Source organism: Amblyomma mixtum, unplaced genomic scaffold (assembly GCF_055824585.1).
Source record: "Amblyomma mixtum isolate Tamu unplaced genomic scaffold, ASM5582458v1 scaffold_12, whole genome shotgun sequence".
NCBI classification, from domain to species: Eukaryota; Metazoa; Arthropoda; class Arachnida; order Ixodida; family Ixodidae; genus Amblyomma; species Amblyomma mixtum.
In genome coordinates this window covers 9,441,833-9,513,921 of record NW_028317651.1, presented here as the reverse complement: position 1 = coordinate 9,513,921, position 72,089 = coordinate 9,441,833, and the positions used below count along the sequence as shown (strand labels likewise).

Sequence of the window (72,089 nt, the reverse complement as noted above, 5' to 3'; positions counted from 1 at the left end):
ATAATGCATTTTTTAAAAAGGTATGGTAGTATGAAAATTGAGAGGCACATTTTCGATAATTCGAAAGAACTGCTTTTGTAACACTAAATTCTTGCATGTCTCCTTAGTTGTTGGCCCCCTAACTAAGTTGCAGCACCTCAGTCGAGATGACAACAGAGAAATGTATATTAGTAGCACGATACTGCATGGCGGGTTATGATGATTTAGATAAACCAATCGAACTACCTGCTCGAGTTTGAAAAAATATTCATGTGCGTTAAATAGAATGGTTTTATTAAAGATTACACCTAACGTCTCGAAAGTTGGCACAATATCCACAGGCGAAGACCTTCATGAATATTGCTTTGATTATTAATATGATCTTGTTTTTAGGCCGAAATAGAACAGGCTCTTTCTTGTCAGTATTGATTTTATGCATGTTCATTCTGTTCAAACTACCAGGTAGTCATCTACTTATCTGCACACCTTAGTGACATGCTTGTTATAAAGGTATCCTTGTATTTTTGTGTGCATCACTGCCAGACAGATATCACATAAAGCCAAGAACACCGACGAGCAGGTAGAGATTCCGGATTATAGTATTAAGATTTGGAAATCTAATTTAATGTCAACGGTGGGCGAGAGGTAAAATTCAAGCAGCACCAAAAACCTGTCAGCCCTTATGCCAGCTGAATTCTGGAAATTAACAACCCCAGTGTCATCTATCTTCTGGCGAACTGCTGTTAAAAAGTGGTCGTGTGGAATTGAATGAAACAGGTTCGCGACATCAAGCGAAAAGGAAGTAGCAGCCCCATTTAAGCCAGCGCACAGATCATTCACAACTTCTACCCAGCTGCGAATCTGGAAGAGGTCAGCTCCGGCCAGGCGTTTCAGGTTGTCGCGCAGGTAGTGCCCGACGTGCACTACCTGAAACCGTGGTTCTAAAAGGGCATTCAGGTCTGTGCGTTTCTCCTCTGAAAAATATTTCCAGGCATCCAGCTTTTGCCCCCCCCCACCCCCGCCCCTCCCTCAAATCTTGGCACCAAACGATTCAGGTGGCACCGCTTTAACAGAAAAAGCACCGTCGACTTCTTTTTAGGAGCACGAAACTGCACGGGTTTGAAATTTATTTTATTTATTTTATGTTTATTTATTTAAGAATACTGCAGACTCCTTCTGGAGTCCAAGCAGGAGTGGGAAACATGAATAATAACAAAAATACATGAATAATACCAAAAAAACACATGAACAATACCAAAAATACAAAATGAAGTCAAAGAAAAAAGTCACACATTCAAACTTTTCAAAGCAGCAATGAATTCCACTTCGTCAGAAGAATCGACAACATTCTGAGGCAGCTTATTCCAGTCGGACACAGTCGTAGCAAAATAGGAATATTTAAATGAATCGATGCAAGCATGGTATTCTTTTAAGATTTTCCCGTGGTTAAACCGTGTGTTAGCTCGAGGTGCAGGGGTAAGGTAGAGAGACTTGTTTATTTTTGTCTTATTATTGTACAGGAGGTACAAGAACTTAAGCCTGTATTCTGTGCGTCTGGATTGAAGGGTCTGAAGATCCAAGAGATTAATCATCTGTGTTACGCTATCTGTTCGTCTGTAGCGGTTGCAAATAAAACGGACGGCCATTCTCTGTACTTTTCCAACTTATCTATATTTGTTTTGGTGTAGGGGTCCCATATGCATGACGCATACTCCAAAATCGGTCTAACCAGGGATTTGTATGCAGTGAGCCTCACCTGTGTTGGGGCTGTCGCCAATTTTCTTCGAATCCCCCATAAAGCCTTACGTGCGGTACAACATATGTTGTCAATATGTTTGTTCCAGGTTAAAGTTGATGTTATTGTGACTCCTAGATATTTTACAGCTGATACTTCGTTAATTACATCCCCGCCAATATTGTATGTGTGAGCTAATGTTTGCTTCTTGTTTGAGACACAAAGAACAGAGCATTTTTTTATGTTCAGAGCCATTTCCCACTTTTCGCACCAGGTGTAAATATTGCCAAGATTCGCGTTAAGGAGTTCTTGATCGTGTGGTGACCTGACCGTTGTGTACACAACACAATCGTCCGCAAAAGGTTTAACTACTATTCCAGGGTCTATCTCGGTAACAATATAATTCATGAGCAAAATTTCTGGGCGCAAACAAAGGACAGCGAAGAAACCACAGGACAAGCGCCTGTGGTTTCTTCGCTGTCCTTTGTTTGTTCGCGCCCAGAAATTTTCATCATGAACAACCTACAACTAGCCCAGCTTTCCATTCTGTTGAACAATATCATTGATATAAATAAGGAACAAAACCGGGCCCAGGACACACCCCTGGGGTACACCTGATGTCACTGGAAGGCTATCTGAAGATCTATTATTTACGTTAAGATACTGTGCACGGTTGTCAAGATAGGTTTTAATAAAGTCAATAAGTATTCTGTTTATTCCAAAGTTATAAAGCTTTTCTATCAGTTTATTGTGTGGCACCTCATCAAACGCCTTGGCAAAGTCCAGGAACACTGCATCGATTTGGCCTCTGTCATTAATTGCAAGAAAAAAGTCATGGCAGGTAGTAATTAACTGTGTGATGGTAGAGAGCCCGCGCCGAAACCCATGCTGGGCATCTGACAATAAGCGGTTTTCTTCCAAATATTGAACTAGTTCTCTGCAAATTATGTGTTCTAATAGCTTCGAACTAACTGAAGTTAAGGAAATGGGGCGGTAATTGGATACCGTTGTACGATCACTGGATTTGAAAATAGGGACAGCACTCGCGTTTTTCCAGTCGGCAGGCAGTGCTGAGCTTGACAACGAAGCAGTAAAGATTGCGTGCAAGTAGTGCCATATCCACTCTGCGTAACGGTGCAGAAATGCTGTAGGAATATTGTCTGGCCCCACTGCTTTTTTCACGTCCAAGTTTAAGAGTAAATTAAAAATACCTTCTCGAGTCACAACTACGTCGCGCATTGTAGACTGGAACTCCTCGGGTGCAAAACCAATGCTCTGGTCTTTAGGCGCGAACACTGAGTGGAAATACTTGTTAAATTCATTGGCTACATATGTAGAATCTGTAACTTGTATGCCATTAACACATAAAGAAATTTCATTTGACCTGTTGTCATTTATAAACCTCCAAAATTTTGCCGGTGCCAGTTGGAGAAAGTTTCCGAGGGTAACGGAAAAGAAGTCGTCTTTAGCTTGCTTTATCCTATTCCTGAGCTCATTTCGTAAGCTTCTAATGACAGCTAGTGGCCGAGAAGGCATTCGCCTGAGTCGTTTTAGCTTCCGCTTCATATGTATAATATCTCTTGTAATCCATGGATTATGTCTTTTCTTTTTGAGCTTGTTCGGAACAAACCGTTCCAGACATTCGAAGCATATTGTTTTAAACGTGGACCATAACATATTCACGTCCTCGTGGGTCTCAAAGCCCTGGTAATGTGTCTCTAGGTAGTCAAGAATACTCACATCATCTGCTCTATTAAAGTCTTTAACAATAACAGGTGAATTATTGCTTTCAGACCTACTTTGGAAATGAAAAGTTGCCGATACTAGTTCATGGTCAGACACACCACTCATAACATCAACATGAGTACAGGAAATAGCAGGACTAACGAACAACAAATCTGAAGTGTACCGCGATGAAGGTGTGATTCGTGTAGGCACGCGAACAACATGGGTGAGGTCACATGAAAAAGCAACGCTTAGAAGCAAGTTGGAATGTTTTAAATCGCCACCCGATACTGTCATATTTAGCCAGTCAATATGAGGCAAGTTAAAATCACCGCCTATAATCAACTTTGTATGAACTCCCCTGAAACGCTACACATAGTCACAAAACTGCTCAAGAAAAAGAATGCTCGAGAAAAAGAATTCTCGAAGAATGCTCGAAGAAAAAGAATGCTCAAGAAAAAGAATTCTTGTCAATAGAGGCCGTTGCCTTTCATGAAACGACTCTCGTGGCATTAGAACAGACCCCCCTTTTTTGTCTGACTGCAAAACGGTCAGATTATTCTGTTCTAAACACCTAACAAAACCTGACTGTCATGTGGTTTATTATGGCTTTATAATGCGAGGGGTGGCTTCACTATAAACAGTTGGCAGTGAGCGCCCGTTCTACGGTTCTGTTTTTCTGCTGTGTTCTGTTCCGTCTTTTTTTCGCTGCCCTCCAATGTTTCATTACAGCGTTAAGCCTTTTCCATAATACACCTCTACTTCCAGCAGCAGAGCTGGACAGGGTATTCATATAGGCACACTTTTCCTTCTTTAGCTCGCTACTGTTACGAAGGGGCATCCCACCGCTGCCACCCCTGTTACGAATGGGCCTCCGACCCTGTCTCACTGTTGCGGCTGGCGCATCTCAGCCTGCTGCAGCTGTTGCGCAGAGCTGAGCGAAGAAACGGTCGAGGCGACGGTGAGTCAACGTAACGTTTATGTACAGTTATGTACAACGGCTTTACATAACCGGCACAAGGGCCGAAATCACAACGGGCTAGCACAAAGGAGCAGGGCGCGTCTCTCTGGCGTGATGTCTCGTCTGCTACCCTCTGCTGCTCCGGCTCAGCGCGGCTCTGGCTTTATAGCCTCCGGTGACGGTTGCAACAGTCAGCCGTTCGAAACCTTCAATGAGGTCACGGCACTGGCTACCGTTCGAATTGGACGAATGGCCGAGAGGTGTCTGGCCGTTGAAATTTGGCAGGCTGGTAAGGGCGGCCGGCGATGCGTCGGTTGAGTCTCGAGGCGACGCTAGTGAGGAAAGGGGGAAGGGACTGCGCTGGGAGAGCCAGGATGAATCATGCTGAAAGCCGCGGCATGTCCAAGAGCCTGGTCTTGCTTTGCGCAATGGCGGCCGCACGGCGCTGGTTTTCACTGGGGCCAGCGGAATGCGTGCTCAAACACAACAGCACCTCCGCTGCCAGACAACGCGCCACGAAGACGAGCTGTTCCACGTGGCTTGCATGCGGGGCGCGCTCGAACACCAGGCTCCTCCAAGTTCTCGTCCGGTGTTCAGCCGCAGGTGACTCCATGCTGCTTTCCGTGAACAGGTCCCGCTCGTGAGGCCAGGATCACTGCTCCGCCGGCTTGTCGCCCAGGTGTCCGGACCAGATTCGCTTGGCCCTTCTGAAGAGCTTGCTTTCAGCACCGGTCGTTGATCGTTCTGCATCTTGCCAAGAATCGACCGACGACAAAAGTGTGATGTGCACACCAAACCGTCTACGGGTTGTTGAACGCGGTTCTTCGACATTGGTGCGTCGGGCAGCGAAATGCCGCGCGTGCCAGCCCCGGGTTTCGCGTGTGCATGTGCGAATGGTGTGTGCGAGGCAGGCATGAGGAGCGGAGGGCTGACGTGTCAGAAAACCGAGGTGTGAAGGCAGACACCGCAGCTGAGGTCTGGCCATTCAAGCATGGATGTGGCAGCCGTCGGACGTTGAGTCCCTGCTGCCGGAGACTTCCCTTGGATCATCGACGCAGGCCTACTGCGTCCCTTTCAAGTTCGAAAGCGGCAGCCGATGCATGGAGGGTCCGTGCTGCCGGGGCTTCCTTGGCAGTCGTAATGAGAATTACGACTGCCATTTTTTTAATCCTGCATATGCTCTACACACGAATATGCATATATTTAGGCGAACTGTCCTCTGCCGTGGTCACCTTAGTAAAATGAAGTGCGATAGAGGACAGCTCACCCCCTTTTTACTCCTTTCTGTTTATGTTGTACGTAAACATCGTGAATATCAGCGCAAAGTTCCTTAGCGCGTAACTAATCGATCAAAATTGCATTTTGAAGACATGGTCGTTCCTTCGAAAACCGTCGACCAGGGCACATTCGGCAGTAAAATGACGCCACAAACATGTCAGCAACCCTATTAGGCAGTCAAAATACGTGCCACATGATGAACAAGTTGCGAACATGCGATCGTCTTGATTCAATGTGCCACGGAAAGAAGGCTCAGCTGGGTGTCTTCGCTTGTTAACACCGCATAGTCACCACCAGTGGCGCCGCGATCGGCCTTAGATGTCGCACTTGACAGAGCTGCTTTATATCAAGGACCCTAGGCTAAAATGAGCTGGCGCTCATTTTAGCCGACTCAGGGAAGTGCGGAAAAACCATCTTCTTTGGATAGTGAATGGAAACAAAATGAAAGACAAAAAGACAGACAACACACGGCGCTAACTTCCAACAATGGTTTATTTCAGAAAGGAAAGGTGGTTTTTTTATTTATTTATTTATTTGAACATACTGTTAGTCCCTTCTTGGGACTGTTACAGGAGTGGATTTATAAATAACAAGATGCAAGTTAACAACACAATAAAACAAAAGCCAGCAATCAGGTTTAAAAGACAAGAAATCAGCATTCATATGCGGAATCACATCAAATGAAAAACAGAAAACGGAAGAAAGCCAACTCTGGCCTTCAAAACATGTGTTCAAACACGTATCAAAGTATTCATTAATACAATCATACATTTGGTACATAATCGAGTGAGCAAAAAAAAGCAACATAAAACCAATACAGACTATGGATGGTCATCAATTCTGGCTTGATGACAAAACTGATGAGACTGCAAGCTCCATGAATTTTTCTAAGGAATGCTGCGCAGTTATAGATTTATCTAGGGCGTTCCATTCCCTTACTGCTCGGGGAAAGAAAGAAAAATAATATGTGTTGTTAGCACAGAAGTATTCATTAATCGTAAAATCATGCTTGTGACGTGTGCCTCTAGAACGGTTAAAACTAATGTAAGTAGCAGGATCCATGTTGAATGCATTATGAGTTAATTGATATAAAAACTTGAGTCTATGAAGTGTTACGCGACTTGATAATGTGTCGAGGCCTGCGCGGGAAAGCAGCTCCGTGGGAGAGTCAGTGCGCCGGTATCTGTGGTAGATAAAGCGAACCGCTTTTCGTTGAACTGATTCGAGCATGTGTACATCTGTTTGCATATACGGAAACCAGACGACGTTTGCATATTCTAAGATTGGGCGGATAAGGACCTTATACGCGAGTAACTTCGTATCTGATGTTGCAAAGCGCAAGGCGCGTTTAAGGAAGTATAAACTACTCATGGCTTTTTTGGTAATATTTTGTACTTGGGCTTTGGAGCTGAGATCGTCAGAAATAATCACACCAAGGTATTTCTTTTCAGTTACTGTTTTAAGAACTTAGATGCCTGCGCCATAAGGGAAGCTAAGTTTTGTTTTCTTATTTGTGACTGACATCACTACCGTCTTTTCCATGTTGATCACCATTTGCCATGTATTACACCACTGTACGACGTTGCTTAGAGCTGTGTTTAACTTTTCTTGGTCTGCTTGACTGTTTATTTTTTCATATAGCACGCAATCATCAGCAAAGAGACGCACCTTTACATCCACCTGATATGTTATGTCATTTATGTATAGAATAAATAAAAATGGTGCAAGCACAGAGCCCTGCGGCACACCAGAAATAACCGGAACAATGTCAGAGGCATGGTCATTGTATTGCACGTATTGTTGGCGTTCCGATAAGTAGCTGGCTATCCACCTCGTAACGGGACCGTCGCCAAGTATCTTATTTAACTTGAGGTTCAGTTTGGTATGCGTTACACGATCAAAAGCTTTCGAGTAATCAAGGAATATTATGTCGGTTTGGCTTTGGTCGTTGATTCCCTGCGCGACGTCATGAAAAATTTCTGTGAGCTGGGTAACAGTGGACAAGCCTGCTCTGAAGCCATGCTGGTTATGATGAATGATGTTCTTGGTCTCGGTGTGTTCTTTAAGAAATTTTAATAAAATATGCTCAAGTATTTTGCAACAGGTACATGTGAGGGATATAGGCCGATAATTAGACAGGGACGTTACGTCTCCTGATTTGTGAATGGGAACTACTTTTGCTATCTTCCATTCAGCTGGCAGACAGCTGTCCTCGAGTGACTTGGAAAATATTAGATAGAGGTATTGGCTAAAAATTAGGAGTCACTTTGGCGACTAAAGTGGTGCAAGGCGAAAGCCTTAGTACAGCATTCTGTCACGAATGTGGTTGTGAATGATGATTAAAGTGCTGCCAGCGAATGACGCGTCCATTGGCTGTCTGCGTGTGTTACTGATGTCTGGTTAACATGTTAAGCTTCGCCTGTAAGAGTGGAACGCGACAGCGTCTTGCAACGCTGCCAGGGAGTCCACAGAACGCCATCGCCAATTCGGCTGTACGCCTTGCTGGACGGTAAATTTATTTTTTGAGGAAAGGAAATGTATCTATCTCGCATATCTGGGTGGACACCTGCACTTCGCCGTAAGGGAAAGGGGGAAGATGGGAGTGAACGAAGACGCCGTATTAGCTAGACGCGCCTTTATTCATTCCAAACCATTCAGCTGGCATTACGGAGTGGCTAGCGTGCTCGTATCGCACTCCGGAGACCCTGGTTCGATTCCCCAACTCGACCAATTTCGTTCTCGGTTTTATTGATTTATGCGGTCTAAATAGAAAGGTTAATTAGGCTATTTCATATTTATGTTATTGTATTTCTATCCATCGTGTTCCGTCATTCACCTGTCTATTGTTGGAACTGTCTAGGATGTTCGACACAACGTATATGAAACGAGCAACGTCGAACTGAGTGGGGAAGTGCGTGGTGGTGGAGCGAAGGCGGTTTCGTACTTATCTGTTTTTTTCAGCAGCGTCTTCTTCCGCGGACGCTGTTGTCGCTGCGGCGCGCGTCTTTCTTTTCTTTTCCTCTTTCTTCTGACCTCTTCATTCTCCTCTATCTTAATTAGGCTAATTGATTAATTAAGCAATTAACTAAACTCAGTCCAACTTAGTTGGAGCATCACTGTACGATCCCTTTGATTGGTTGCATGGTTACTAGCCAAAGTACAATTGGCCCCATTTGAAATTCGCGCACTGTGACGTCACGAGCATTTCGACCAATTGAAAAGCGTGACATTTTCTGTCGACAACTCCTGCTTACAACGATGAGGCATTAAAGGCTTCCGCCTTAATAGGTTCAGCATAACGCCTAAGAATGCAGTTCGGAATTTTATCAGGACCGCAACTCTTTTTTTCATTAAGGTTCAATAACAAAGAAAGAATCCCATGTACACTTATGACTGGAGCGCCTGAAAGTTGCGTTGACTCATTGCTATGACACGCGAATGTTCCTAAGACATTATTGTCGGCAGTGAAAGTGGATTGGAAGTAACTGTTAAATGAGTCAGCTTGCTGTTTTCCGTGTGTAGGTGAAGAAGCAGTCACATTTTTTCTATTTATATACCTCCAGAACTTTTCCGGAGAATTTTTGATGAAGTTGTTAAGTGTAGTGCCACAAAATCGTTTTTTAGCCTCAAGTACCTTATTCTTTAGTTCTTTTGTTAGCTTACTTATGTTTACCTTTAGCTCTAAGCTTGCTCTTTGCCTATTTCTTTGCCTTAACCTACTAATTTTTCGTTTCATGTGAATTATATCTCGAGTAATCCACGGGTTGTGCTTGCTAGTGGCCTTCTTTATCAAAGGGATAAAAGTTGTGATGCAGTGCATCACATGCTCTTTAAATTGTGCCCACAAAGCATCAACATCAAGACCAACACGCCGTCAAACCATGCGCTAGCAAAGCGTATCAGCCAGACATGCGAGCTCTTTTGCCAGCAATGAAACAGAGGGGGTACTAACACAAGAGCATGGGCGTGACGTAGATATGCGTGGAAAAGGGTTGTCAGCCCACTGCCGTGGGTGTCACTGCATACCGCTTCTTGAACAATGCATGGTTTTAAAAGTGCACAATAACCGGTTGACACGAGAAATCATAGAAGCGGAACGGATATCACTTTTGAAAGATGATTGGGTTAGTACCCCCTCTGTTTCATTGCTGGCAAAAGAGCTCGCATATCTGGCTGATACGCTTTGCTAGCGGATGGTTTGACGGCGTTTTGGTGTTGATGTCGATATAAAATTACCTTTCCTTTCTCAAATAAACCATTGTTGGAAGTTAGCTCCGTGTGTTGTCTGTCTTTTTGTATCTTCGATACATTCGTTTTATTTATTTATTTCAGTATACTGCAAGCCAGAGTTGGCCCAAGCAGGAGGGGCATACAACTAAAAAAATTTCTAAAAGAGCATCAGCTACAACACCGCGAGTCAGTAAACAGGACACAAATCCAGAGTCATCAAACAAGATACTAGGAGCCATACAATAAGTTCTTGAGCTCCTTCTCAAAATTTCTAGACTTACATAGACCCGAAGGAAGGCCATTCCACTCCGCGACAGTGTTCGGAAAAAAACTGTTCTTAAACCCACTAGTTCGTGCAAAAATTGGTGCTAATGACTGCTCATGTACATGACGTGTTCTCCTAGTGCTCGCCAGCTTCACGCAATCAGGAAGATCTGCCTTCAAATTTCCAGACATGTAATTATGAAGCAGTACTAGACGGGTAACTTTTCTTCTTATTGCCAAGAACTGTAAATTACTCTTTCGAATTAATGCAGTTGGAGAGTCTATCCTTCTATATTTCCCATAAATAAAACGAACTGCTTTTCGCTGAACACGCTCCAGTTGAGCAATGTCTTTCTTGTTATGCGGGTCCCACACTGCTGCCGCATATTCAAGTCGGGACCTAACACAAGCCTTGTATGCAGTGATTCTGGTACTCACGGGAGAGTTTCTGAGTTTTCTTTTAATAAACCATAACTTCTTTACTGCTGATGAGCAGATGTCAGCTATATGAGTGGACCAAGTAAGTTTGTTCGTGAGGGTTACTCCGAGGTACTTATAGCTTTCTACTTCTAAAATGGGATGATTGTGAAGTATATAACTGTGAATTCTGGGTGCTTTTTTTCTTGTGATTCTTAATAATACGGTTTTGTTTGGGTTAATATCCATGCCCCAGCGCTCACACCAGTCTGCAATTGCTAGCACAGTTTTTTGAAGTGACAAGTGGTCAGAATCACTTACTACCTCTTTAAAAATTATACAATCATCGGCAAACAGCCTCACCTCTACATCCTTTTCAACAATATCCACTAGGTCATTCACATAGATTAAAAATAACAGGGGTCCCAAGACACTGCCTTGAGGAACCCCTGAAGTCACATGCAGCATGTCAGAACAAGAGTCCTGGATTGCTACAAATTGCTGCCTATCTGTAAGATAGGCATGCACCCACTGAATTATAAAAGAGGGAAGTCCAATCGATTGAAGTTTAAACAATAATTTTCCGTGAGGCACCTTGTCAAATGCTTTACTAAAGTCAAAAAATAAGACGTCTGTTTGTCCGGAAGCATCCAGGACTCTTGAAAATTCATGCACTACAGATAAAAGTTGGGTAACAGTAGACATACCTCTCCTAAAACCATGTTGGTAAGCTGTCAAAATATTACGGTCCTCTAAAAATTTTACAATATAACAAAAAATAGCATGCTCTAACAACTTACAGCAATTGTTCGTCAATGAAACAGGGCGATAATTGGTAACTAGTTGGCAGTCACCTTTCTTAAGAATAGGGACAACTCGAGCCTTACGCCAATCAGACGGTATAACACCTGTTGTCAAAGACAAGTTAAACATATCAGTTAAGTATTGAGATATTTGTTCCGCGTAGCGTTTAAGAAATGAATTCGGAACACCATCGGGTCCGGAAGATTTTTTTGTGTTAAGTTTAAGTAACATTGCTAAAACTCCTTCACGACTAATTATCAGTTCATTACTACAAACAGAAGAATAATCATTACTACAAACACACTGAGGTTTAAAATCATCTAGCTTCGTGAAGACACTCTGGAAGTAATTGTTAAAATGTGTTGCAATCTCATTAGCGTCTGTTATAGTCACCTCGTCAATTTTTATCTTCGTGATTTCGTGCCTGGAAGGATTCAAATGGCGCCAGAACTTTGATGGGTCCGACCTCATGAACTCTTCAAGCCTGTTTTTGAAAAAGCTATTTCTGGCTTCTCTTACTTTGTCTGTCATCTTGCTTTTTAATGACTCAAACAGTGGAGTCGCTGTCTTCGAACAAGGGCACGTAACTCGGGTTTAAACCAGGGTTATCTCGAGCTCTCCTACATGATATAATGCTTGATGGAATAAAAGCTTCACGTAATTCAACCAGTTTGTGCTTGAAAGTATTCCGTAGCTGTTCGATATTAAAGGTATCCGCGAATTCATCAAAAGGTGGGAAGAACGAATCGAAAGCAGCGCTAATCGCCTCGTAGTTGTCCCTGCTGTAAGCATAAATCTTTCGCCTAGGTGGTTTCGCAACATTCACAAAGGGAACTAATAAATCTGCTAGAATAATATTGTGGCCGCTCAAACCAGGCAACACCTGTGCATTGCATACAACATCAGGCGCGTTACAGAGCAAGAGGTCGAGTACGTGACCAGTTCCGTCCGTTCGCAATGGCTCATGCACATACTGACAAAAGGTGTTAGAATCTGAAATGTCAAAAAATGTTCAGAAAGATTCCCTCTGTTACAAACGAGCCGGCGGCTGGCGGACGCCTTCCAACGGGTCGGCAGCGGAGCCCGCTAGGACGAAACGAGACGGGTGGCTGGAGCAAAAAGAACTTGGTTTATTTCGTGGCTTTGGTCTTCATAGCCAGTCAAAGAAAACGAGAATGAAAAGAAAGTAAAGCTGTGCTTCGTCGTGACGCTGTGTGATAAGATGAGCACGGCGGAAGAGGGCACACGTGGCGCTGACGAAGCAGCTAGCTGTTCGCAGCACCCTCGAGCTGTATCTCTTGGTTCGCCAGCTGACCAGTCAGTCAATTTCCAAAAGGTTGGTTGGTTTGGTTTGTGGGGTTTAACGTCCCAAAGCGACTAAGGCTATGAGAGACGCCGTAGTGGAGGGCTCCGGAAATTTCGACCACCTGGGGTTCCTTTAACGTGCACTGACATCGCACAGTACACGGGCCTCTAGAATTTCTCCTCCAAAGAAATTCCAGCCGCCGCGGCCGGGATCGAACCCGCGTCTTTTGGGTCAGCAGCCGAGCACCTTAACCACTGAGCCACCGCGGCGGCATAAGCCAACTAGCGGCTTTACAGAAGGACCAGGAGGCCTATAAAATGACCCGCTGCTTTCCCGTTCGGCAGTCTTACTTTGCAAACAACCAATAAAGTTTCACTATCAGAGAATTTCATTTGAGCACCTGGGACACCTTTATGGACAACAATAAACACTTCTCCGCCACGTGCACAACGGTCGCGACGAAAAACACTGGTATGTGTCGAGAAATATTTCAGCGCTTGAGATAGTCGGATTGAGCCACGATTTTGTTCCCAGAACAAAGGTTGAAAGGTTGCTTGGACGGTACGCAAAGAAAGTGAAAGTCATCGACTTTATTTTTTATACTGCGGCAGTTGATTGACAAAGTGCTGACTGGGCACATCGCAGAATGAACAGTAGTTTTTCGTTGCTCCCGTACGTTGCCGGCTTCGCTGTCCCATAGGAAACGCCTACTACCCAAGTGAAGCCTATTATATTCAGAGCTGCTTTCACGGTTTATTCGCCATTTTATTTGGCATAATTCCATAATTTTTTTTTCGCTTATCACGGAGAGTACGGGAAAAGTCTTCAGATATACCAGCACTCCATCCCCTGAGCTTGAATGCCTTTGCGAGCACAGCCTGGTGGTCTCCCAATAACTGAAGCGTACAATGGCAATGATACAAATGTTGTGGTAATGTGGCCAGGGCTGCATACTGTTACCAGCGGGGACAATACACGAACCCCTCGCGTTACCCGAGGCACCTGCTTCAGTATTTGGCGCAGAGTTCTGTGCACGCCAGTCGGCGTATGGTTATTTATTTGATATAAAAACATACAACATTTAGCTTAGGTAATTAGGGCAACGTAAATTGTTCGTGTGGCCACCAGCGTCACATTTCCATGTCAGGGAGCTTCGAACTGCACTACACTTTGTTAGACCATGCTTGAGGAATACTTTTTGAATTAGAGGCACTGTACTGCTTTTCATTTAGATCCATCTCTACCAGTCACCTTTACACGTAGCTTTGGCCTTATTGCATTTTTTTTTTGTCAACAGCTTTGGCGCCCCACATCCTGATATAAACTACGTCATGGTGTTCTATAGGCCACCGCCAAGCTCCGGCACGAGGTCCGTAGGCTCCACTGTGCTGGGTATTCGGTACGCTAAAATTTCGCGTGACAGGCTGAAAGACCATTATTCCGTCCAGTGGCGTGTGTAAGTTTACATGCGTGACGTGTACGCCCTGGTAACGTCAGCTCTTTACGTCTTGGTTACAGAGGCTTCGTGGACAGGGTCTTATGATGCTTCCGTCTTGCACTGCAGTATTCTTGTATTACTACATTATTCTTGCTGTATTGTTGTATTTTCGTTGCTTTAATTTTGCGTTTTGTGAACCTGCCCTTCCTACTTGGACCTAGCCATGGTCTGCACTATGTACAAAAATAAAAAAATAATTCATTTTTTGCAAGAACTTCGGCAGAGTGGAATCGATTGTCCTATAACTAAGTGTGCTGTACTAATGAAGATCTGTTTTTATCCAACTCTTAACCACCCCTGCTCATACGCCCTTTGCCCAAGCGGTGTATCTCTGAACAATGGAAGATAACAAACTTCCACTTGCGTTATTATCGGGAAGCACCATCACTGAATTTCATTACATTTAAAATAGCGATAACACTCGTCTGCAAGCACAGCAGTAGGTAAGACCCTTTGTGCATTAATTAATTTAAAATCGACTGCTCGTGATGCTAGCAAGGTCATGATAGACTCCAAGTGACTTGGTTTGGTTTGGTTTATGGGGTTTAACGTCCCAAAGCGACTGAGGCTATGAAAGACGTCGTAGTGAAGGGCTCCGAGAATTTCGACCACCTGGGGTTCTTTAACGTGCACTGACATCGCACAGTACACGGGCCTCTAGAATTTCTCTTCCAAAGAAATTCCAGCCGCCGCGGCCGGGATCGAACCCGCGTCTTTCGGGTCAGCAGCCGAGCACCATAACCGCTGAGCCACCGCGGCGGCTCCAAGTGACTTGAACATATAGTAAACAAAGCGACATTAGCTAGAAAAAAAAAACTGGAGTTTCACCTATAGAAATTAGTATTTTTCTAAAAAACTGAAATAAACATCGAAAAAAGACGGCTGAATTGTCTGGAATTCAATATAGAAAAGTGCAAACCCTCGGACCCATACCCGCGACGAAGTGAGCGCCACGAAGGGTTCCGCTGAAAATATGAAATAAAAATTAACTTTTCTCGCAAACTAGATCGGAGGTCGGGCGCCCGCAATGCTTTCTGCCTCGCGAGTGGCTTCCGAGCAGTGGCTGAAATCTTCCTCAACCCCAGAACCGGAGCCATCAGCGACAGCACCTCCCAGGCCATCGCGCGAAGCCATCGCGCGTCGCGTCGCTTATCACCTCGTTCAGTCAACGCTGCACGAACGGCACGAACGCAGTGTGTGCAGTGTACAGTAAAGACAGCTGTCGAAAAAAAAACCACCTTCAAATTCTTTCTCAAAATTACTGAACTGATATCAATTCTATATTCAATACCCCTTTCCATACATGCAAATGTGAAAAAGGCGATTCATTGCCCTGAAGACAACCGTATTGAATTGCGGATTCAAAACCGTTCGCGAACGTGAGTAGCGGGTGTTTCAACTTGATATTAAAACGACGCATAACTGGCGCTGGTCTCAGCTCTTCTACTGCGAGAAATACTTTGTTTTAACCGCGACCTTTTCACTCGACTAACCCTGCTTCCAGGCAGCGACTGTGCCAACATCTGTCAAGTTTGAAAGCCCACCCAGCACTACACAACTCCGGCGGCCATGAAGGAACTCGATCTCCCCTCCCGCTACTTTAAAATTGCTCAGCGCCCTCCTGTTTGGCCCATCCTTTGTCATGGGCCTCGTCTTCTGCGGTCTGGACGCCTCGCAGAATGAGCCCGACAGCCAGAAATGATTCCGCACGAGTTTCACACCACGGCAGAAAAGTTTTAAGGCGGAAGCCTTTAATGTCTCATCGTTGTAAGCAGCAGTTGTCGACAGAAAATGTCACGCTTTTCAATTGGTGGAAACGGTCGTGACGTCACAGTGCGCGAATTTCAAACGGGGCCAATTGCACTTTGGCTAGTAACCATACAACCAATTGAAGGGATCGTACAGTGATGCTCCAAGTAAGTGGTACTGAGCTTAGTTAATTGCTTAATTACCCAATTAGCCTAATTAGCTTTACTGGTCAGGCCATATAAATAAATAAAAGCGATTAAGAAATTGGTCGAGCTCAGGAATCGAACCCCGGTCTTCGGCGTGAGAGACGAGCACGCTATCCACTCCGCCATGCCAGCTCGATGGTTTCGAATGAACAAAGGCGCGTCTAGTGAATACGGTGTCTTCACTCACTCTCATCCTCCTCCATTCCCTTCCGGCGAGGTTTAGGTGTCCACCGACAAATGAGAGACAGATACATTTCCTTTCCTCAAAACCAATTTACCGACGAGCGAGGCGTAGAACCGAATGGGCGATGGCGTTCTATGGACTCCTTGGCAGCGTTGCAAGACGCTGTCGCGTTCCACTCTTAGGGGCGAAGCTTAACATCTTAACCACACATCAGTGACCAATTCTGGAGGCCCGTGTACTGCGCGATGTCAGTGCACGTTAAAGAACCCCAGGTGGTCGAAATTTCCGGAGCCCTCCACTACAGCGTCTCTCATAGCCTGAGTCGCTTTGGGACGTTAAACCCCATAAACCAAACCAAACACTTTAGGTCAAAAAAGTGCCCCCCTGAATTTTGTGAGACAGTTACTGCGTAATTTCCTTTCCTGAAATACAATTTTCATTTTCTTCATTACGGCTCCTCTTTATCTATCTTCTTCCACTCCCACTTCCTCCCTTCCTCTACGGTGCGGTTCAGGTGTCCACCGAGATGACAGAGAATTACAGCGCCATTTCCTTTCCTCAAAAAGCATTGCGTTCAAAGGGCAAGGCATCGCGCCGAACGGGTGGTGGCGTTCCGTGGACTCCCTGGCAGCGCTACAACGCGCTGTCGCGTTCCACTCCTAAAGGCGAAGCTTAAGCGTCATTAATTAGCAGTTAATTAGTATTCAGGTATTAATCAGTAATTAACCAATAATTAGTGTTTTGCCATCACTTAGTAATTAGTACTAAAATATATGTGACGCCACCAGTGCCACACAAACAGCGAAGGTGGTGCGGAAAACGCTTCCGCCTCTACCCACTTTAGACAGTCAAAGTGCCCCTGAATTTTTAGAGTTGCTCGTGCGAAGACGCTGGCGTTCTTTTCGACCAGCCAAGAGAGCGATCCTATAGTGATTGTCGCAGAAGGGCAATTCTTGTGGGATACAACCCACTCTAATTACCAACTCCGTGATCTCAACGGCAGATGATTCGAAGACATCGATACAAGGTTGGCCCCGCATTGCACAGGTGAACGCGAGGTGCTTGTCCTAATGTCTTGAAACTTTAAAATTCTTTGACGGAACACGTCTCGCGCAGGCAACGCAATCTGTACCGCACTCTCTATCATATTAAGAAGGCAAAATGTGTCAGCGCATTATCAGTAACGAGCATGCGGTCTCCAAGTCAGCATCGACGGCCCGAAGCAGCACCAAAGCTCTTTCTGCAAAAACTGCACACGAGAGTTCCTCGACCGACATCATCGGCGCAAAATGCACGTCGTATTGGCGAACAGAGTCGAATTGCGACAGTACCTCCGTCCTTTCCCGAGCCTTGCAAATCTGCGGCCGTGATGTGTTAGAATGTCGTGCCGTACTCTCCTACACGCGATGGTGGCGCTTTTCTTCTGCCTCGTTGGGTAGCACTGCTTGTTTTTTTTTTCGATTTGTACGTGCTGTTATCTTTTTTTTTTATTCGGCCAACCGTACCGCTCTCGATCGTGGGAGGTGGTACAGTCCTTGTCAGCTCTCTTTCGGTGTTTAAGTATAGGCATTGTTTCTCGGTGGCAGAGCATAATGCGGGTCTGAAGGGGCTATACAAGTGACCCGTCAACACAATCGAACAATCACTACACTGCACGGAGGGGAGTTATGAGCGGAGTAAATTGAGACTTGCAGGCGGCCATCTGGTTGTAGTGAGAGCTGGTATTTCAAAGAAAGGAATGAAAAGACACTCTTTAGCTGTACAACTTGGTGCGCACGCTTAATTTCATCAGAGGCTTAATGAGGAATGATGAGTAATTCCTTGCCGCGAAATAGCTTCATTCTTGTAGGTAATATACACTGTTCATTGTGGGCATCGCGGTAATATAACAAAGCGCTGTCATTTTTTTTTTTTTTGAAGAGAAAAGCTTCACTACCTGCACCACCACCGCGCTTCGCGAGAGCCCCCGTTCTGGGGATGAACGGTGGTCCACGTCATCGCCTCCGGGTGATATCCCTGGCTGCCGCGGTAGCTCGCCGATCTCAGGGCCGTGCCCTAAAAGCGGCGTCCGTCTACGCGGCCTCCCCTGCCGCTTCCGCCGCCGGCGCCAGCTGCGACAACTCCGCTCAATGCACAACGGGCCGGGCTCTTACAACGTGGAGGCCGCAGCCATTACCCAAACCTACAACCGAAGACTTCGTGGTAGTCCTCAAGCCGCGAACTCGAGTATCATTGCAAGAGGTATTTGAGGAGAACAGATACGGACGGGTGTTCATAGCCTACCTCGAACCGGACTCCTCGCAATCCTTCACCGTTCTTCCGGTACGCGATCAGAACTTAATTCTAATTTACACTCCAAAAGCCGAAATTGAAGACAGAGTTATCGGAGACTACGTGATAAATCTGCAGAATAAGAAAGTCCCACTTACGGGCCACCTGAGTCAAGATGGTGGTAACGTCTGTTACGGCGTGGTAACCGTACGAAATACAGATACTGCGGAATCCCTCCGCTCAAGTCTCCAGTGGCGCCACGGCGAAATTCTGGAGATACGCGAATTTGGCACGTCAGACAAGGCCCGAATAACATTTTGCGGGAAGCAGAAGCCGCGCTACGTACATTACGAGTGCATGCTCATTCAAGTCCGCAAATACCAGCGCACCATCCCGGCCTGCGGTCACTGCGCTGTTGTCGGTCACCGTATGAACGCCTGCTCCGGCCCAAGACCGGACACATGTGGTGTGTGCGGCCAACAAGCCCAGCTCGCGGAGGGGGTGCAGGTCCCTCACGAGTGAGTGAGTGAGTGAGTGAGTGAGTGAGTGAGTGAGTGAGTGAGTGAGTGAGTGAGTGAGTGAGTGAGTGAGTGAGTGAGTGAGTGAGTGAGTGAGTGAGTGAGTGAGTGAGTGAGTGAGTGAGTGAGTGAGTGAGTGAGTGAGTGAGCGAGCGAGCGAGCGAGCGAGTGAGCGAGTGAGCGAGTGAGCGAGTGAGCTAGTGAGTGCAAAACTTTATTAAGCTCTAGATTTGCTTTTCTTCTGCGGCTGTCAGATGGCTTCGTCCATCTACTTGTACAAAGGTCGGCTGCCCTTAGTCTAGGGCTCCGCTGGAAGCTGCTGCCAGTTGTGCTCGCCGAATCAGACCTTCTTGGTCGATTCGGCGATCGCTGGAAAGCACTCCCTCCCATAGCTAGTGATGCGCTGGTGAGCTCGCAGAAGGTCGAGTCAATCACCGTTGTTACCGCATTGCTGTTGTGCTACCCCGCTGTTCTGGTGTATGTGGTTGTGTCCACGTATACCGTCGTTTCTTGGGGTGCTAATGTATTTTGTAGGTATTCAGCCCTTGCCTCTGCGCGCTTTGTACAGGTTGGGATCCATGTTCCTTGGTATGGGCGTTACTTTTAGTGTTTTGCGATATTCGTCCGGGATTGTTTCTGTCCTCTGTATCTCTTGAATTTTATCTGCGCGTCCCAGTTTCTTTAGGAGCTCCCTGTCAGGTGGGGTCTGCTGTAGTCTGCGCAGTTGGGAGACTAGTTGTGCCTCTCTCAATTCATCGAAAGTGTTGTGTAGTCCTAGGGCTAGGAGCTTTTCGGTTGAAGTGCTGTGAGGAAGGTGGAGTGCGGTTTTGTAGGCTTTGCGTAGGATCACGTCAGCCTGTTGTGCCTCACTCTTGATGGGATTGTAGTAGGGGAGGCTGTATGTCAGTCGGCTGACTACCAGGCTTCTAACGAGCTTGAGTGTGTCCTCCTTTCGGATGCCATGACGTTTGTGTGAAATGCGCGTGGTCATGCGGGCCACTTGTAGAGTGGATGCTTTGAGTAGGGCAAGGGTGTGGGTACAGCGGTGATTTGACTGTATCCACATCCCCAAGATTCTGATGACTGTTTTTTCTGGTATCGACTTCCCCTCGAGGTTGACTTAACTTTAAGTCGTCGCTAGTGGGGACTGTGCGATTTTGTTTTCCTCTCCAAACTCTTAGGAGCTCGCATTTCTCGGTGGAGCTTGCTAGCCCTCTTGCTCTGACGTAGTTCTGTATGCAGGTGGCTGCCTTTTGTAATTTCTCTTCTTTCTCTCCGAGCGAGCCTGTGTTGATCCAGATGGTGATGTCGGCATACATGGCATGGTGTATGCCGTCGATTGCTTTTAACTGTTTTGCCAAGCCAATCATGGTTATGCTGAAGAGCGTAGACCGATCCTTGAGGTGTTCCTTTGTTTGGAGTAAGGAATTTGTCTGATCTCAGCTCCCCCAGGCAAATCGTTGCCGTTCTGTGTGAGAGGAAGGCTTTGACGTAGCCGTAGACTCTCCTCCCGCAGTTCAGGTCGTTCATGCCCGTAAGGATAGCCTCGTGACTTACAGTGTCAAAACCCCCTTGATGTCCAATGCCATTAATATGTTCTCTCCGCGCTTGGGGACGTTCCAGAGTACCTCTTCTTTGATTTGCAGTAGTACATCTTGGGTCGATAGCTTTCCTCTGAAACCGAAATTGCTCTGGGGATACAGTTCGTTGTCCTCCATGTACTGTTGTAGTCTCAGCGTGACCAGTCGTTCGTACAGGTTTCCTAGGAACGATGTCAGTGAGATCGGTCCGAGGTTCCCTAGGAACGATGTCAGTGAGATCGGTCCGAGGTTCTCAATTTGTAGTTTCTTGCCCGGTTTACGAATCATCACTACCTCCGCATGCTTCCACTCCTCGGGGACGGTCTCCGCTTCCCAGTGCTTATTAAGAAAGTCGGTGAATTCTGCGACTAGCTCATCACTGAGGTTGCGGATGAGTGCATTATTGATCTTGTCTGCACCGGCGGCCATGTTTCTGGTTGTGTTTCAAATCGCTGCGTAGACCTCTTTTCCCGTGATGGGTCTGTGCAGGGTATCGTTTTCTCTTCCCCGGTAGCGCTCTGCGTAAGCTGCTGGGTTTGTGTCCCCGAAGTTTGGTCCCTCGAACTGGTGGAGTAACCGGTAGATCGCTGTGTTGTTTTCTGCCTTGGTATTGGTTGGATCTATGAGAGCCTTGAGGATATGCCACGTCCTCTCTGTGCTAAATGTTCCGTTGAGAGAGTCGCTGAATTGTAGCCAATTTTGCCTTGCCATTTGTGCCACGTACTCCTCTGCTTTCGCTGTGACTTCTACGATCTCAAGTTTTAGTTTCCTGCACTACTTTTGTATCTTCCACCTCTTGGTGAGCCTGCGTCTAGCTTCCCACAGCTTGAGCAGCCTGGCGTCTACCTCAGGTGCCTGCGTCGTTCGCGCGATTTCTTTAGTGTACTTGCGCTGTTTTCTTTTAGCATTTTTCCCCATTCTATTGATTGGATCCCGTCCGCGGCGAGATTCCCGTCGCATGCCTGTTGAAAAACGCTCCAATCCGTGATTTTTGCCGATCCCAGCTGGCGCTTTAGTCTGTCTGAGGTTTCTTGAGTCTTGAGTATGTAGTGGTCACTGCCCAGATTTTCTAACAGATTCTCCCACACTGCCTGTTCCTCTCCCCGTATGAATGTGAGGTCGGGGCACGTGTTGGTACTGACGCTGTTTCCGATTATGGTTGGAGTGTCTGAGTATGTGAGGAGGTTGCAGTCAGTGTTTTCTGCTGCCTCTGCGAGTGCTTTAACTTTTGGGTTAGCTGGTTTGTATCCCCAGCTTTTGTCCACGGCATTGAAGTCTCCCAGTGTCATTAGCGTGTTGTTGCTTGCTAGTTTGCGTCGGCCAGGAAAAAGTTCGGGGAATTTAGCTTTCTTTTGTTTTGGAGGGCTTTATGCATTCACAATTTTTTCTTCTTCCTCTCTTTCTTTTCTTCTTTGGTGTAATTTCTACTATCACGTGTTCTACGTCGTTGTCGGCTATCCTGTCGTGGTTTATGGCGATGAGCGCCTTACTGACTAGGGTTGCCGTTCTTCCTTTTTCTTGAGTCTCGTAGGACGTATATCCTGCGAGTGTTGGCGTAGTGCTCGTCTCTTGAAGCGCTATGATGTCGGGCGGTCTTTGTTGTGTATGGATGTGTTGTTGGAGTAGGCCCTGCGTCTTGCGGTAGCCTCTGCAGTTCCATTGCCATATGTCTAGGGTTTCTTGCTTGCCTAAGTTTTTGATGGCCATATTTAGGTTTCAGTGTTGTTTGCGGGCGAGTTGGCGAGGGCTGCCAACGCAGAGCAGTGGTAGGCCTTTTCTCTAATGTTCTCGACGAGTTTCTGCTTGCGGATGCTACTCCGGAGTTCTGTGACTTGCAGTTGCACTTGCTGGATCATCTGCTGCATCATCTGCTGCATCATCTGCCTTAAATTTAGTGAGATGCTCTTTTCCTGTTTGCGATGGGGCTTGGGTTTGTAATGTTTGTGGCTGCGGAGGGCTGTTCGACTTGAGGTCTCGTACTGCCTTCGTGAGCTCTGCTATTTGGCGCTCTACCTCTGTCTGCGAAGTGCGTGACAGTTCTAATTCGCGTCTCAGCGCTGTTTTCTCCGCGTCCTCCTGTCTAGGTTTTTCGCGGTTGCTGTTTATGTTTGTGCTGTCAAATCCGAACGCGCGAACAAACTCTTAGCCGTGCCATTTGACACAGCGAACTCTGTTGTTCGTGCCGCTATATCGGCACAACCAGCCTGCGTTTGCCTATGTGGCAGACACGCCACGAGGCAGTCACGGCAACAACGCCACATGCACCCAAATCGTAGGGACCGACCCGTGTAAACAATGATTGTCGCAGTTAAGGAAAGGGGGATAAACTCATTGTCGAATGTATCTCTGCGTGTGTATAAGTTTTCTTGCTGTTCTTATTCCCAGAATTTGCAAATACGCATTTGCGTGCCTCTGTCCTCACGGTCTGCCTGGCTAAAACTGTACAACATAAAAAAAATATAACGTATGTCACGAAATCACGGCCTCGATTAGCTAAGTGGTTCGCGTGAAAGAATGGCGGAGAGAGAATGGAGCACGTCGGCTGTCAAAATATTGGTTGAAGATGTCCACGCCGTTGAGGAGCAAGCACTACCGCCCATTTCGTCTTTCTTGTAAACTCATCATATGGCGGATGAAAGGGGAGACATGAAAATTACGACTGCCGTTTCTTTTTTTTAAATCCTGCATACGCTCTACGCACGAATAAGCATACATTTGAGTAAACTGTCCTCTGCCGTGGTGACTTTAGTAAAAAGGAGCGCGATAGAGGACAGCTCACCCCCTTTTTACTCTTTTCTGTTTATGTTGTACGTAAACATCGCGAATATCAGCGCAAAGTTCCTTAGCGCGTAAATAATCACTCAAAATTGCATTTTGAAGACATGGCCGTGCCTTCGAAAACCGTCGACCAGGGCACATTCGGCAGTAAAATGACGCCACAAGCAGGTCAGCAACCGTATTAGGCAGTCAAAATACTTTCCGCATGAAGTGCAAGTTGCGAATACGACTGTCTTGACTCAATGCGCAACGGAAAGAAGGCTCAGTTGGGTGTCTTCGCTTGTTAACAGCGCATAGTCATCACCAGAGGCGCCGCCATCAGCCTTAGATGCCGCACTTGACAGAGCTGCATATAAAGTTAACCAGCGAAAATAGACGCAAGACAAGAATAAAGAAGGCACACACCAGCGTTGCGGTGTGTGCCTTCTTTTTAACCAGCGTTGTGGTGTGTGCCTTCTTTGTACCAGCGTTGTGGTGTGTGCCTTCTTTGTTCTTGTCTTGAGTCTATTTTCGCTGGTTCCCTTTATATGCAATATGAACCGACTAGCCCAGCAGTTTGCACTCCTTGACAGAGCTTCTCTACATCAAAGACCCAGTTGCAGACGCTGAAAACGCGGGCTGTTGGCGCTCATTTTTGCCGAAGCAAGGAAGTGCGGAAAAGCTATCGTCTTTGGAGAGTGAAGGGAAACAAAAATCCGCCGTGATAAAGGCAGCCCACAAAGAAGGGTCACGTGACACAGCCACCTAGAAATCACTTCAGGGGATAGGAAGGGAGTACTTTGCGATGAACGTTGTTACCGCCCAACAGAGCAGGACACGCAGAATCCATTGCTGCGCGGACAAGTTTTCTAGCCATTTTACCTGTTTGTTTTTGTTGAAGCTGGTTCTCGCGACAATCTGGACGGGATACATCAAGCGTTGGCTGAGCGTTGACGAAATCTCCTCTTTTTCCTTTATCGCGTTCGGGACATCCATTGCCGGCATTCAGGCGCGCCGAAAAGGGAGTCATTCAGACAGTCCCCGCTTCAACAGAAACAGCATGCATTATTTGTGGCCAGTTGCCCATGATGAGCAGATCGTTGAAACCTTCTACGAAGACGTGGAGTCGGCGATGACCAAACAAAAATCACAGTACACTGTACTGATGGGCGACTTCAATGCGAAGGTAGGCAAGACCCAAGCTCGAGAGCAGGTGGTTTGTTGACTATGGCATGGGTTCTAGGAATAGCAGGAGAGAGTTATTAGTAGAGTTCGCAGATAGAAATAATTTACGGATCATGAGTACCTTCAGCAAATGAGCCAACAGGAAGTGGGCCTGGAAGAGCCCCAATGGTGAGACTAAAAATGAAATAGACTTCATACTGTGCACTCAGCCTGGCATCGTAGAGGATGTGGAGGTCCTCAGAAAGGTCCATTGTAGCGACCACAGAATAGTAAGCTCTCGCATTACCTTCGATTTGAAAAGGGAACGCAGGAAATCAGTGAACGAGTTAGCATTAAGATGGAAAGTAGAGGAATTCAGGATTTTGCTGGAGAACAGATTTTCCGCTTTAACTGACGATGACGACCGTAATGTTGAAACAATAAACAATCGTCTCACAGATATCATTACGGAGGGCGCCGTAGAAGTAGGTGGTAGGATGGTTCGACAGGATACCTGGAAGCTATCTCAGAAGACACAAGATCTGATTAAGAAACGGCAAAGCATGAGGACGTCTAACTCCATAGGTAGAATAAAACTAGTAGAGCTGTCGAAGTTAATAAATGAGCACAAGGCAGCTGACATGAGGAAGTTTAACATGGAGAAAATCGAGCATGCTCTAAAGAGCGGAGGTAGCCTAAAAGCAGTGAAGAAAAAACTAGGCATAGGCATAGAGACAGAGCGCAATGTCATTAGCAATGTGGATAAGATAGTTACAGTAACCGAAGAGTTTTACACAAATCTGTACAGTAGCGATTGCAATCAGAATGTTACTGAAAGAGGCAGTAGAGCACAGCATTGGAACATCCCGCCAGTAACGAAGGAGGAAGTAAAGAAAGCCTTAGGAAAAATGCAGGAGGGGAAAGCAGCTGCTGAGGATCAGATAACAGCAGATTTGTTGAAGGATGGAGGAGAGATTGAGCTCGAAAAACTAGGCACCCTGTATACACAATGCCTTGTGACCACGAGCGTACCTAGGGCTTGGAGAAAACGCTAACATTATCTTAATTCATAAGAAAGGAGACGTCAGGGACTTGAAGAATTGCAGACCGATCAGTTTACTATCCGTCGCCAACAAGGTATTTACTAAGGTAATCGCAATAAGTCAGGACAACCTTGGACTTTAGTCAACCAAATGATCAGGCAGGCTTTCGTAAAGGATACTCGACAATAGATCATATTCACATTATCAATCAGGTGATAGAGAAATTCGCAGAATATAACCAACCCCTATATGTAGCCTTCATTTATTACGAGAAAGCATTTGACTCGGTGGAAACCTGAGCTGCCATGCAGGCATTGCGGAATCAGGGCGTAGAAGAGTGTTATGTGAAAATATTGGAAGATATTTATAACAATTGCACAGCTACCATAAAGTCAGCAATAAAATTCCAATAAGGAACGGTGTCAGGCAGGGAGACACGATCTCGCCTATGCTATTCACTGCCTGTTTACAGGAGGTATTCCGGGACCTGAAATGGGAAGAGTTGGGGATAGGAGTTAATGGAGAATATAAGTAATTTGCGATTCACTGATGACATTGCCTTGGTAAGTCACTCAGGACATGAAGAGCAAAGCATGATCAATGAATGAGACAGCCGGAGCAAAACGGTGGGGCTAAAAATTAACATGCAGAAAACCAAACTAATGTACAACAGCCTAGCAAAGGAACAGCAGTTCGCAATTCGTAGCCAGGTGCTGGAAGCAGTAAGAGAATGTCTATTTAGGGCAGGTAGTGACAGCTGATCCTTCAAGAGAAAAGTATACAACAGCTGTATCTTACCAGTATTCACCTATGGTGCAGAAACGTGGAGGTTAACAATGAGGGTTCAGCTTAAGTTAAGGACAACGCAGCGAACTATGCAAAGAAAAATGATAGGTGTAACGTTAAGAGATCGGAAGAGGGCGGAGTGGGTGAGGAAACAAACGCGCATTAATGATATTGTCACGACCAGAGGAGCCGTGAAGGTAGGCGTCGGGAAGAAACGAAGACTGGGAGCCTTCTTTTAGTTATGGAGCCAGCTTCCACGACACAGAACAGAACTATAGTGAACTAGAATATTCTAGTTCACTATAAACAGAACAAGCGCGCCGCGAGAGGCCACCGCCGCTTTGCCGTCGTATTCGATTCAGCGCGGAGGCCGCGCGGCGCGTTAGGCGCGTGGCAATATTCTGGTTGAAACCAGGTGGAAGAAGTGGGCTTGAGTAGGGCATGTAATGCGAAGGCAAGATAACCGCTGGTCCTTAAGGGTAACGGAGTAGATTCCAACAGAAGGCAAACGTAGCAGGGGGCGGCAGAAAGTTAAGTAGGTAGATGAGGTTAAGAAATTTCTGGGAATACAGTGTCCGCTACTGGCGAAGGACAGGGATAATTGGAGAGACATGGGAAAGGCCCTCCAGTGGGCCCTGCAGTGGGCGTAGTCAGGCTGATGATGATGATGTAGTTGAGCAGCGGCTCCCTGTTTTAATGTATGCGGACGATATTGTACTGTTGGCAGACAGCTAGGATGATTTGCAAACTTTGGTTAATTGTTGTGGAGATGAAGAAGACGCTCTAGGTTTCAGTTCTAGCACAACTAACTCAGGTGTGATTTTCAACGATACAACTGATCAGGTACTTACAATATAAGGCCACGAAACATCCCGAGGGGCCGATTAAAAATTTCTTGGGATATGGCTAAACAAAGGGAAGATATACACGGAAAAGCATGAACAGCCTCTTAGAGCAAAAGGGCGAAGAGACGCCGGGAGGATGAAGCATAGGGCATTAGGGGGGTACAATTAAAGTACTGAGAGGTATTTGGAAAGGAATAATGGTGCCGGGCTTACTTTCGGTAATACGATTCTCTGCTGAAGGGCAGAAGTTCAGTCGAGATCAGACGTAAATCAGAGAGCTATTGGAAGATTAGCACTAGGGGCTCACCTGAAGATGGAAAACGAGGCAGTGCAAGGTGATATGGACTCAGCATCGTTGGAAACACCGGAAGCTAAGAGCTAAATACCATATGACCGCCTGAGGACATTCAGCGATAAGGGGTGGGCAGCTAAGGTATTTAAATACGTATAGAGAAAGAGCGTTGACTCACAGTGGTGGAAAAGAACTAGAAAACTAATCAATGAGTATGTCAGTCGTGAGGACGGAGAAAAAAAGCTTTAAACGACAGCTCTGCACAACACGGCTGTGAACTGTCAACCAGGCGGCAGCAGCGCAGCGCCATCTGTTGGAGCGCAGCCGAAGCAGCTGCTAGGCAACGGCAAGTCGGGGTAGTTTGGTAGCCGCACAGCCACGATAATACGCGACGAGCCGAGCTGGGCTCCAGTAGTGTTGCTTTCGTAACAAAAACTGATCGCGAAAACCAGATCAAAGGATGTCGAAATGGAAGAAAAGGAACAACTAAACAGTCCTGCCCAAACCAATACAAATACTATGTACCGAATCCTAAAAGAATGAAAACTGGAAACAAAAAAGGGAACTCTCCTGGTCAAAGAGTATGACGTCAAAGGAACAAGTCCTTGTGGGAAAGGTCACCCACTTTAGCTTCTAAACTGGTTTTGTATGAGTCGACCATTTTCCCGCCACCTTTCTTCTCCCGCTTAGAGACACCTTGGTATGAAGAGGGTATGAGTATCACCTGCTGCCCCTCCCGGTCAGAAGCCACCTGATTTGCCCGCCACACCAGAGACACGTGCGCCGATGATGTATGTCAGGAGAGGTCTATTGAAAGTTAGTTAGTTATATGGGGTTTTATGGCGCATAAGCAACTATGGCTGTCATGCGCCAGACACAAGGTTACATAATGTTATGTTAAGTGTACAGAGGTTACATTATAATAGATTTAAAAGATTGGCTTTCTTTAGAAACTTACAAACAAGTGAAAACTCCACAAATGTTTGCTCGCCTAGAAGCAATGCGGGATGAAATGGAATGTGTTCATTGTAAGATACCATAAAAATTTTTTTTCGAAGTTCTTCGAGATGCGAACAAGAAATTAAAATGTGATTTACTGTGAGCTCCTCACCACACATTTCACACACAGGTTTGTCTTTTTTGTTAAGAAGTTATGGGTGATGTGTGTGTTACCAATGCGTAAAGGACATAAAATTATTTCGATACAACGCTCTTATGGCGGCATGATTTCCATTCTTTTAAAATGGGCTTTATGGTATGCAGCTTGTTGTTTCCTTCATTTTCCCAAGAAGCTTGCCACTTGGCTCTTAGTTTGCTATGTACTAACTTCATGTAATCCCTAGGAGGCAAATTCACATATTTTATTTCCATGGTTCTGGTTTGTGCAGCACACATGTCGGCTCTCTCATTGTACAACATTTTGGGCGAGTTGGTTACCTACATTCATTATTACAGCGCAAAGACGGCACAGAACAAGAAGGGGACACGCTGTTGTGTCCCCTGTCAGCGCTGTTGTGTCCCCTTCTTGTTCTCTGCCGTCTTTGCGCTGTAATAATGAATCTCTCATTGTCCCTAATGCCAACGTGACTGGGGACCCAGCAGAATTTTATAACATGTTTTTGTGTTGTGACCTTTATTATATTGTGTATGATGCTTCCTATCAGTGGCTTCGTGGCATTTTTGGAGTTTAATGCTGTAAGGACGCTCAGTGAATCTATAAATGATGCTGTTTTTGATGTTTTCATTTGTTATTTTCTGTACCGCAACACAAATGGCATAACACTCAGCGGTGAAAACTGTAGCACATGAGGGCAGTCGTACTGCATTTTTATTTTTTCCTTGTATTACTGCGCTTCCTACATGAGCATGAATTTTTGACCCATCAATATAAAATGCAGTATAATTTCTATATTTTTCTTGTAGTGCTAGATATTCTTGTATCATATGATCATGTGGTGTACAAGTTTTCCCGAGGCGTGTTAGTGTGACATCACACACTGTGGGAAGAGTGTACCACGGTGGTAGCGCTTTGTGCCTGGGGGCAATATTTTTAATTTCATTTAGTATGTTCAGAGCTTGGGATTTTTCTACGAAGCGCATGAGCAACGGCTTAATTGCGTGAGGCTTGCTGTTGAAGAGTATTCGGGATGGGCATTTCGTGACAATTGGGTAACAGAGATGTTTGGGCTCAGAAAGAATTTTGAGGATGTATGTACAAGTTAGTGTAGTTCTTAGATATTCTAAGGAAGGTTCATTCGTTTCCACATACAGACTTGCTATTGGGGAAGTTCTGTAAGCACCGGAAGACAACCTTAAACCAAGATTGTGGACAGGATCCAGTCGGTTTATGTAGGACGGTGTTGCTGAGCCATATACTATGGACCCAAAGTCTAACTTAGAGCGAACCAGAGAACGATATATATGTAACAGGCATGCCCTATCAGACCCCCAGCGTTTTCTTGACAGTGTAGCGGCCTTTATTGGCAAGAGATGACTGGTTCGTAAGGCCGGTTAGAGCGGGCAAGGGCAGGTCCAGTCCCAGAACAGTTGATGCTTTTGCCGCGCGTCGGTTCTGCTGATAATGATGATGATGTCCTCGGGCTGAATGGCACATACCCACGGCGGGGGATTGGCCAGGGTGCTGCTGCAGCTGCCGATCGTCTACTTCTCGCCTCGCGCCGCGCATCGATTCTGTTGCTCCCTCTGCTAAGCGTCTTCCTCTATACATTTGCCCCCGGGGGAAAAAGCCATCCTGGCGATTTATGGAGTCAACAGGACGCTGGGGTCGTAATACGGCTTTAAACGCGAAACGTGAACGGTCTCGCGCCCACGTCGTCGGAGATGGGGTGATGGCGTCACGGGCTCAACGATGTAAGTGACGGAAGAAGTGCGCTCAAGGACACGGTAGGGTCAGTGGTAGTTTGGCAGCAACTTGGTAGAGAGACCTGGTGCAGCAGAAGGCACACGGAGCCAAACAAAGGATTGCGGCTGAAAAGTGTTTGTGCCATGGAAGTGGTCGAAGCGGTATTTCTGGCGCCCTTGGTCGTCAGACGTGAATGACCGGGCGAGCTGGCGGCACTCTTCAGCGTGTCTGGAGGCTTCAGATACGGTTGTGGATTCCGATGAATCAGGATGGTACGGAAGAATAGTGTCGAGCGGCGAGGACTGTTCACGGCCGTATAGAAGGAAGAATTGTGAGAAACCAGTAGTGCTCTGCGTAGCGGTGTTGTAGGCATATGTGACGAAGGGGAGGACGACGTCCCAGTTAGAATGGTCTGCTGCCACGTACATTGACAACATGTCACCTAATGTTCGATTGAAACGTTCTGTCAAGCCGTTCGTCTGGGGATGATAGGCAGTAGTGGTGCGGCGAGTAATGTTGCATTGCTGCAGAAGAGATGAAACTACGTCTGACAGAAACACCCGCCCACGGTCGCTCAACAGTTCACGCGGGGCTCCGTGCCGAAGTATGAAATGGTGCAAGAGGAAGGCTGCAACATCCCGCGCCGTAGCAGCTTGGAGGGCGGCTGTTTCGGCGTACCGTGTCAGGTGGTCTACAGCGACGATGACCCAGCGGTTTCCTGCAGCAGTGTAGGAAGGTGGTCCATACAGGTCAATGCCAACTCGGTCAAATGGCCTGGATGGGCAAGGCAAAGGCTGCATAGGGCCGGCCGAATGGTGATGACCGAGCTTGCGGCGCTGGCAATCGGGGCAGGAACGGACGAATTTTCGAACGTAGTTATACATGCCGCGCCAATAATTAACGGAGGCGAAGCCGGTTGTAGGTCTTAAAAGCACCGCCGTGACCAGCTTGCGGGTCGCTATGAAAGGCTGCGCATATTAAGGCGAAATCCTTTAATGTCTCATCGTTGTAAGCAACAGTTGTCGACAGAAACGTCACGCTTTTCAATTGGTCGAAACGGTCGTGACGTCACAGTGCGCGAATTTCAAACGGGGCCAGTTGTACTTGGCTAGATACGCACCCCATCACTCCTCGCGCACATTTATCCAGATCTTTACAACCCAAACTGCAAACACTGTGGCCAACGTGCTACCTATGATCACATCCTGTGGGACTGCAAAATAGAGCCACCTCCGCGTGATCTAGTTACAGCTCCTTCTCTCGAGCGGTGGGAGACCGTGCTGGCTAGCTCTGACCCCAGAACGCAGGTTTTGGCGGTGGAGTGGGCTGACAAAGTCGTCGAGGGCTATGTACTCTCGACCACTTAACGCGACCTCTTGCCAAGCTCTTCCCGACGAATAAAATGTTTTACAATCAATCAATAGTAACCATGCAACCAATTGAAGGGATCGTATAGTGATGCTCCAAGTAAGGGGGACTGAGCTCAGTTAATTCCTTAATTACACAATTAGCATAATTAACTTCTCTAGTCAGGCCATATAAATAAATAAAACCGAGTAGGAAATTGGTCGAGCCCGGGAATCGAACCCCGGTCTTCGGCGTGAGAGACGAGCATGCTATCCACTCCGCCATGCCAGCTTTTTTTATTTTTTTTTTATTTATTGCCTGACTTCGGCAAGAACCACAGTACACAAATACACTTACAGAGCGCAATGAGCAATAATTAACAACACTATCCGCCTGGGGGTGCGTGGCTTCATCATATTAAAACTCCTTAAGCGTCACCAAAGGCTCGACTCTTTCGAGCCACTCGGGAGCTTCAGGAGCAAGTTTGTGAACTTCAATATACTTATGCATGCACTCCCGAAAATAGATCCGTGCTGGCCATGCATCAGGATCGCAATGATATCCTGCCATTCTGGAGCGCCAAATACAATGGAGGCCCATTAGCATAATGAGGTCGAATGGTGTCCCATCCTCACTCTCTACAGGCAAGTACCGAATACCATGAGCGTCGAGCGGAAATTCCTTTTTTAACGTCCGTTGCAAGATGTCCCAAAAGTATACCCCCTCCCAACAGTGCAAAAAAACGTGGTCTATTGTTTCTGGTTGTTTACAAATTAAACAATGTGATCCCCAAGGTAGAAATAACTGCTTCCTTTCCAAGAATTCCTTTACTGGTAGTGTTCCGGTATGTAATTTAAAGAAAAAAGTTTTTGCACTTGGCGGCACCTGCATCGCCTTCACACGCTTAAGTACGTCGCGTCCCTGGCCTCCATTGTATAAGGCCCTGTACATAGGTTGTGGAAGAACTACATCGCACAAATCTTTATACAACTTCTTCCTGCTAACAGAAGATAAATATTCATACGAAAATCGAACAGACAGGAATCGAACACTCGCGACAACCTCTCTAAAGTAACCAAAAATACGTCCCGAGAACCTTTCGGTTGTGACAACAAAGTCCGGCAGTGCATTTCCGAGCCTTAATTGGCACACAGTGCGCAAAAACGGATCGCTTACATCGCGCACAAAACAAAATCTGCTTACAATCTGCCGCATAAATAAGTGTCCCAGACTCAGGCCGCCATCCTTCACCCGCCTAAACAAATTGGTCCGGCTACAGCGTTCCCAGTCCGCAGCCCACACAAAAACGGCAAAGATCCGGTGCAGTCTCTGTACGTTCATCCTTGCACAATGCAACACTTGCATCACGTACCACAGCCTAGACATAAAAAACAGATTGCACACTGTGGCCCTTGCGAAAATTGAAAGGTGTCGCCCTTTCCACCTTTCCACCTTTTCACGCGTGGCTTGCGTCTGTGCTTTCCAGTACGAATCGCTATCGCGATAACCGTCCAGTGGAACGCCTAAGTACTTTACTGGGGTCGTCACCCAGGACACGTTTGCAAAATTGCCGGGCTTCGTTGGCCATTCTCCGTGCCAAAGCCCCAGGGACTTTGACCAATTCACTTTACTACCGGTGATCTTGGTAAATTCTTTTACGCATGCCACGGCCTCGGTTATACCTTCCCGGTTCACTGTGAACACCGCGACATCATCCGCATAAGCCAGCAGCTTAACTTCTGCTGCCTGTAGCTGGAATCCTCGAATTTTGTCACTTTCCATGATATTCAAACACAACGCTTCAATGTAAATGCAGAATAGAAGAGGGCTGAGGGGACAACCCTGGCGCACCGAACGCTGCAGGCTAATGGGGGCCCCCAAACTCTTATTTACAATTAATCTTGTCGTGCAGCTCCGGTACGCCAAGGCCACTCCCTCACAAATAATGGACCCTAAATTCACATGGTCGAGTATGCAGAACAGGATATCGTGCGAAACACAATCAAATGCCTTCTCAAGATCTAGCTGAAGGATGGCTACACAGCTATTTGTGTAATCACAACATTCCAGCACACACCTCGCTTTATGAATATTGGAAACAATAGAGCGTCCCTTGATCCCACACGTCTGGTGGGGACCGACTATATCCTGAATTACTGACTGTAGTCTACAGGCTAAAATCTTCATGAAAACTTTATAATCCACGTTTGTGAGGGCGATAGGACGATATGCTGTGACCTGCTTTAACTTTTCTGCGTCATCGGATTTAGGGATTAGCACTGTATGGGATTTACCATAAGACGGGGGCAATTCATTTTCTTTGTAGGCTTCGTTAAAAACTGCTGTCAGTACTGGCACTATTTCGCGTTTATATGCTTTGTAAAAAGCGGCGCTTAACCCATCAGGTCCAGGAGATTTTCCCAGGTTCAAATTTTCTATCGCTTGCTCGACCTCCGACGCAGTTATCGGCAGCTGCAGCCTTTCTTTCTGTTCGTCATCTAATCGCGGCAAAGCGCCAAGAAACTTTTCCTTGAATGCGCTCACATCCACTTCTTGCTTTGCAAACAGCGCCTGATAATATTCAAGAAATGCCTGCTGGATATGCCCGCTTTCTCCAGATAACGCCCCGCCCCATTCAATCTGTTCAATGTGGTTTCGTTGAGCATGCGTTTTTTCCATTCCTAGCGCTCGTTTTGAAGGTGTCTCCCCATCAGCTATATCTTGCGCCCTAGCCCGCACCAGTGCGCCACGATAGCGTTCTTCGTCAAAGAGTTCAATCTTATTTTTTATTTTCCTAATGTCATCCATCCATTTGCCAGGCTCTTCGCTTTCTCTTTCGAGAAGTCTAGCTAGTAAAGATCTTAAATTGTCCTCCTCACGCTTCTCCTCTTGTCGTATGCAGCTTGACCTTTCGATTGCTGCTATTTTTATTTGTTGTTTGCAAAGTTCCCACTGCTGCCATACTTTCAGTTCCCCGCTCGGCTTTAATTTACTGATTTCTTCGTTTACTTTCCTGCTAAAGATGTCGTCTGTAATGAGCTTATTATTTAATTTCCACATCTCCCAAGAAAACTGATTTCCTCGTTTCTTTGTCCCTATCCCACACTTCACTAAACAATGATCCGAAAATGATACCGGTACTACATTGTAGCTACTGCATTTTGAAATAACGTTCGGTGACACATAAATGCGATCTAGCCGTGCATGGCTTGATCGTTGAAAATGGGTGAGTCTCACACAACGCTCGCCTTCTAAACATTCGGCCACATCATCGAGGTTGCACGTGTCTATAATTTCTGAGAGTACTTCAGTGCTTCTGTCCCTAAATGCCTTTGCACTGGTTTTGTCACAGCCCCTCAGGACGCAATTGAAGTCACCCATTACGATCAGGCATTTCTCACAACTGAAGTGCTTTTGTACGCGTTGAAAAAACGCTGTTCTCTCATCCACCGCATTTGGGGCGTACACACAAATGATGCGCCAATATGTTTTGTCGTACAGGAGGTCAAGCAAAACAAATCGACCCGAAGGACACGCCGTATATGCCTGAACCTCAAGTCCCGGTACATTCTTTACAAAGATGACACAACCCGCAGACGTTCCTACAGCGTGGGCGACAACTGCAAAAAACCTAGACGTGAAACGTCTCACCATGCTCCCGGTCTCCTCTTCCCCGTCAATTTTCGTTTCCTGCACTGCCAGGACGTCCATGTCGTGCTCAGTTAAAAGGCGGTACACCTGGCTCTGCTTCTTCTTACTTGCCAGTCCCCTGACATTAAGTGTACCGACTTTCAAGGGGAACGCATGAGCCATTTTAATGCAGAAGAAAGAGGCCGGGGACATGGTGCTTACCCTTCACGTCTAGCGCTTGGCTAGACGACATCGTTGACACCGGAGCCATCCGGTGCTGGTGCCAGGCCTGGCAGCGGGGGCGGCTTGTCAAGGGCTCTCCTCTCCGTCGACACATTTGATCGTGTCCGGATGGACGACCGCCGTCCTTGGGTCGTTTTTGCCGGCGGCTCTTCGACGCTGGGGGCTTCCGCCTTGTCGTCTTCGGTTCCGGTCTGGGCGTGTGGCCGCTTCGCTGGGGCAGGGACGCCGGTCGTGCGGGCGCCGCTCTGGTCAAGGTTCTCCTCGGTCAGAGTCGCTGGCTCAGTTTCTTGGAACGCTGGCACGCTTACTTCACCGCTCGACGCCTCCGTCTCCTTTCTAGTAGGTTCTGCCCCCTCAGGCTTGCGTCCGGCATCGCTGCGTCCGGCATCGGCTTGCTGCGTCCGGCATCGGCTTGCGTCCGGCATCGAAGAGCCCGTCGATCCTGCTTGCGTTTCGGGTTCCTCTATGCCTTTCGCGGATTCTTCAGCCTCGACTACATCCATCAGGAGTTCCGCAGAGTCGTCTTTCGACGCCCCGCCCGTAGCCACCGCGTAAGTGCGGACACACTCATTATCCGCGTGGCCGTACCGCCGGCATTTCGTACAGCGGGGAACCTTGCATTCACGCCGCACGTGGCCTGTACCATGGCAGCGCAAGCACTGCATTGGACGCCCAGGCGCTACGACAAGAGCCAACTCTCCGGCGACACGTACCTGGTGTGGCAGGTCATCCACTTTCAAGCCGGGCTTCAACTTCAGTAGGACCGTTCTTGTCGTTGAGCTCTTGTCATTGACGCCTTGTATCCGCCACCGCTCACGCGTAACGTCGGTCACTTTGCCAAACGCCGCGAATGCCGTCCGAATGTCGTCGTCGGCCACACCGTGAAGCATCCAGTGTAGCCGCAGCTTTACCTGCTGGTCTTCCGGGTCGATAATGAGGCAGCGGCGTTTCTTAACTTGCAGCTCGTTGAAGGCGAGCAACTTCTTTGCTGCCTCCGTGTTCCGCAGGGTAACCGCCCACACGTGGTTGATTTGGTAAGCCCCCAACGCGACCACGTCGGGGAGCATACCGGTCTCGGCCAGGGCGTCTCGGAAATCCTCGACCCGGAACGGCCTCGCTCGCACGTCGCCGTGAAGAAAAACGGTGTTGAAAACAACACGTCCTGTTGGCAGTGTCGGCAAAATAATCTGGTAATCCTTATCACCGCAGTCATCGATCCTGTTTCCGCGGCCGTCAAAGGCCGCTATCGCTGCTCCGCTGGAGCCCATGACCCTGCGATCCGTTCAGCTCGGCTGCCGGAAGCAGAATGACTCCGCCATGCCAGCTCGGTGGTTTGGAATGAACAAAGGCGCGTCTAGTGAATACGGTGTCTTCGCTAACTCCCATCCTCCTCCCTTTCCTTCCGGCGAGGTTTAGGTGTCCACCGAGATATGAGAGACAGTTACTGCGGTATTTCCTTTCCTCAAATACAATTTTCATTTTCTTCATTACGGGTCCTCTTTGTCTTCTTTCACTCCCACTTCCTCCCTTCCTCTACGGTGCGGTTCAGGTGTCAACCGAGATGACAGAGAATTACTGCGCCATTTCCTTTCCTCAAAAAGCGTTGCGTTCAAAGGGCAAGACATCGCGCCTAACAGGTGGTGGCGTTCCGTGGACTCCCTGGCAGCGCTACAACACGCTGTCGCGTTCCACTCCTAAAGGCGAAGCTTAAGCGTCATTAATTAGCCGTTAATTAGTAATCATGCATTAATCAGTAATTAATCATTAATTATTGACTTGTCACCACTTAGTAATCAGTACTCAATTATATGTGACGCCACCAGTGCCACAGAGGCAGTCAAAGTGGTGCGGAAAACGCTTTCGCCTCTACTCACTTTAGACAGTCAAAGTGCCCCCTGAATTTTTCTGAGCGTAAATGTCCAGGGATCACTAGGAGCCATTTGCGCCCATCAGAGAGATAATTTCGGCGGTACAAAATCTCATCATGAATAGTGAAGTGGGCAGCCTGACGGCGCATTGCCCGCGGTACCGGCACGACAGAACGGTCTGAAAGATAGCGTACAAGAGAAGTGATCCAAGGGTCCTTAGACTGCTCGTTGGGCATATCGTCCAATGACAAGGAGGCGCAGTCGATGGCGGGAGGAGAGGCACTTTCATCGGCTAGAGGTGAACGAGACAAAGCGTCGGCATCGTTATGCTTCCTGCCAGAGCGATAGATCACACGAATATCGTACTCTTTGGGTCTTTTAGGGAGGACAGCCAACATAGGCACTGGTGGTCCGTGATGAGCGCGAAAGGCCGGCCGTACACGTAAGGCCGAAATCTCCCGATCACCCAAACGATCGCCAAACACTCTTTTTCAGTTACTGAGTAGTTTTGCTCTGGCTTCGTCAGGGTGCGGCTCGCGTATGCAACAACATACTCCGCATACCCCGGTTTGCGTTGAGCAAGAACAGCACCGATACCAACGCCACTGGCATCTGTGTGGATTTCAGTTGGAGAAGCAGGGTCAAAGTGCGCAGTATGGGCGGAGAGGTAAGTAGACGGCGCAACGTGATGAACGCTTCGTCACAGGCAGGACTCCAGCTTGATAGGTCGCTACTGCCACGAAGAAGGACAGTCAGAGGTGCGATGATACAAGCGAAATTTCGGATAAACTGCCGGAAGTAAGAACATAAGCCGATGAAACTGCTAAGTTCCTTCATCGTAGAGGGCTTCGGAAACTCAGAGACAGCACGAAGCTTTGCTGGGTCAGGAAGGACACCCTGTTTCGACACGACGTGGCCCAAAATGGTCAACTGACGAGCAGCGAAGCGACATTTCTTTAAATGGAGTTGAAGCCCGGCTGCCGCGAGGCATCCCAAAACTTGCTCCAGGCGAACGAGGTGCGTCTGGAAATCTGGGGAGAGAACAACGATATCGTCCAAGTAACATAAGCAAGTTTTCCATTTCAGGCCGAGCAGTATCGTGCCCATCATCCGCTCAAAAGTGGCAGGGGCATTGCATAGTCCGAAGGGCATGACGTTGAATTCATAGAGCCCGTCAGGTGTCACAAAGGCTGTCTTGGAGCGGTCAGCGTCGGCCATCGGGACTTGCCAATAACCCGAACGTAGATATAAAGAAGAAAAGAATTCAGCTCCCTGCAAGCAGTCAAGTGCGTCATCAATGCGGAGCAGCGGATAGACGTCTTTGCGGGTAATTTTGTTCAGGCGCCTGTAGTCAACGCAAAAGCGGATCTTTTTTGGTGACAAGGACGACGGGGGAAGCCCAAGGACTGTGCGATGGTTGTATGACGCCCCTCTGTAGCATGTCATTTACCTGGGCGTCGATAACTTGGCGTTCGGTTTCCGAGACGCGATATGGGCGTTGGCGCAACGGCGAATGGGCGCCAGTGTCGATCCGATGGGTAACAGCTGAGGTGCGGCCGAAACGGTGGTGGGAGAAGTCAAACGATGACCGAAACTTATTTAGCAGGGCCGCAAGCTGGGCCTTCTGCGGTGGCGAAAGATTCGCGTCGATTGGGCGCTCGAAGACGGCTTCGGGAGCGGGATCAGGAGACTGTGGGGAAGAAGTAAGTGAAGACACTTGCATGCGGCAGGGGTCATCCTCATAAGGGTCCCAGGCGACGATGGAGGCGAAAGGCTGGACACGTCCCAGGCATTCACCGCGAAGAAGAGTAGAGGGGCACAGCAATGGATTCGACAGGGGGATGGCGCTGCAGCCAGCTGAGACGGTAAGCACGGCGAATGGCAGGGGTAGACAATTGCGAGAAGCGAAGGAGTCGGACGGGATGAAGATGACAGGGCCCCGTTGGATGCAGAGTCGCAATGAACAGAGACGAGCACAGCAGAGCACGGCGGGATCACGACGTCATCAGCCACAGTCAACTTGGAGCACGGGTTAGTGGAAGCGCTCACCGAGGCGTCGCCGAAGGGAAGAAGGGCGACTTCGGAACTAGTGCAGTCGGTGACAGCTTCATGTTGCGAGAGAAAGACCCAGCCTAAGATGACGTCGTGAGACGGCGATGCGAAGACGATGAATTCAACAACGTACAGAACGTCCTGAATAGTAACTCGAGCTGTACAGGCCCCCAAAGGCGCGATAATTTGCGAATTAGCGGCGCGAAGCATAAAACCAGATAGCGGAGTCATCACTTTTCGTAACCGGCGGCACAATTTTGCACTGAGTACAGATACAGCAGCCCCGGTGTCAACAAGCGCGAAAGCATCGGTGCCCTACACAGAAACGGTGATCAGACTGGCCAGAGAAAGTCGAGGTCTTGAGCTTGGCGACGAGCACGCAGTTCTTGCCTCCGGAACTGCCGGCTCTAGTTTTCAGAAGGGGAAGAGGGACGACGGCGCATCGGGGAAACCGAGCGGCGACGCGAAGATGGAGAACGGCGGCGAATAGAGGGGCTGTAATCGGAGGAACCAGTGGTATAAGAAGGCGAAGTGCGGTGAAAAGGGTGGGGAGGGGCGTAGGCGTAACCTCTCCAAACTCTTAGGAGCTAGGATTTCTCGGTGGAGCATGCTAGCCCTCTTGCTCTGACGTAGTTCTGTATGCAGGTGGCTGCCTTTTGTAATTTCTCTTCTTTTTCTCCGAGCGAGCCTGTGTTGACCCAGATGGTGATGTCGGCATACATGGAATGGTGTACGCCGTCGACTGCTTTTAACTGTTTTGCCAAGCCAATCATGCTTATGTTGAAGAGCGTAGACCGATCCTTGAGGTGTTCCTTTGTTTGGAGTAAGGAATTTGTCTGATCTGAGCTCCCCCAGGCCAATCGTTGCCGTTCTGTTTGAGAGGAAGGCTTTGACGTAGCCGTAGACTCTCCTCCCGCAGTTCAGGTCGTTCATGCCCGTAAGGATAGCCTCGTGCCCGTAAGGATAGCCTCGTGACTCGTGTAAGGATAGGCTCGTGACTCCCTTATATAAGGGAGTTATTAAGGGGTGAAAAGGGAGTAAATTTTTTACTCCCTTATAGAAATGGAGCCCTAAAATGGCGTGATGTTTATAGTTTATTTACCCTCATTCAGGCTCATTCTTACAGTGACAGCGGTGGAAACGGGCAGTAGCTCTGCGGGCCGCCGGAAACCCAACTTGGGAAACTGCGCTGCCCTAATGTAACTCCGCCTCCCGCATTCTATTCGCCGTCTGCAAGCCCAGCGGCGGCGTAGGCGGCAGGAGTCGTCTGCTTGTCGTCTCCCTTTGTTGTACGAGCTCGTTTGGTCGGCCGTGTTTGTAGATAAAGGGATGCAACGTTATAATCAATAGTTCAAAACTGAGAAGGAGTCACTGGGTAGTTTTCACGGTCATGCACCACGCTATATTTGACAAAACACCAGAGCAAAAAGTTGAAAACACCCCTGATGGTAGTTTGGAATGGCAGTGTTTGCTTCCATATTCACTTCATTAAGGCTTGGCTTTTCAATATGACTGAGGAAAAATGTAGCCTCATGAGCTCCATCAAGAGCTCAGGGTTGACACTATGTTCTATCACAGTTCCTTGTTCATGAAACTCATAATCTGCTGCAATACATTGCGAGGACCTCACTGAAAAATGCCTGTGAGAATTAGGCCTAAGCGGGGGCTGTAACGGGGTGGCGACACAAACAAAGGAAAGTTAGGTATGGTTAGAGCACTGGAGGCTTCACAGGAGCAATTCAATTATGTACCGCACTGCAGCGGAAAACGGCGACAAGCCGATATCTTGTACCGCGGCAGGCGCCCGTGAAGGAGCAGAAGTGAACGAAGATCCAGCGACGATGGTAACCAAGGGGTCTTCATTCACCGCCATTACCAGACGACTGACCAGAAGCAGACGAGACGCTAGGTGGCGGGGCGGATTGCACAAAATGGTGTTTTTTACTCCATTTCGGCACTGGTGGAGTATTTGGCACAATTACCTCCCTTTCTAGACTGGAGTAAATGCTGGTAAATCCTCATTTTAACTCCATTATTCCCTCATGGGAGTAAAATGGAGGACAGTCCACCTTTTTACTCCCCACTCATGTAGTAAATGTTTTCACAAATGGAGTAAAAAGGGTGGCCGCGACCATTTTTACTCCCTTTTGGGTATATTTTTGTTTACAGTGTATCGTCAGCCACCGTAAACGTACCGAGAGCATTATCTCTCAACCGATTACTATCGTTTCGTGCCACTGACATCAGACCACGCCATGCGTTCCGTCATTCGCGTTGTCTGTGGGCGGCTCTACAACGCGACCAATGCGCCAGTGGCTTTTCGAATCTGAGCCGGAGCGCGAGATCCGTCTGCACGACGGCGCGTGCGCTCCCTCGAGCTGCTTACAACGGCAGTCGTAAACAGCACACGCAAGTCAACAATAACAAAATGAAATCCGTGCTTCTTGGGGTTAATTACACGCTGAAAAATACGGTACCTGTACGGACAGGACTTTGAACCCAGAAAAATCAGAAAGCGGTTTAGCAACGGTCAGGAAACGAGCCATTACTATGAAGCGTGAACCTCACTTGATTAGCCGCGTGCTTAGGAAATAAAATACAGCATATACCGCTGGTAATGACTGCCCGAAAGTTGAATGAAGCGCAGGAACCGTAATTTTGTAGTGAAATCGCAGTTCCACGCGCGTTCAGTTGGTTTACAACGAGGTAGGCGTCAACACAGTTGTGGGTGCGAACGTACTTGATCTCGAAGCGGCGGGAGAACAGCTGCTTTTACATTTCGAACACTGCAGAAGAATGAAATAGTCTATTGGACAAAAACATCGGCTTACCACATCTGGACTTGAGCTGAGCGCTCTCCTCGCGAAGCTCCTGAGCAGACTTCATGCCCGCGCTGCGCAAACACCGACTTTGTACTGGCTTGACGAGCGGATTGCGACTGGAGCGGGATGCTGGGCGGACGATGTCTCATGGTTGAGTAACCCGCGAAATGGTTGAGGGGCGTTATTGCACTGAACGCAAGTAATCACGGAAAAATAGTGTGCCAGCTACTTAGGGTTCCACTTTTCGCCCACTCACTACAGTCGCCACGCGTAGTGGCATCGTTTATTCACTCATTTCTTTGTGCTGTGACATGGTTCATTGTATAGCATCGTAAGATCAGCGCGTGCTGCTTATGTGCGTGTCCTGAACGCCCACCTATATCACGCCCTCCTCCCGGCTCCTCTAGTGCCCTGGTGGCTGAAGTAGACACGGCAAGAGAGACGGGGGCCTGTCTCTCCTGTAACATTCATCCGCAGTGCTTCTTGTCAGCGTTTGAGTGAGCGATCTGTTTTTGCTCCCCTGAGTGCGCTCATCATGACCGCCGGGCGTTGCGAGTGCGCCCGGACCACACTCTCCACTGGCATGCTCCCCGGACACGTTATAATGACGCTGACAACTGCGGAGTCCGGATGTTCGAAAGCATTCCCGATGCGACATCCCCATTTCGCGCGAGTCACTGTGAGCCTTCGAGCACTTCCCGCATGATTGTTGATATCGGAAGCTGCACAAAGGAGACGCAATCTGATCAACTTTACTGCTTTGAGAGGGAGGGAGCGATTGTGATGTGCAAAGCCACGACAGAACACGCTTATCTTTCGGGACTGTGGATTTCTCCGGTCAGGGCACGCACATACGCAGCACGCGCTGATCTTACGATGCTGTACAATGAACCGTGTCACAGCACAAAGAAATGAGTGAATAAACGATGCCACCACGCGTGGCGACTGCAGTGAGTGGGCGAAAAGTGGAACCGGAAGTAGCTGGCAGACCATTGTCCCGTGATTACTTGCGTTCACTTCAATGACGCCCCTCAACCATTTCGCGCGTTACTCATCCATGAGACATCGTCCGCCCAGCATCCCGCTCCAGTCGCAATCCGCTCGTCAAGCCAGTGCAAAGTCGGTGTTTGTGCAGCGCGGGCATGAAGTCTGCTGAGGAGCTTCGCGAGGGGAACGCTCAGCTCAAGTCCAGATGTGGTAAGCCGATGTTTCTGCCCCAATAGACTATTTCATTCTTATGCAGTGTTCGAAAGATAAAAGCAGCTGTTCTCCCGCCGCTTCGAGATCAAGTACGTTTGAACCCACAACCTTGTTGTAAACCAACTGAACGCGCGTGGTACTGCGATTTCACTACAAAATTACGGTTCCTGCGCTGTCCTGGTGCAGTCATTACCAGTGGTATATGCTGCATTGTATTTCCTAAGCACGCGGCTAATCAAGTGAGGTTCACGCCTGAAAGTAATGGCTCGTGTCCTGACCGTTCCTAAACCGCTTTCTGATTTTTCGGGGTTCAAAGTCCTGTCCATAGAGGTACCGCATTTCTTCAGCGTGTAAGCGGCCCTAGAAGCACGGATTTCATTTTGGTATTGTTGACTTGCGTGTGCTGTTTACGACTGCCGTCGTAAGCAGCTCGAGGGAGCGCGCGCGCCGTCATGCAGACGGATCTCGCGCTCCGGTTCCGATTCGAAAAGCCGCTGGCGCATTGGTTGCGTGGTACAGCCGCCCACAGACTTAACGCGAGTGACGGAACGCATGCCCTGGTCTGATGTCAGCGGCACGAGGTGATAGTAATCGGGTGCGAGATAATGCTCTTGGTATGTTTACGGTAGCGGTTTACGGTATGTTTACGGCGAACCGCGGCTGCTTAGCGCGCATTTTTGGTACCCGCGAAAAGAAAACTGCAAAGAGCGTTGCGGGGCCGTGGATGCAGCGTCGGCGAGCAAAAAACCGCAGAAACGCCCCCGCGACGAACGCGCTGTGCAAGCGGCGATCAGGCAGGATCGAAAAAGCAGTCAAAGCGAGCTGCGCACCAGCTGACGTCAGCCACCATAAACATAGAGAGCATTATCCCGCACCGATGACTATCGTTCTGGGGCGCTGACGGCAGTCCGGGCCACGCATTTCTTCATTAGTGTTCAGTCTGTGGGTGACTGTACGTATAACTTTTCCTTTTGGAACTCACGATGACGTCCTATCAGACCGCGGCAGTCAATCTTGCGCAAAGTTACTGTCGTGTTTGCCGTAGCTAGCTTGAATTTTCAGTTGTCGCTGGAGATTACTTTAAGCCACCTTCACGCAAGCTCAGTGAGCCCCTGCGCGTGAAAGATGACTTCTTAGAGCGAATGGCAAGCTGAAGTAGGAGGGACGCAATGACGGGTTATTTCCCGACCCCCGGGGCCATCTTTCTGTGGGAAAGCTTGGCCCTTTCACATTTTCTGCACCTTTATCACCTTAATTAGTGTAGAAAAATTCGCAGCACAAATGAAGCGAAGACATGGTGGTGGGGGTTACAACTTTACTGCCACAAAAGGGAAGGGATTAGTTAGAGCTGAGGCGAGTACAGGGTGACCTCTTGACCTCGCGTGATGAGGGCTACTGGGGTTGTTTTTCTTGAACTGACCGAGAACCTGCCCCATTCCTCCGCTAAGGAAGCTGGCAGAAGTGTCGCCAGAGGGGGTTTGCTAGCGCATTCCAATAAAATCTCTTGGGTGGAGTGCGTCGCGTCAACGCAGTGCGGGCATGCAGGGTCGTATTCACCGTTTGTGACTAGACATCATCGGTAGACATCATCTGAATGTCGTGGCTTGCGCACTGTCCTGGTGGAGGTGAGGGGCGTGATACGTGCATCTTTGCTCGTGATAAGAGTCTGTAACCTCCGCATACGAGCGAGGCGCCTCGGCGGTTGGTTAAACCTTGGACTAGACGGTCGACCCCTCGTTTCAAGAGTTACCTGCGTGAGCCGAAACCCATACGGGATTGATGTTGTGATTTAGAGCCCGGTTGCGCAGAATTCGCATCGCAGTTTTTGGCGAAATTTTGAAAGGCGCCCTTAGTCGCTTAGAATAGTTTTGGTGCGGGGATCCGCGACGGCCAGTGCGAGAGCTACTTCCTCTGTCTCGCGTACAGAGCCAGCGTGAAAGGTTGTGGCGATAACGGGGGCTGACGTTGAAGTGGTCATACATGCCACGTATGATCCGCCTTTGATGTGTTGAGCTGCGTCCACGACACTGTTCGTGGTTCCTTCTCGTACTGTTTCACAAGATCCTGCGCCCTTGCTTTCCTGCGGGCGCCGTGTTTGTCTGGCAGCATGTTCTTCCCTAGTGGTTTAACAACTAGTCTACTGGTAATGTCGGCTGATAAATGTGATGTTGCATATACCTCCTTAGCAGGGTAGATGTGGAGGTGTCAGTAATTACGCTTCTGCAGCAGTGCGCGACAATCGGGTCACTTGTGCCGTCTTATGGGCTTCTATTAGCTCAGCGAGCGTGTTAAAAATTCCCAACTACAGCAGTTGATCTGAGATGGCGTATGCCGGCAGGCCAAGGCCCACTTGGTACGCTGTTATAATGATGCTATTCAGTGTGTCTTCGTCCCTGCAATGCAGATGATAGTACGGACAGGCGTACGTGATTCGACTTATCATGAATGGTTGCATGATCCTGCATAGGTAGGCTTTTCTCATGCCCCTGCGACGGATGGCAATGCGCCTCACCAGCCCGCGTATGTGGTGCGCCGTGACGCGTAGATGGCGGATCGCTTACGTGTTGAGAGTATTCTTCTTAATAAACATAGGAAGAACCCTGACCGTGGCTACCGGAGGTGTTGGATGGTTCTCAATGGGCAACTCGATGGGTTCCCGAGTGTCGGGTCCTGCCTGTGAGGCTTGTTTCTTCTTGATAACGAAGAGTTCGGGTTTAGCCGGTGAACACGCAAGGCCGTTGCCCTGCAGGAAAGAGTGTACCGTGTCGATAGATCGTTGTAATGACTCTGCAATCTCTCCATTGGATCTGGAGTTGGTCCATATGGTGTTGTCGGTGCGTTTAGAATGATGTATATGTGGGATAGCATCTAACAGACGCGGGATGCCACTCATAGTAAGGTTGAAGAGAAACGGTGAAAGTACAGCGCTGTGCGGAGTTCCTCTGGTGTCGAGTGTAATTTTGTTGTTACTTTTATTGCGACAGCAATACTACTTGCACTTTCAGCCCGTCGCGTAGCGAGGCCGGTAGCTACCAAATTAGCATATTGGATTGGATACTAGTTCCACTTTCAGCCCGTCGCGTAGCGAGGCCGGTAGCTACCATATTATCATATTGGATTGGATTGTATAACCGATGCATCACCGCAAGTCTAGCCACAAGCACCACCACCAGCTACACTACCAGCTGAACCATGGCGTAGCTACAGCTATTATTGCGAAAGCAATACTACTTGCACTTTCAGCCCGTCGCGTAGCGAGGCCGGTAGCTACCAAATGAACATATTGGATTGGATTGGATTGCATTGGTTTGGATACTAGTTGCACTTTCAGCCCGTCGCGTAGCGAGGCCGGTAGCTACCATATTATCATATTGGATTGGATTTCAATGGATTGGATTGTATAACCGATGCATCACCACAAGTCTAACCACAAGCACCACCACCAGTTACACTACCAGCTGAACCATGGCGTAGCTACGGATATTGCTTTCGCAATTACCGGGCTTAACCAAGCTAAGCCACAGCCATTTTTTTTTCCCGAAATGCAGCGTAGCCGCGCGCTGGTTGAGAAAGGTGGCGATGTAATTGTACGTCCGTTTTCCTACCTTCATCAGCGACAGGTGAGAGGATGGAAGCGTGTGGCATTGTCAAAGGCCTTACTCACATCGAGTCCCAGGATGATACGCGTGGCTCTTATGCGATTTAGATCTAGAATGTCTTGTTGTGGCTGCCACATGATATCCTGAGTCCGCAGGCCTGCTCGAAACCCAATCACGGACGGGGGAAACGTGTCTTCTGCGTCGGCGTGCATTTGGAGCCTGTTTAAGACAATACGCTCCATTACCTTTCCTAGACATGACGTTAGCGAAATTGGGCAGAGGTTCCCAATCCCGAGTCTTTTTCCCGGTTTTGGAATTAAAATGATTTTAGCGTGCTTCCACTCGTTGGGGGTGCTGCCTTCTGTCCAACATCTGTTGAAGAGGTCCGTAAGGTCCTTTACTGATTTAAGCCGCCGCGGTGGCTCAGCGGCTATGGTGCTCGGCTGCTGACCCAAAAGACGCGGGTTCGATCCCGGCCGCGGCGGCTAGAATTTCTTTGGAGGAGAAATTCTAGAGGCCCGTGTACTGTGCGATGCCAGTGCACGTTAAAGAACCCCAGGTGGTCGAAATTTCCGGAGCCCTCCACTACGGCGTCTTTCATAGCCTTAGTCGCTTTGGGACGTAAAACCCCATAAACCACAAACCACCACCTTTACTGATTTGTCCTCTACGTTGCGCAACATCTTATTGGTAATGCGATCGTCCCCGCCTGCTGAGGTGGTGTTAATATGATGGCTGTGGCTAGAGTTCCGTCCAGACGGAACTACAATTTGCGCTAGAGTTCCGTCCGGACGGAACTACAATTTGTGCTAGAGTCCTCTCTAGACGGAACTACAAATTGCGCTAAAGTTCCGTCCAGACGGAACTGCATGTACCGATGGGGTTCCGTCCAGACGGAACAGCACCTGACACCACACAATTCCGTCGAGCATTATCTGCCACAAGAGTTATGTCAAGACGGAATTAAAGCTGGCGTTAGGGATTGGGAAACCAGTTTGTTTGAAGACTTTTGCATGTCCATTTAAAAAAAATGGCTGAGGCTTAGCTAAGGTTAAGCCTAGTCAGATGCGAAGCATATTGATGGCTAGGCTTGGTAAAGTTCCTCGCTTGGTTCTTCAGTTGTTGTAGAACGTTGTCGCCGAGCCGCATATTGAGCACGCCGCTTAGCCAGACGTTCATCCCGCTCTTCATCGGTCTCTGTGGCACGCTGAAGCTTTCGCTTCTCGTTCAAATTAGCCCTGCTTCTAGGCGGCATCCCAACACCTGGCCGCCTCGTAAGTGCCCGGAGAGCGAGGCAAGCTCAGCTTTATACCGCTGCTGTAGCGTCACGTGGTCAGCTGTAGCGCCTCTGATGTGGAGCCTCCACCACCGCGGCCGACCGCGCGAGCCGGCAGCCCATCTCTCCTCTGCTGTGACGTCATGTTGTCACGTGGTGTCACGTAGTCACGCTAAAGGTCAATGGTAGCTCTACCGCCGCGCTCGACGGGCTGTAGTGTAGCTCTAGTAATATGCTTCGCATAAAAAGTGGTAATCCGGTTCCGCCTAATGTGTGACAGGATATTCTGCTGCTTCATTTTAATTTCCAAGCAGTCAGTGAGAAATGGCAATAGAACGAGTTTTGGCTTGGGCTTGTTGGTGCGCTTACATAATGCTTGTTGACCGTTTGTGTACGTCTTAGTCTTTTTCGTGCTACGTCATCTTGCAGCACAAATAGCGGCAGGGCTTCACATCACTTCGCGAAAAGTTTCTGCGCTCTGCTTCTAACAGTGTCATTTTCCACATCCTGCATGCATGCACGGAAATTGTACCTTCGAGGATGTAACTAAACGCAGTGCACGGACGGATATTTTGGTGCCGTATACATGTGTAGACAGAACATCTGGATACAGCTTGGTCAACTGGTTATTCCAGAGGCAAAGAGATGCTTTATGTGGGTAGAAATCACCCGTTTTTTATTGTATGCACAGTACGGACATCAGACAGTTTTAGTTTTACGTACGTAGAACCTTCACGCACGTACACGTGAGCAGTTTACGTAGCGTACGCTCGTATTGCTTCGTACAGTGTTACCTACACGTACTGTGCGGGATGCAAACTGTGTAGATCTGCCATAGAACCTAAAAAATGCGCTAGCATGTTGTGCCGCGCCTTCTAGTACAGGTAAAGAAAGAAAACTAATTTTGTTTAGTCGAGCTGCTTGGAGCGGAGCCAGGCCAAACCACAGTGCGGGCGCTAAATACTTTCCCCCTTTCTTCTGACAAACTTTGAGCGATATCATTCCACCCAACTGTATCTTGCATGTTATCTTCAAAAGGATTGCATTCCTTCACGTTCCGCAGCATATTTAAATCATCGCTTTTCGAGAAGTGAAGGCGCACTGGTGTCCCACTCATGTTGACGACGTGTGCGTATGGAGCCAAAACGTGCACCGTTTTGCTTTTCCCGCTGACTGTGCCGAGGGTTTCGCGATATCCCGCGAGACTTCAAGCCTCGCGTGGTCTAGCGAGACCGTCGGCACACTCGTTGCTATGACGACCACAAACGCTTCTCCGCCAGATTTAGGAGCTGCTAAAACGGGTTTCTACCTGAAAAACAAAAGCTAGTTCTCACCTAAAACGTCATGCAATAGGAAGAATAGACCAACTGAAGGCAAATACGGCAGTTTACAGCACGATATCACGTCGAGGGGTTAGCGACGAAGCTGTTATCGTTGTGAAGCGGGAGGGCAGGGCGCCGCCATCTTGCCAACGCCACGTACGCAAGCAACGTGAAGACCGCAACGCAGAAGATCCGAATCTTATGCACGTACGTCCGTGCAACCTACGCAGACACTTCACGTTCTGCGCATGCGCACTGGTGACCCGTAAGCTCGCTACTTACGTGAAGCTTCTACGTACGCGAAACTAAAACTGTCTATTGTATGGACGGAACTCTAGCTGCAGTAAATATTGCGTCTGGACGGAACTGCAGCAGCAGCAAATGTTCCGTCTGGGCGGAACGCTAGACACTCCGTAATATGATTATCCGACCCTGAACACCCATCTAACGTGGATATATCCTGGGAGGCGTTTACTTGCTGATTTTTTAATGTGATCATGAGCACTTCATGGCTGCCCTGGCAAGCTTGCGCGATCCTCTGTGGGGTCTTTTGAGATTCCGTCTTAGTTTTCGTAGCATCAGAGTAAATGCTTGAGCAGAAACCATGTGTTCTTATTGCCTAGTTGCCCATTAAGGCGGTCGCATGTCTGATGCCACTGCTCTCGGCTAAGCTCTCACGTGTATGCCTCGATATCCTTTTCAAGTCGGGTTAGTCGAGTTTTTAAGCGCCGGTTAGGCTTATTTTTGCGCCATCGAGCGTGTATACTGCGTTGTGCTTCCATCATGTGTGCTAGCTTAGCGTCTGGAAGGGGACCGTTTTCCTCCTGCGTCACAGTTTTCGAGGTGTTGGCGGCGTCTTGAAGCAGACACTCCGTCCACTGTCGTAGATCTACTAGCCCCTCCGTCGGTCTTTGCGAGCGAACATATCTTAAGGCGTCCCAATTCTCGTGCTTCACTTCCCGGTTACGCATTCTGCAGTGCGTTGCTTGGAAAGTGGTACACCGCACATAGTGGTCGCTTCCTGTGGTGATGATGAGATTCTCCCATGTCACATCGGGGATATTTTTTGTAAAGGCAAGGTCGGGGCACGTGTCCTTGGGTTGCACTGTTACCAATCCGCGTAGGTTTTTCACGGTCGATAAGTGAGGCGTGCGCTTGCGCCTGAGCAGTCTCCCAGATTTCAGTTACCTTTCTACTGCTAGTTGGGTAGCCCCATTCTGCATGGGGCGCGTTAATGTCTCCGACTGTCAGCAACATTCCATCTCACGCTGCTGCATGCGCCTTGCGGAGGCAAAAGAGCGGGAGCAAACAAAGCAGGATGGTACTGAACTTTCAACTTAGGGAAAACACCACGTCCCATGGATATCAGAATCGGAGCCAAATATCCAAACACTTTTTAATACTTGTGAGGGATGTCCGTAATAAGTTCTTGTTATAGATGTCCCGTCGTGTTATAATAATCTTAGCTTGTTTATTTCCATCAATGATGGGGGAGACTGCGGATAAAAGCCGCTTGACAACAAGCGACTTGACTAAAGCCCGCATGATGACCGGTGGATATCCCGTTCGGTTGATATCAAGGACATCTGCTTCAATCACGACCCATGATGCTTGTATAGTTCTCTACAAAGATAGCACAGTGGACCTTTCAGTTTTTTTTCTGATAGAAGATATCTTCAACGTAGTCCGTTCATTTTCATTTCTTGTTTGTGTAATCAGGTTCACGTTTGAATGCAATATTGCTTGACGAGTGGAAGCCACTCGCTCCAAAAGGAATCTTGGACCTGGAGCATATAAACACGAGGAAATTCTTCGTTCTGTGGATGCATGCTCAATATGTTGGTGCTGCATCGCTTCTGCCTGTAGCATTTCTATAGCTGGAGCATATAAACACGAGGAAATTCTTCGTTCTGTGGATGCATGCTCAATATGTTGGGGCTGCATGGCTTCTGGCTGTAGCATTTCTATAGCCAGATTTGTGTGTCGCATAGCTTCTTTTTCAACATGTAGGCCGTGACAGCGCCTAATGCTATAGTTTTTACCGCTAAAACTGTCAGCAGCGGGCCAGGGAACTACACCATTGTAATCTGTTGTAGACTTCGGGTCTAAACCACAGAAAATGCAAATGATTCTGGGAGTGTTTTTTTTTCGTGGGCAGAGCAAGTTCTTTCCTATAGGGCCTGCAAAAATACATAAGAGAATTTAGATTATTTGACTAATATTGTCACCCAGCAAGGGCCCCTTTTCAAACGAGGTGTTGGTGCTTGGCGCCACCACGGACCCTTAGCCCCCATACCGAAGCTGTCATCCGTACCGTGGCGATAGGTTGAAAGGTGGAGGTAAGAAACCGTGAACGGTGGCGGTCGAGGAAGTGGTCAATCCTTGGCCGATGGGCTCCTCGTTTGTCTACCAGGCGGGGAGTCCCGGGACATTCCTCTGTGTATATGGGTGAATCAGAGGCGACAAAGTATGAGGAACCCTTAGCCAGTACATGCTGTATGGAAAAATTTGCAAAAAAATCTGATCGGCCCCCAAAAAGGGGTCGCACCGATGCGAAAAAATTGATGCTACAGAAACAAGAAACGTTTCCAAAGTTTTTCATGATTCACTCAAATACAGATGAACCTGTAGCCAACTTGTCTGCATTTGTGATCGCCAACACCCTAAAAAGGTGTGAAGGCAAAGATTACAAAGCAAAAAAGCAGCGAACCGGAGATCTCCTTGTAGAAATTAACACAAAAGAACAGAGCACCAAACTGATGTCATTACAGAATCTCGGAGAATTGAGTGTACAGGTAACCCCGCACCGCAACCTCAACCACTCAAAGGGCGTCATATCCGAACATGAACTCCTGCAGAGTACCGATGCGGAAATGGAAGAACTATCTGAGCAAGGAGTAATAGCAGCCCGACGAATAACCATCCTGGAGAAACAATGCTGAAATCAAGACAAAACACATTGTCCTCACTTTCAATAGCACAACTCTGCCTGATTCCATCCACGCCGCATACCTCCATTGTAAAGTCCGCCCATACATACCGAATCCGAAACGATGTTTCAAGTGCCATCGCTTTGGACACAGCATGTTGGCTTGCCGAGGTAAACCCGCTTGTGTCACATGCGCAGAAGACGCACATACAGAGGAAAGATGCGAACGCACACCGGAATGCATCAACTGCAATGGCGCACATGGCGCGTACTCCAGGTCGTGCCCAGTCTGGAAAACAGAAAAACAAATTATAACTTTGAAGACCACAGAAATCCTGTCCTACCTAGAGGCAAAAAAACGCGTCTCTTTCCAACAGAAAGGGACATACTCTGGAGCGGTGACGCGGGGACCACCGCCGCCTTCAGTTTCTGTGGGCACACAGGTCGATACGGTGGACCTGGTGTCGACACCCAAGTCCCCACCACAGAAGTCGGTGGTACAGTTCACAGGGCTGAAAATTTCGCGAGAAGACCACGCGATCCTCGCAGGGGGCCCTCACGCCACACTTTCAGCAGCGGCATCCTCGGCGACAGACACCCAGAACAGCTCTGCTGAACTGGACCTGCCGCCCCACCCCTCTAAGAAGGCAACTGCTGGCTCAAGAGACTCTGCCGCTGGAGCAGGGCCTTGTTCAGCGGTGCCAGAAAAAAAGACGAATGCGAAGGCCACGGGCCAACGCAACCAAGAAGCATCCTCCACGTCCACCGTGGAGAAGATGGATGTCAGCGAAAGTCCGCTGACATCTAAAACACACGCATCCGCGGATTCTCCGCGGAAATCCGGCGCCACGAAAGTGGCGATGGATACAACTCCTTGTTCGCCACCGCTGCAGCGGCGGCGAGACTCCCTAGAGAAAAAAGGGAAACCACGAATCACTGCTCCTGAAAATAAGTAACTTTCCCCAATCCCCAACTTAACACAATGGCGTATCAAATACAGTGGAACTGTAGAGGTCTACACAGAAACTAGACAGACATAACCGATATGCTCAAAACAATGGCACCTACAGCTGTGTGCCTGCAGGAAACGAACCTTGGGCCACAGCACAAACATCTTCAAAAAATATAATATTTTCCGGAAAGACCGAGTACAAGCTAGCCGACTCTCAGGAGGCGTCGCTATCATTACGCAAAGCGATGTCCCTGCAAGAGAGGTATCATTAAAGACGAATTTAGAAGCGGTCGCAGTAAACATCATTAGCCATAAAACAATAACAATATGTTCTGTGTACATACCACCACACAACACAATTACCATGCATGACCTAGAAGAACTTTTGGGACAGTTGCCTGAGCCATATGTCATAATTGGGGATTTTAACGCACACTCCTCATTCTGGAGAAGTGAGCATTCTGATTCCAGGGGTCAGCTCGTCGAGGATTTTATTCTTTCGAATAGCATATGTTTAATGAACACAGGAAAAGCAACGTACTGCTGCCCCAGCTCTGGAAAAATGACCTGCCTAGATTTAGCGTTTGCATCACCATCGGTTTTTAATCATTTTATTTGGGATGTTTTAGACGACCCTCGGGGAAGTGATCACTTACCTACCGTTTTAAAGCTAACATCAGCTACATCCATCCTCCCTACTAAGCCACGGCGATGGAAAATTCAGCTCGCCGATTGGGCACTTTTCAGAACGAAGGCCACACTAGAAAAAGAATATGCCGAAACCATTACGATAGAAGAAATAAATGAAATTTTTGGCATGCTTAACATCTGCAGCAATAGAAGCAATCCCACAAACATCTGAAATTGCACGAAAAACACAAAGTTTGGTGGTCAAATGAATGTCCATTAGCTAAAAAGCATCAAAACAAGGCTTGGGGCAACCTTCGCAGATATCCCACTGCAGGGAACTTGCTCACCTTCAAAACGGCTAGAGCCAAAGCACGATACATTAGACGCAACGCAGAAAGGGCATCATGGCAACAGTACATATCCTCCATAAACAGCTCAATATCATCAAAGAAAACGTGGGAGCAAGTGCGGAAATTCACAGGAAATTTTACTCCATTCACATTTCCAATGCTAACAACACCCGGTACTCAAACAACATTAGAACAGCAGGCCAACATATTGGGTGAGCATTTCTCTACAGTTTCAAGCTCATCCAACTACACACACTCCTTTCAAAAGCACAAAACAATAGTAGAAAAACAAGAACTTCCCTTCAGAACATGCATACATGAAGACTACAATCAGCTTATTACAATGCAGGAACTAAACGCAGAACTAATATCCGGTAAAAAGACAGCACCAGGCCCAGACAATATACATTATGCCATGCTTGCTCACCTCTCGGAGACTGCCATAGAGGCTCTCTTAAAATTTTTCAATAAGATATGGATGAGTTGAGAAATCCCCCATGCATGGAAAGAAGCAATAATAGTACCCTTCCTAAAACCTGGCAAACCACCAACTAGTCCCACCAGTTACAGGCCAATAGCACTCACTAGCTGCGTAGCAAAATCATTCGAAAGCATTCTAAACATCAGACTAACCTTCATACTTCACTCCCAGCAACTTTTAGATATACACCAGTGCGGTTTTAAAAAGACATGTTCCACAACCGATCACCTTGTACGCTTTGAGAACACAGTTCGGGAAGCGTTCATCCACAACCAACACTGCATCGGGGTCTTCTTCGACCTGGAGAAGGCTTACGATACCACGTGGAGGTTCGGTATCCTCCGTGACCTAGCGGACATAGGTATCCGCGGCAGGATGCTGAGCTGTTTGTGCGACTTCCTGACCAATCGAACGTTCAGAGTCCGTCTAGGCGCAACCTTCTCAAAGACTTTTATCCAAGAAACTGGTGTGCCCCAAGGGTGCATCCTCAGCACGACCTTATTTGTCATCACAATGAACTCCATAGGAAAAGTAATCCCAAAATCCATAATGTACGCAGTTTACGTAGACGACCTCCAAATAGCATGCACGTCTTCCAGCATGCCTACCTGTGAGCAGCAAATACAAATAACAATAAATAAACTGGCTACCTGGGCAGATAGAAACGGATTTAGATTTTCCCCTCAGAAAACAGTAGCGGTTCTGTTCTCTTTGAGACGAGGCCTACAGGCCGACCCCACACTATATTTAAACCAAACCCCATTACCGTTCAAACAAGAGCACGAATTTCTAGGGATAACTTTCGATAAAAAACTCACTTTCTTGCCACATATAAACAGCTTAAAAAAAAAAGCTTCCCAGGCCCTCAATGTGCTGAAAATACTATCAAGAAAACGCTGGGGGCCTGATAAGGCTACCCTGTTACATATATATCGTTCTCTGCTTCGCTGTAAGTTAGACTATGGGTCCATAGTATATGGCTCAGCAAGACCGTCGTATATAAAACGACTGGATCCTGTCCACAATCCTGGTTTAAGGTTGTCTTCCGGTGCTTACAGAACTTCCCCAATAGCAAGTCTGTATGTGGAAACTAATGAACCTTCCTTAGAAGATCGAAGAACTGCACTAACTTGTACTTACATCCTCAAAATCCTTTCTCAGCCCAAACATCTCTGTTACCCAATTGTCACGAAATGCCCATCCCGAATACTCTTCAACCACAAGCCCCATGCGATTAGGCCGTTGCTCTTGCGCTTCGAAGAAAAATGTCAAGCTCTGAACATACTAAATGAAATAAAAAATATTGCCCCAAGACACGAAGCGCTACCACCGTGGTACACTCTCCCCACTGTGTGTGACGTCACACTAACACGCCTCAGGAAAACCTGTACACCACACGACCATATAATACAAGAATATCTAGCACTACAACAAAAATACAGAAATTATACTGAATTTTATACTGATGGGTCCAAAACTCATGCTCATGTAGGAAGCGCAGTAACACAAGGAAAAAATAAAAATGCAGTACGACTGCCCTCATGTGCTACAGTGTTCACCGCTGAGTGTTATGCCATTTGTGTTGCGGTACAGAGAATAACAAATGAGAACATCAAAAACAGCATTTATACAGATTCACTGAGCGTCCTTACAGCATTAAACTCCAAAAATGCCTCGGAGCCACTGATAGGGAGCATCATACACAGTATATAAAAGGCACAGCACAAAAACATGTTATAAAATTCTGCTGGGTTCCCAGTCACGTTGGTACAATGGGACACGTTGGGACAATGAGAGAGCCGACATGTGTGCTGCACAAGCCAGAACCATGGAAATAAAACATGTGAATTTGCCTCCTAGGGATTACATGAAGTTAGTACGTAGAAAACTAAGAGCCAAATGGCAAGCTTCCTGGGAAAATGAAGGAAACAACATGCTGCATACTGTAAAGCCCATTTTAAAAGAATGGAAATCAAGCCGCCATAAAGAGCGTTTTATAGAAGTAATTTTATGTCGTTTACGCATAGGTCACACACATCACACATAGCTTCTTATTAACAAAAAAAGCCAAACCTGTGTGTGAAATGTGTGGTGAGGACCTCACGGTAATTCACATTTTAATTTCTTGTTCGCATCGCGAAGAACTTAGAAAAAAATTTTACGGTATTTTACAATGCACACATTCCATTTTATCCTGCATTGCTTTTAGGCGAGCAAACACTTGTCGAGTTTTGGCTTTTTCGTAAGTTTCTAAAGAAAGCTAATGTTTTAAATCTATTATAATGTAACCTCTATACACTTAACATAACATCATGTAACCTTGTGTTTGGCGCATGATAGCCATAGTCGCTTATGCGCCATAAACCCCATATAACTAACTAATATTGTCACGGGTCGTTCAAGCGACGCGGATTGTGGGGACACTAGAGGACCAGGACTACAGGAGAGCAGGCGCCAGATACAGTTCAAGCGGTCGCGGCCGGGCTCACGAGCGATTTCCCAGCGAGCTTCTTCCTCTTTGCCGGCGATCGGCTCCCCGCTGGTTGAAGATGACGTTAAGTGGAAAATAACACACATGACATTGCTCTCCTCCCGAAAGGCGCATCGTCCCGATGCGCACAGAAGCAAAATTAACGCTGAAAAACGCGTAAGGCGCGAAGAGTTAGGCCACGTGCTCCGAGCGGTCACAGTACGGTTTGAGGCGAGCGACGTGAACAACCTCGGAGGCAGGCGGGCGGCGGGACGCACGCGTTACTATCGGCAGCACTTCGTAATTTAACTCGCCTATACGGCCAATCACTTCGTACGGGCCAAAGTATCTTTTGAGTAGCTTCTCGCTAAGGCCACGGCGTCGAATTGGAGTCCACACCCACACGCGATCACCAGGATTGAATTGAACATCCCGATGGCCTTGGTTGTATTGCCGAGCATCGACTTGCTGGCGGGCTTGGATGCGAAGGCGGGCCAGCTGTCGGGCTTCTTCCGCATGTTGGGCGACGAGTTGAGCATCGGCGTGAGTGTAGACGTCTGGCTGGTGGGGCAGCATAGCGTCGAGCATGGTAGTGACTTCCCTGCCGTGCTCCAGGCATATTGGTGAAAATCCGGTAGTTTCTTGAACCGCGGTGTTATACGCAAAAGTGACGTAAGGTAACACTTCGTCCCAGGTTCGGTGCTCGATGTCTACATACATTCAGGGCATGTCAGCCAAGGTCTTGTTAAGGCGCTCGGTCAGCCCGTTTGTTTGCGGGTGGCATGCGGTAGTTTTGCGGTGAGCGGTATGGCTTCAGCTTAGTATCTGGGAAAGAAGTTGGGACACAAACGCGGCACCACGATCAGTGATAAGGACCTCTGGGGCACCGTGCCGAAGAACAACTGACTCGACGAAAAACTTAGCCACATCCGAAGCCGTTGATGACGGCAGAACACGTGATTCGGCATACCTCGTAAGGTAGTTCGTCGCAACTGCGATCCAGCGGTTCCCCGATCGCGACTGAGGAAAAGGTCCGAGTAGATCCATGCCAATTGGCTGGAACGGACTGAGCGGTGGCGTAATGGGGTGAAGGAGTCCCGTAGGCTTCATCGGAGGGGTCTTGCGCCGTTGACACTCGCGGCAGGTTCTTGTGTAATGGCGAACTGTCTTGTCAAGTTGTGGCCAATAATACTTCGACCGTATTCGCGCGAGCGTTCGACTGAACCCCAAATCTCCTGAGGAGGGGTCATCATGAGACGCTTCCATAATTTCGTCGCGTAGATCAGTGGGCACGACCAAAAGCCATGACCTCGGGCTCTCGGCAAAGTTGTCTCGGAGGCATAAATTAGGCAGTACGCGCACAAAAGGACGTGGAACTACGCCTCCTTGACCCTCCCAATGTGAGATCACGACGCGAAGTTCGGGGTCGAGTCGCTGCCGCGCAGCCATATCTACAGGACTTAGAGTACCTAGGAAGATGTCAAAGTCGTCCGTATCAGTAGGCGCAGATTCGAAGGGAGCGCGGGGGCAGGCAGTCAGCATCAGTGTGTCGGCGACCAGACTTTTAGACGATCGTAAAGTCGAATTCTTGCAGTCTGAGAGCCCACCACGCAAGTCGGCCTGCAGGGTCCCTTAGATTGGTCAACCAACACAGAGAGTGATGGCTTGAAATACAAGGTTTGACGAAATCTCGTCTGGTCGGGTGAATACATGTTAAAAATAAAAAAATAAAAAGGCACCAACCAAAAAGGTGTAGTCAATATGACAGGCGTTTCGACTTCCACGCGGAGTGATGGTCTGTGACCACCTGGGATGGGCGTCCGTACAGATAGTGTCGGAACTTTGTCTTCGCCCAAATTACTGCGAGGAATTCTTTTTCGGTGGTCGAGTAATTGATTTCTGGCTTGGATAGAACACGACTGGCGTATGCGATGACACGCTCGGCGCCATTCTGATGCTGGATCAAGACGACCCCGAGACCCGTGTTACTAGCGTCAGTGTGGACCTCAGTCGCGGCGTCCTGATCAAAATGGCCTAGTACAGGGAAGCCTGCAGGCGCCGTTTCAGATGGTCAAATTCAATCTGCTCTTCATCAGACCACTGGAAGTGGACGGACTCTTTCGTGAGGCGAGTAAGCGGCGCGTCGATATCTGAAAAGTTGGGAACAAAGCGTCTGTAGTAAGCGCAAAGGCCCAGGAATCTCCGCACGGCGTTCTTGTCTGACGGCATCGGGAAGGAAGCGACGGCCACTGTTTTATCGGGATCAGGACGGACGCCCTCGTGACTGACGACGTGACCCAGAAACTTCAGTTCGTCATAGCCAAACTGGTACTTCGTAGGCTTCAGGGTGAGGCCGGCGTTTCTGATAGCCTGCAGGACGGCTTTTAGGCGAACCAGGTGTTCATGAAACGTGCTTGAAAAAATGACGACGTCATCAAGGTAGACAAGGCATGTTTGCCATTTGAGGCCGGTGAGCACGGTGTCCATAACGCGCTGGAAGGTCGCTGGAGCTTTACAGAGTCCGAAGGGCATCACCTTGAACTCATAAAGTCCATCTGGAGTGACGAAAGCAGTCTTCTCTCTGTCGCGCCCATCCACTTCTATCTGCCAATACCCGCTTTTAAGGTCGATGGACGAAAAATAACGGGCATGGCGCAGGCGATCAAGAGCGTCATCGATGCGTGGAAGTGGATATACGTCCTTGTTCGTGACTCTGTTGAGGCGCCGGTAGTCAACACAGAAGCGAAGGGTGCCGTCTTTTTTCTTCACTAGCACCACCGGAGCAGCCCACGGGCTGTGAGATGGTTGGATAATGTCATCAGCCAACATTTCGCGCACTTGATGTTGTATGGTTTCACGTTCTTTCAACGAAACTTGATAAGGTGACTGACGAACAGGATGGACAGCGTCGTCGGTAATTTTTCTGTGCTTGGCTATTGGCGTCTGGCGAACCCCTGGTGACCCTATTGTCACATCGTACGGCGGCGACGAGCGACGGACGACGGAGGCGTACGTCACGGCGGGCGGTGCCGGAGGAGGGGTGACGGTGCAGCGAGGAGAAAGTGCGCGTTGCACTTCTTCTCGGTCGACCTCCGTGAAGGGGGACGAAGAGGAGCAAGTGGTGGGTGGCAGACACTTCTGGAGTTCCTCCCTAACAACTGCGCGGATGACCTCGCGTAGGTGCATGGCGTCGACGGGTAAGCCACCCGGGTAAAGCGCCGGGTGGTCAGCGCAAAGACTGGAAGCAGCAGAAACTCCAGCAAGCCGACGATAATGATCTGCTCTGGCTGCCAGGGCGCGCTCGATGTTAGTCGCCTCGGATAAAAAGCCGGCCATGGTTGTGAGAGGATCCCGAATGAGACCGCCGAAAATGTCTGACTTCACTCCTCGCATATGAATGCGCACCTTCTTGTCCTCCGTGGCGCGGGGATCAGCTCGGGCACTAAGGCGCAACACGTCTTCGACGAAACTTGTGACGGTTTAATCGGGGCCCTGGAACCTGGTTTGCAGGAGGTCCTCTGCGCGTTGGCGGCGATGCTGGTTAGCAAAAGTGAGTCGCAGTTGTGCCTTGCAAGTATCCCACGACGTATGGGTGTGCTCGTGGTTCTCATACAAGTGACGGGCGGCGCCCTCAAGGCAAAAATACAAGTTTTGCAGGCAATGTTCCGCAGACTAGCCGTTGTAGCGGGCCACGCGTTCATAGTGCTGAAGCCAATCGTCGATATCTTCGGAGGCTTGACCACGGAACGGGAGAGCTGAACGAGGCGCGACAGGGACGTAAACCATGGCAGGCACGGGCGAAGAATCCGTCTGCTGGCCTTGGCTCACGGTAGACCGAGCCATGTGCACTGCCGGAACGGACCTTGTTGTAAGGTGCGGCAAGAGGCCGAATTCGGGGCCGAGTCCTTGAATTCGCCGGCTGGCACGTATCTCGGCCTCCTCAGCGGAGGGGCGGCGGCCCGGGCTGGGAATGGGACTCGGCGAATCGGGAGGTAGGGGATGACGTCGCATAAGACGGCACCTCCACCAGAATGTCAGGTGACAGGAGGTGACAGTATGCCTAATATGCTCGTGTTAAGGCTATAACACCATCGGGGACTTCTTACGGACCTCCACTGAATACAGAAAACGCGGCCAAAACATGTCAGGGATGTTCGCGGCAGTTTACCACACTTCCTGTGGTTGTCGGCATGTCTTTTAAAGATTTCGCAATGATATTCCTTGTATGTTCATGTTGTCACTGTGAAATGATTTTAGTTGAACAGATTTGACGCTTAACTACCTTCTCATGACGTAGAATCTGATTGCATGTCTCCAAAAAAGCCATTTCATTTTAAAGCAACGATAGTGAAGGCGTGCTGCCGCAGTTATCAGCCTTCTTGATAAAGAAAGCTTCCATGATTTTGTGCTGAAGCTTGTCAGTAGCGTAGCTTAGCAACTGCGTCTTATTGTACATTTGTTGACATCTGCATTTCTAGTAAACCAGTAATACCACCTTTTACTCGATTGAAGTGTTGTAGAGCTCTTTCATTCAAACATCGCCCTGTTTGGCAAATGCACAATTTTTTAGAAGCAATGGGAATACTTAAAACAATCTGGACAGATTTTTGTGATATTCGTGACGTGATTAGTATTGCGCGGCGCAGACTTCTTGTTATCATCGAATAAATTTTTGACTGCTTGCATGGGGCAGAACAAGGCGTTAACGTTGTATCGGTATTGATCAAAAACTGCTTGGCGATTCTAGACAACGGGCATTTTTCATCTTTGACGACGCTGTTGGCGACATTATCACGTCTTTTAAGGTCACTGAAGGAGGCTTAAAGTTCACGTACGAATTTCCATTCGTAAACAGCATAGTTTTATAAGTGAGAATTTCTTTCGTTGAGAACCACATCTATTGTATGTATAACGTTAGGTAACAAAATACCCTTCTGCCTTATAACAGCTCATACTCTAAAATACAAGGAAACCTGGGGTTGCTATGAATTGCATCTAAGCCGCCTTGGAAAAAAAAGAAACAAAATCGCCCACATATATTAAGCGATATTGTCAAATGAGGCCAAGCGGATACGCATGTCTGCTTTCCCTGCTGACAGTATTTCAGCTGTTTGCGGCAGTTTTCTGCAGAAAAGAAGGGAAAAGGAAAAAGAACAGCAGATAAAGAATAGGAACAGAACACTCAAGTCATTCCGTATCTGCATACAATATCCAAAGACCTTAAATATAGCCAGCCGATAAAACGTTGTTTGTTTTTTCTCCACCATGCAAGTTGTCAGATATGCCCGATAAGAATACGCCGTGCAATATTAATCACGTAACGAAGTTCACAAAAATCCGTCACGAAAGTAGTTTACAGTATTTCCCTGGCTTGTTAAAAAGTGCAGGTTGGCTTAACAGGCCGATGTGTAAATGAAAGAGCGCTACATTACTTAAATCTGATAAAAGGTGGTATTAGTGGCTATCTTGCTGTCCATTGCCGGAAAAACAAATGTCAACCCATCTACAATACGATGCAGTTTCTAAGCTACGATCATTGACGCTTTCTTTATCAAGAAGTCTAACTGGTTTGATTCACATCTGCTTAGGATGCATGTTTTGAACAAAAAACGCACCTTCTCTGTGTAGCCGTAACTTATTTTCATTAGTGAACTTTAGTGAATGTAGTTTTTGAACACATTTCTGTGAGGTTGTTTTAATCAGAGCTGGTGTTCACGAGAGAAGCCCGCGTCCTTCCATCCGCTTCACAAAAAAGCAGACAGCTAACAGTGAGCAGGTGGCAGCTTTTGCACGGCACATTAGTTGATTGGTCGAGAAAAAAACAGCCTCCCAAAGACTTATTTATGTAAATATGAGCCTTACGGCAGCTCCGAATCAGCAACCTATCTCGCAAGCTCCTCCAGTGGCTGTTGGAAACAGCCACTTGGCGGGGCAGTGGCACATTGCTTAACCGCTGCAGCGCTGCGACAGTAGTGGTATGAGGACTCCCCGCATTATATAAATCTATGAGAGTCTTTGCGTGGGAGGGATGTCGCATTGTACTCTTAAGGGTAGGTTAAGTGTCGTCAAATTTGTTCTGTCCTTTTCATCAACACATACCCGCAACTTGAATTCTAATTATGGCCTACAGCCGCTTCTTTGATTTTCCGCAGTGGCCAACTAGCTTGCGTTAGGAAACGCATACTATCGACAGCACTATAGGGTGATATTATTGCTTGAAGTTAATGACAAGATGATTCTGGGGCATGTTCACATGCCTGCAGTTTTATGATCGCTCCAGTACGAAAATGACCAGTGTGGCATTATTAAACAAATCCTTATCAAGATAGAGAATTGGGTATATTTATGCACATAACCGATATATGCAGCCTTGTATATCCAGATGTACCCAATTCCCTATAAATTCGCATCTGGATTTAGGTCATCTGTGGCGGTAAATGTAAGTTTGGGCCATATATGGTCTGATCTACCCAATTCCTTGTCTATCTATATCTGGAAATTAGATCAGATCTGGTATTAAATGTAAATACAGCCCATATATATGGTCATATCTGTGCATTACCTTATATGTCCATATCTGAGCAGAAAAACAATATCTAGAACCATGCGTATATATGCACGTAAAAAGCGAGGTACGCCCCTTCCCTGCAAGTTCACATAACTCTCCTCGCATTGAAATGGTTGCAGCTAAAGCTTTGTCTTTGGGCTATTAGTTAAATATACACTGCTGTCATGGCAACTCTATCAATTACAGCTCATTAGTAAATCACAGGCGTCGCGCGAACTTAATAAACGACGCCGAATTGTCCGTTTCCTTCTGTATGACAGCCCTCCACTTTCGGCAGTTCCGGAACTTCTTTTCGCACCAGTGGTACGAAGTTGCGCAACTGCAGAAAGTGGGTCATTTACGTCCTCATTTATGCTGCAGACCACATTTACTTCGAGCATTTGCGAACAATGACTCTATGCGTGCCAGCCGGTTTACACGGCTGTTTCCGGTTATCGAGTGCAGCTGTTCCAAATACCATTAGCTCACCCGTCGATCGCTAAACATGCCGTAGTTGGCAACTTGCCGCGAAGGCCATCGTGGCATCAAGCGCTGCTGCTTTATTTGCAGCGCTCCGAAGCGGTATAGGGGTTAAATACAAAGCCATCGTCTGCTGAATCTAGCCACCGCGCATCGCCACAACTAGTGGTGAGGCTTGACGGTCCGGATTTGTAGAAGCTGTCAGCTGCTTTCGGGATCACACGATATCCTCCGTGCATCAGCGTTCGTAGTGCCCTCCGCGAGAGCCAAGCAGACATTTTACTATGAAGCGAAGCAGCCGGCCCACGCCACACAACTAGCGGGAGCTACACAATCATCAAAAAATGTTCCCGCCGAATCGACGAGATAGCAGACACGAACGTCGTTCGCAAACAGCGATTGCGGACACTTGCAGCACACTAGAGTACTGAAACTTTACAAAGATTTTTTTGAAGTTCTTTTTTTTTAGAAGATCTTTTAGAAGTTCTGCAATTTATAAAGATTTTTCAGGTAGAAGAGCGCTGTTTTCGGCACAACATTGTGTGCGGTGTAGCGCATCAGACTAGAGCTAGGACGCGCTAGCTAGAAGGATAGTTAACTAATACTGACTAGGGAACCTCTTTTACTGTGTGTCCTTATTAATTGAGAGGCGTGTAGCCATCCATAAGTAATATCCATGATGTAGCAATAGCGCAAATGGAACGCGAGGAACGGAAAGGAAACGACGCAGACAAGCGTCGACTCGCAACGGTGGTTTTTCGCGCTATTCTTACTTCATGGACGTTATCCAACTTGCACAACTTTCAGCTTTGCGACAGTAATATCCGCACCACTTTTTTAGAATTTCGAAAGCGCAGTTGCCCTCTGCGCTGTGGCCGAACAAATTTACGCTACATCCGGCCAAGATACATTCGTGCGAAAAGCAACCCCCCCCCCCCCCCAGTACAAGTAGCTCTGTGAAATAGCCGAAATGTGGTGGGCCACGGCGCCGAGAGTAACTGCCTTCTCGAAATTTTAAAAACTGATGTGGATGTTACCTACGGTCACCTACACGCTTCTCAATAAAGGGATTAGCATTAATAGCTAAAAGCTTAACAGCCGATATTAGTTACCAAGCCTACTAGTTAGCGCGTCTCAGGTGTATTTTGATGCGCTAGACTGTTCGTAATACTATGCCGAAAAAAGTGTTCTTCTTTCTCAAAAAGCGTATTTTTAAAAGTTGCTTAAGTTCTTAGGAGAAACTCCCTTTATTATTGTCGTGTAAAGCTCCTTTATCCCATAACTTTCGCGTAATATTTATGCCGATCCACAGTACCGGCTCCGTGATTTTGACGTTCGGCTGCTGATCTCGCCCGCGGCAGAGGATTTCGATTGATCGAGGCACAACACAAAAACACCAGTGCATTGTACGATGTCACTTGTAAGTAACCGAAGGCGGTTTAAATTGAACCGGAGCTCTCCTTCGTAGCGACCATCGATCATAGCCGATCTGTCGTTTGGTGTCTTTGTAAACCACACAATTCGCAATGTTTGCAGCCGCTTAGACCGCGGCATCTCAACGAAACAAAAAGAAATGAAGGACACAAGTTCCGCCTTAAGGCTATGATGTGATAGCGTAAGGGGTTTATTCCCATATATACATAAGGTCGATCCGTACTTTACATTCATAGATGCCTGGAAGTCCGCATACCCCTCTGAGGGCAGTGGTGCAGCGGTTAAGCGACGCGCCACTGGCCTGCGATGGCAGGCGCTCCCAGCAGTGGGAGGGCAGCTTACTCACTATCCGATGGGCAGGTTGTGATGACTCCGTGGAAGGTCACGTGACCTTGTGGCCCTCCTGCCTCCTAGGTTGCTCCCTGGGCGCCACCTGCCAGAGCCAGGCTCGTGACTTTTCCCTCACACGCCGGACACGCAGACGCCTGGCTTTCTGGGCAACGAGGCCTCAAAACTCTCGCGCTACAAGAAAAACTGCCTCACAGTGCACCAACGTAGCAGAGCACATACTGGCCTCTTTGCCTTTCGCCTCTACCTGAATGCGGTCGTCGCGCACGGATTTCTCTCAGACGTCCTTGCGATTAGAAGCCAAACACCACATCCATTAACACCATTAAAGTTTCAAGGGACAAAATAGAAGCGGACCAACGTCAGGAATATCCGCGACGCTACGCCATCTGCTGTAATGCCTCGCTGCTTCGTCAGTGTTTCACCACTTCTTCGACGGCACGGGGGAGACAGGAACGGCCCCGCGAGTGGGCAAGCGGGGCTCGCAAGAACGCACCAGGAAACACACACAAAACATAAGCTCGACATCACAAACATCAGTCTCGTTCAGCCATCAGTTGTTATGTCTTGTTGCGATGCAGCACCAGTGTGCCCCTCCCTGCACATAGCATATTTCCGTGCAGTGCACGATGTCTGCCCAATAAGTCTTGTATAAAATTCGTTTTTAGGGCTCCGTTTCTAGGCGTTACACGTGCTTAAAGCGCGCAGAAGTGATGTCCACCTCCTGTCTTGGGCATTTTCTTGTTTCTCGGCTGAAATAAGATGCTGTGTATTGCGTGTACTTCGTGACTAGCCACACTGTGGTGACCGCATTAGAAAATACTTTACTGTTAAGCGACGACACACATGGGTAACCCACTGCGGTGGCTCAGTGGTTATGGTGCTCGAGGTGCGGGTTCGATACTAGCCATGACGGTGGCATTTCGATGGAGACGAAATGTTAGAGGTCCATGTACTGTGCGATGTCTGCGCACTTTAAAGAAACCCCGGTGGTCTAAACTATCTAGAGCCCTGCTCTACAGCATCCCTCAGAGCTTTAGCAAAAAAAAAAATTGGCTGTGGTTTAGCTGTGGTTAAACCTGTAGTGACGCGATAGCTACAGCTGGTCGAGTGTGTGAGCGCCAGCTCATCCCCGCGGACGGAGATCCTTCGCCGGAGGGCGAGCAACCCGAGCCGCCCATGGGAGGAGAGAGTGATGTGAGGAGAGGATGAGGAGGACGAGCGCTCGCGCGGCGCGAAAAGAAGAGACTCAGGTGTTGGACACGAAAGAAACAACACGGCCTCTTGTTAACCCAGAGCTCCTTTGTAACGGAAAGACGAATAAACGTCTTTTGAATTGTTTTAAGGATCCTAACAATTCAGAAGTGGGATAGAGTGAACGTTCGCCCGACCTTACGAAGTCAACCGGCAAGCCCTACCATGCCTATCACCCGCACCGGAGCATCCTCAACGGATATGGCAAACGAAGATGGCGGACGACCGAGCAACGATGGCGGGAACGACGACGCCGACGACTCAAGTGAAGGCGGATCCGACAACGTGGTGACAAGTGGAAACTTATCCCCGATACCTCCGTCAACGATTAACGTGGCGGAAATCCTGCAGGCCAGCGTTCAGGCCGCAGTGAGAGAAGCCATCAATGGAATTGCCTTGCTTCAGACGCAGCAAGCAGCGGCCACACCCATCATCGGCGCCGGAGAGACAGCTCGGTTAGTGCCATCGTTTGATCCTGTGTCATCCAGCTCTCCGACAGTAGACGCTTGGATAAGACGCGTGGACGATTTGGCACAAGTCTACCATTGGTCCGACTGGCTGACATCTGGCAACGCACTCTCGAGGTTGGAAGGGCCTGCGAAGACATGGTATGACTACCTCTCTTCCGTCAACAAAACATGGCCGGAATGGAAAGAAGAAATTAAGCGCGCCTTCCCCACGACAGCGGGGTTCCAACGACTCCATCGAAAAATGCAGGAGCGGCGACAAAAGCGCGGTGAGCCTATCGAGTGTTATTACTACGAGAAGCTCTCGAAAGCTCGTCGTTGCAACCTCACAGATGAAGATTGCATTCAATACCTCATCACGGGACTATACGATGACGACGTAACTAGAGCAGTGAGCATACGCACGTACGAGTCGCCGGAAGACCTTCTTCACTGCCTGAAATGCCTCGAAGAAAAATTGGGAAACACTGCCCCCAAAAGTTAAAAATCAAGTGGTCCCCCGAACCATTCTCGTTTCCCTGCATATGCCAACGCCTATGGCAACAAAAGCGAAGCAATGGCGTCGACCTTGAACACTACCGACCACAAGAACCTTTCTCCGAAGGCGAGGAGGAAGCCGCGATGAAATGAAAGAGGAGAGCCCCTCTGCTTCAACTGCAGCGAGTACGGTCATGTGTCCCTCAATTGCCCGACACCACCGCGAAAGGCGAGATGCAACGCTTGCGGACGAGTGGGCCACGGAGAAAAAGACTGCAGGGCAAAAACGGAGAGAGGAGCGCGCGTCGCTCAGAACGTGTTGGGCTTTGACCTCCGAGCCGCTGAAGAGGCGAACGAAAAGTACTTTATGATGGCGAAAGCGAACGGCTGCGACATACGAGCATACGTCGATCTCGGTAGCCAATGCGTAACTCTGCGGGAGGAGGATGCCAACTGAATCGGAGTCGCTTACACGAAGTTGACCAAGCCGTTCACTATCGGGGGCTACGGGTCCGGACATGTGACACCGTGTGGGGAAACGAACATCACCCTCACGGTCGACCAAGCTACAGCGGACGTTCCCGTGCTGCTCGTGCCGGACGCGTCACAGTCCATACCCGTGCTACCTTTCACCGAGCAACCACACGTCACGATTGTGAGGCGGAAGAACACAGTGCAAATTTTTGAGGAGCACAGGAACGAGGACAATAGAGGCGACAGCATTGAAATTCCGGAGCTCCCAGAACGACCTGTATGCCTATGGGCGAAGGAAACAACGGTTGTGCCCCCAAAATAAGCGGGTTTCGTTAAGCTCTACGCCACTGGTAGCGCACCACGCTCAGATGTCTTCGTGGACATGCAGCTCAGGTGCCAAGACGGTCGAGAGCATTGCATACCACGCTGTGTCCTCAGTGTGACGGGACCAACGAAACAGTAGTCCCTATAATGAACATTTGCAATCATGAACTGACCATCGAAGAGAACGAACGAGTCGCACGAGCGGAAATTTGCTACCCAGACGATGCATCGCCACGAGAGGGTGAGTCGGACACCAGCGTTGTCCAGCCCTTAATGATACCGAGCAAAGAAATTCAAGTAGGTCCTGGTGTTGCTCCTGAGGAACGTGAAAAGCTCGAACAGCTTATTTTTGAGTATCGGGACTGCTTCGCAACCACCGTTTCAGAGATTGGCTGCACAAATGCCGCTGAAATGAGCATTGAGCTAACAACGCTGGAGCCAGTGAAATTTCGTCCCTACCGACTCTCTCACGCCGAACGGGCACGCACAAAAAAAAATGATTGAAGAACTAAAGCAAACTGGCATTGTTGTCGACTCCAAATCGGATTATGCAAGTCCTCTCCTACTGGTGCGAAAAAAGACAGGGGAGCAACGAACTTGCGTGGACTACCGTGCCCTAAACCGTGTCACAAAAAAGGACCGGTATCCACTGCCTTTAATTGATGATCAACTGGACCGTCTGAGAGGGAAATGCTTCTTCACGAGCCTAGATCTTGCGTCAGGCTACTACCAAGTTCCTATGACCGAGGAATCGAGACACAGGACTTCTTTCGTTACTCCAGACGGCTATTACGAATATGCTCGAATGCCATTTGGCCTGGCCAACGCACCGGCAGTGTTCCAGAGAATGATTAACGCTGTACTGGGTCCCCTACGACACACCGTGGCTCACGCCTACATGGATGACATCCTGTTGCCCACAGCGACCGTGGAAGAGAGGCTTGACCACCTGCGGATGCTTTTGGATGTCCTCCGTGGAGCGGGATTAACGCTGCGATTAAGCAAGTGCCGTTTCTTCTTCGAGAAAGTCGATTACCTTGGCTACGACATTTCTGCCAGAGGAGTGCGACCCGGAAGTTTAAAGTTCCAGAGCATCGCTGACTTTCCCGAACCAACGAACGTACACCAGGTGGCCTGCAAGGGCACCTTGTGTAACGAGGTGTTGGTGCTTGGCGCCACCACGGACCCTTAGCCCCCATACCGAAGCTGTCATCCGTACCGTGGCGATAGGTTGAAAGGTGGAGGGAAGAAACCTTGAACGGTGGCGGTCGAGGAAGTGGTAAATCCTCGGCCGATGGGCTTCTCGTCTGTCTACCAGGCGGGGAGTCCCGGGACCTTCCTCTGTGTATAAGGGTGAATCATAAGCGACAAAGTATGAGGAACCCTTAGCCAGTACATGCCGTACGGAAAAATTTGCAAAAAAATCTGATCGGCCCCCAAAAAGGGGTCGCACCGATGCGAAAAAATTGATACCACAGAAACCAGAAACGTTTCCAAAGTCTTTCATGGTTCACTCAAATACAGATGAACCTGTAGCCAACTTGTCTGCATTTCTGATCGCCAACACCCTAAAAAGGTGTGTAGGCAAAGATTACAAAGCAAAAAAGCAGCGAACCGGAGATCTCCTTGTAGAAACTAACACAAAAAAACAGAGCACTAAAACTGATGTCGTTATAGAATCTTGGAGAAACAAGTGTACAGGTAACCCCGCACCGAACCCTGAACCACTCAAAGGGCGTCATATCTGAATATGAACTCCTACAGAGTACCGATGCGGAAATGGAAGAAGAACTATCTGAACAAGGAGTTATAGCAGCCAGACGAATAACCATCAGGAGAAACAATGTTGAAATCAAGACAAAACACATTGTCTTAACCTTCAATACCACAACTCTGCCTGACTCCATCCACGCCGCATACCTCCATTGTAAAGTCCGCCCATACATACCGAACCCGAGACGATGTTTCAAGTGCCAGCGCTTTGGACACAGCATGTTGGCCTGTCGCGGTAAACCAACTTGTGTCACATGCGCAGAAGACGCACATACAGAGGAAAGATGCGAACGCTCACCAAAATGCATCAACTGTAATGGCGCACATGGCGCGTACTCCAGTCGTGCCCAGTCTGGAAAACAGAAGAACAAATCATAACTTTGAAGACCACAAAAAACCTGTCCTACCTTGAAGCAAAAAAACGCGTCTCTTTCCAACAGAAAGGGACATACTCTGAAGCGGTGACGCGGAGACCGTCGCCGCCTTCAGTTTCTGTCGGCACACAGGTCGATCCGAAGGACCTCGGGTCGACAACCAAGTCCCCACCACAGAAGTCGGTGACACAGTCCACAGGGCTGAACATTTCGCGGGAAGACCACGCGATCCTCGCCGCAGGCCCTCAGGCCCCACTTTCAGCAGCGGCATCCTCGGCGACAGACACCGATAACAGCTCTGCTGAACTGGACCTTTCGCCACACCCCTCACCTGCTGGCCCAAGAGACTCTGCCGCTGGAGCAGGGACTGGTTCAGCGGTGCCAACAAAAAAGACGAATGCGAAGGCCACGGGCCATCGCAACCAAGAAGCATCCTCCACGTCCACCGTGGAGGAAATGGATGTCAGCGAAAGTCCGCCGACATCTAAAACACACGCACCCGCGGCGTCTC

At 48.3% G+C, this 72,089-nt stretch overlaps 1 protein-coding gene across 1 annotated transcript; it reads right to left on the bottom strand.

Moving 5' to 3' along the window:
* Nucleotides 1–35,513: 35,513 nt before the first annotated feature.
* Nucleotides 35,514–36,993, bottom strand: LOC149324918 (uncharacterized). Its single transcript, XM_089565186.1, has 2 exons — nt 35,655–36,993; nt 35,514–35,571 (listed from the first exon to the last, which is right to left on the bottom strand). The coding sequence occupies exon 1, from the start codon at nt 36,941–36,943 to the stop codon at nt 35,675–35,677; it is 1,269 nt and encodes a 422-aa protein (XP_089421312.1). The 5' UTR covers nt 36,944–36,993; the 3' UTR covers nt 35,514–35,571; nt 35,655–35,674.
* Between the last annotated feature and the right edge of the window lie 35,096 nt (nt 36,994–72,089).

Bases quoted from the DNA above. Each gene is read 5' to 3' on its own strand.
- LOC149324918 (XM_089565186.1), bottom strand. From the start codon at position 36,943: ATGGGCTCCAGCGGAGCAGCGATAGCGGCCTTTGACGGCCGCGGAAAC.